This window comes from Nycticebus coucang, chromosome 22 (genome assembly GCF_027406575.1).
Source record: "Nycticebus coucang isolate mNycCou1 chromosome 22, mNycCou1.pri, whole genome shotgun sequence".
NCBI classification, from domain to species: domain Eukaryota; kingdom Metazoa; phylum Chordata; class Mammalia; order Primates; family Lorisidae; genus Nycticebus; species Nycticebus coucang.
The window spans coordinates 25,942,892-26,012,920 of NC_069801.1; the positions used below are offsets into that span (position 1 = coordinate 25,942,892).

Consider the following 70,029-nt stretch of genomic DNA (forward strand, 5'->3'; position numbering starts at 1 on the left):
GGCACCTGTAGTCCCAGCTACTCGGGAGGCTAAGGCAAGAGAATCGCTTAAGCCCAGGAGTTGGAGGTTGCTGTGAGCTGTGTGAGGCCACAGCACTCTACCCGAGGGCCATAAAGTGAGACTCTGTCTCTACAAAAAAAAAAAAAAAGGAAGAAGGACAAAGGCAGGGTCCGAGGGGAAAAATCGCCTGGAAAGGGGTCATGACCAGCAAGAAATAGGGGAAGGGAGCTGGCGTCCAGCGAGAGTAAGGTGACCTGGAAGGGTGGGCCCCTGGGGTGGACCCAAGTGAGGAGGCAGCGGAAAGTAAAGCGTTATTGGATGGGGCAGAGCAGCTGGTGGGCCCGATCCGATACAGACACACACGGCCAGCCCGAAGTGGAAAGAACAGTTTATGCTGTGCTTTATTAAAATGTGCATCATTCTTTTATTTTAAAATGTGCATCATTGTCTCGTGCTCGGCGCGTGCGACCTCAGCGTGGTGGCCCGCGGCGGCCTTGTCCCCCGCCCGGCTCCGCGGAGCCGCCGTGCGCAGGCGCACTCAGGTGGCGCGGGCCCCGGGGCTCCGGCCCATGGCCAGGTAGACGTCGATGGGCACGTGCAGCAGCGTCAGACAGTGGCAGCCCGGGCAGCGACGAAGCGGCCTGGGGAAAGCCGGGCATGACGCGGGTCACTGAGGCGGGAACCCAGTCCATCCTGTTGGGGCGCACCCACGACTTCACGGGTGCGGGCGTGGATCTGGGGACCTTACTGTGGCGCTAGGGAGCCCTGGGGTTGAAAGTGGGACCGAGCGCGGGGCCGCGGGGAGGGGCGCCGGCCTCACCTGACCGGGTTGTGCTCTGTAGCTACAGGCTCCGGGCTGTCCTGGGACTCGGGGGCAGCGGCAAGGCCAGGGGAGTCTCCCGCCTCAATGGGGAATCTTCGACCCTGCGGGGGCTCCTGGGCACTCATGTCCAGGCCCCGGGGCTCTCTGCGCGGGGAGGAGCGGTCAGGCCGCTCTCAGGCCTCTGGGGCCCCGGTCCCCGCGTCCGCCCCCCTGGGTCGTTGCTCACCTGCCGGAGGCCGAGGCCGGTCCCAGGCTGGAAGCAGCTGCCCGAGCCCTGGCCGCGGGAGGACGCTCCGGTCCAGGCGGAGCCGGGCAGGTGTCTGCAGCGCATCCGGGCCCGGGCGTCGAGGGGGAGGGCTGCATTGTGACCCGGGCTGCGGCGCGGTGACCTCACAGAGCCCGTTCCTCCCGCCGGGGAAGTCCCCTGGCGCCCCAGACTGCCCGGACACTTAACACCGGCCGGAGCTGGGAGCTGGAGGTTCTTGGCATGGCCTCTCGAGACCGGGTGGGGGAGACCCCCAGCGGCCCCATGGAGGCGCGGGAGGTCAGGGCAACATGCCGAGAGGCATCTCCGCCCCACGCAGACACCCCGGAGCGCCCTCGAGGCGGGGTTGTGACTCGCTGTCGGGCGCGGCGGCGGCGGTGGTGACTTAACCTGTGCTGAGTTTGGTGGTGGTGGTGGTGAGGGCAGGTAGGGGCACTGCCCATTTTGGCCAAGGGTCACACAGCATTTACATCACAATTGGACCAGAGTTTTAAAATGTCTGGTCCTCTCCCTTCCCATCACCCGCGGCTGTGTCCAGACGGAGAATGTTCTAGCGCTGGGGGCGGCTGCGGATGAAGTCTTTGGGGGGAAAAGAAGCAGGCCAAGGGCGATGGTGGAGTAGAGCTGCCTCGCAGAGGCAGCATGAGCTGAGAGGGTGATAGGAAGGAAGGAGGCACTAGACAGCATGGAGGACTTTCTGCTCTCCAATGGGTACCAGCTGGGCAAGACCATTGGGGAAGGGACCTACTCAAAAGTCAAAGAAGCATTTTCCAAAAAACACCAAAGAAAAGTGGCAATTAAAATTATAGACAAGATTGGAGGGCCAGAAGGTGAGCTGGGGCCCCTTTAGAGGAAGGGAGGGCTGGCTGAGGTGGGTGGGTGCTTCCTCCAGTCAGAAAGATCATTCCTTCCATTCCAGTCTGGAACCAAGGAAAGCCCCCGTATCTGGGGTCTGGGGTAGGTTACTGGGGAACACAGGGATGCTGAGAGTCCAGTATCACACCCTCCAAAACCCAATTAAAATGGTGCAAGGTGAAGAATCTGAGTTGACCAGCCAGAGGCCACAGCCAGTCCTGGCAGAGGGCAGGAGTTGGCCCCAAGGCTAGTAGAGATGGGCTACTAGCTACTAGAGATGGGCAGGCAGGGCTTAGAGAGCTGAAGGTCAGGAGGCAGGGGTGGGAGGAAATGGCTCACCATCCTGTGGGTCAGTCAGGCCTTCTGAGATTCAACAGCTTTGTCTAAAAGTCCTCAAAGAACCCTGGTATCTGTAGTCTCACAGATTGCTCAAAAATGGTCCCTCAGATTAGCAGGGAATAGTTGTCTTGAAAAATATGCTAACTAGCTGGGTGTGGTGGCTCATGTCTGCAATCCTAGCAATCTGGGAGGCCAAGGCAGGAGGATCACTTGAGGTCAGGAGTTCAAGACCAGCTTGAGCAACAACCAGGGGTGTTGGTATGTACCTGTAGACCCAGCCAATTGGGAGGCTGAGGCAGGAAGATTGCTTGAGCCCAGGAGTTTGAGGTTGCTGTGAGCTAGGCCGAGGCCATGGCACTCTAGCCCAGGTGACAAAGCAAGACTCAGACTCAAAAAACAAAAACAAAACAAAACAACAATCTAACTAGGCTGAGGCAAGAGGATCTCATAAGCCCAAGAGTATGAGGTTGCTGTGAGCTGTGGCACCGTGGTGACAAAGTAAGACTCTTGTCTCAAAAACAAACAAACAAACAGAAAAACCCAAAAAAACCCCCAGCTTACTACAAAAATCACAGAAGTGAACACTTTGCAATGTCCAAACAGCCAGACATACTTAAGACCATCAAAGAAGCCAAGAAACAAGACCCAGGCATGGTGGGCAGACAGAAGCTGAAAGGCAGGAGACAGTAGTAAGGAGTTATGGCTTTTGATCTTGATAGCTCATCTCTCCTCCCCTTGTTTCCTCAGAGTTTATCCAGAGATTCCTGCCTCGGGAGCTCCAGATCGTCCGCACCCTGGACCACAAAAACATCATCCAGGTGTATGAGATGCTGGAGTCTGCCGACGGTAAAATCTACCTGGTGATGGAGCTGGCTGAGGGAGGGGATGTCTTTGACTGCGTGCTGAATGGGGGGCCACTGCCTGAGAGCCGGGCCAAGGCCCTCTTCCGTCAGATGGTCGAAGCCATCCGCTACTGCCATGGCTGTGGTGTGGCCCACCGGGACCTCAAGTGTGAGAATGCCTTGTTGCAGGGCTTCAACCTGAAGCTGACTGACTTTGGCTTCGCCAAGGTGTTGCCCAAGTTACGCCGGGAGCTGAGTCAGACCTTTTGCGGCAGCACAGCCTATGCTGCCCCCGAGGTGCTGCAGGGCATTCCCCACGATAGCAAGAAGGGTGACGTCTGGAGCATGGGCGTGGTCCTCTATGTCATGCTCTGTGCCAGCCTACCTTTTGACGACACAGACATCCCCAAGATGCTGTGGCAGCAGCAGAAGGGGGTGTCCTTCCCTACTCATCTGGGCATCTCGGCCGAATGCCAGGACCTGCTCAAGAGGCTCCTGGAACCAGACATGATTCTCCGGCCTTCAATTGAAGAAGTTAGTTGGCATCCATGGCTAGCAAGCACTTCATAAAAGCAATGGCAAGTCCTCCCCAATAAAGCAAGGGGAGAAAGCAAACCCAAAAACCCGCTTCTAAAATTGTGATATATATGTATTTTAAGTTTACTTATCCTAAAACTTAATTATACCCTCTCTGGACTTACTATTTTCTCTCTTTAAATATCTTCCTGGAACTAAAGGGTCTCATTCAGACTTCCCTTTTATTATGACTGACAAGTGATTTTCATACAGGTGTTTAACTAAAGTTAATTAAAATAGACCCCAGAATTCTATACACACAGGGGGAGGGGAAAAGAGGAGGGGGGAATGGAGAGTAAAGGAGAAAAATGACCAAGAGCAGTTGGAACCACTGTTGCTGCAACTTCCTTTCCAAATAAAAGCAGAAGCACTGGGCAGAAATGGCTTCCTGGCTCCTTGCCTGAGAGAGAGGCCTGTTAGTGGCCCTGTCCCTTCTTCAACCCAAAGAGCAAACTCAATCTGGGATGAGGACAAGTGACTTCCTCTAGACCCAGGCTATCTCCCCACCCTGCCTTTGGCTCCAAGCGGGAAGCCACCCCTGCACGGCATGTGTGTCCTGCCCTGTCCCGGTGCAACTGCCATGGGGGAAAAACAGATCCCCGGACACCTTCCAGCTTCTGTTCAATCACTTTAATGCTGTTAACGGCAAGTCTGTAAAAGGTTCAGGGCAAAGTTCATTTTTCTTTTTTAATTATAAAACTAACAGCTGTTAGAATCTTTTTTCTTTTTTCCTTTTTTTCTTTTCTTGGCTACAAAATACTCTGGGGAAATGCATTATAATTTAAAATATATAATATTGCACAAACAACAAAAGGTTAATTAAACTAAAGAAATAATTACAAAGAGAAAAACCCCATCCCATCAAAAAAAAAAAAGAAAAAACAAAGATTCAGCATTCTCTCCATCCCACCTGCTCACTGAAGGTTTGAAGTGGAAGTGACCACCACTCTCTCTGCATCCCTGACCACAATCCCTTTAAATCACTGGTGAACACACCAGATTATGTACAAGAATCACCAGAGCAGCATCGTGAAGCACCAGGGTCTCCAGGGATTCCTGCAGCCCCTCATTCCCCCAGGAGAGGTGCAACTTTACCAGAGAGGAGGGTGAGAGCCACAGAGGCAGGGTCTGTCTTCAGGAAGAAGAGCTTTTGCAGAAGCCTGCTGAGCATCTCAAGAAGTCACTCCCAGCATATCCCTTCAAGATGCAGAAGGGTTGAGGCGGAAAAGCTGGGCTCACTGGAGTTGTAAGTACTCTGCTTTGATCACTGCTCTGTACGGCTGGTAGCTGGCTTGTGTCCTAAGCTACAGGGGAGTTGAGGTGGGTAGCTGGTTGGACAAGGTATCCATTGCCAGGCAACGCACACAAGGGCCTGAAGTGGTCCCCTCCCTTCTTGGGGAGGGGAAGAAATGCAAGAGCTGACTACTCTTGCAGGTGGCACAGCTGGGCTAAGGACTTGGGTGCATCTGACATGAACAAGCCTTAGGAAAGGCATGGGGATATACCAGCATGGGCTGGAGAAAATGAAGGAAGTGGGGTCATGGTTTGGTCTCTAGATTCTGAACCCCAAGGAATTTTTCCAGGAATGGAAAATGCCTGGGAGGGAGAAGAGTCTCAAGAGAGGCAAATTTCCCAGAGATGAGTGCCTTTTACCCACTGGGATAGGAACCAAAATATGTTCACTCCCCTCTAGCCAGGAGCAGGTGGCATGGCCATCACTGCCTGCTTACAGGTGGAAAGAGTGTGGTGTTGCCTCAGCTTCCTCCAAGAGACTGGTGGTTTAGGTTCTGTCTACACAGGTGAAAGAGCTGGAGCTATCCCTTGGGACTTCCCAGCAAGGTCCCCAGGAACAGTGGGTATTCAGCAGAGAAATGTAGGCTCTTCTGGTGAAGGGGGTAGGTTTTCTCCCGCTTAGGTCATCCTGTGGTTGGCACAAGTCAGAATTCCTGGCTTGGATTTAGAGAGCCCCTTCTCATGTGTGAGCAAGGCCCAAAGGGCCAGCAGGAAGCCACCCATAATCTGTGCCCAGAGCTCTGGCTGGCAGAGGAGATTCGGGGAGAGTTCTCAGTCAGTGTCTTCCAGGGCCAAGCTGAGACGAGAAAGTGAGGTGGGAGGTTCTGTGGGTGGGGGAGCAGCTCACTCTGGCTCCCCTCATTCCCAGTCCTCCCACTCTACATCTTCCAGCTGCAGATGGGAGGGGATAAGAGCACAAATATACATTTACTCCTTTGAGTAGCCCAGACTCAACCTCCCCTTGCTGAGCAGAGCTGCCTCCATTTCTGGATAACTGTTCCCACCTACCACCCAGGCCACATCCTGCCCCTACTATGAGCATAAACCCTTACCATGTGTCTGGGGAGCAGAGCTACCCTCTGCCTGGGGGTAGACCTGCTGCTCTGATTATTTCAGACCCAACACAAAAGCTTCCACCAATCAACACCAGATACTACATGGTGATGCCCTGCCCTACAGGAACTAAGTCAGTCCCTTATGGAGAACTTCTCTCTCTCTTTTTTCTTTCTTTTCTTCACCTGGCTCTCTCTCTCTCTCTCTCTATATATATATATATATTTTTTTTTTTTTTTGCAATTTTTGGCAGGGGCCAGATTTGAACCCGCCACCTCTGGTATATGGGGCCAGCGCCCTACTCCCACAGGTGCTACCTAGATGCCTGGCTATTTTTTTTTTTTTTTTTTTGTAGAGACAGAGTCTCACTTTATGGCCCTCGGTAGAGTGCCATGGCCTCACACAGCTCACAGCAACCTCCAACTCCTGGGGCTTAAGCGATCCTCTTGCCTCAGCCTCCAGAGTAGCTGGGACTACAGGCGCCCGCCACAATGCCCGGCTATTTTTTAGAGACAGGGTGTCGCTCTGGCTCAGGCTGTGAGCTCAGGCAATCCACCCGCTTCGGCCTCCCAAAGTGCTAGGATTACAGACATGAGCCACCGTGGCCGGCCGAGAACTTCTCTCCTCCTAAGCTGATAAGGCCATGGTTCTGAGAGGCAGAGAACTTGAGAGTGGTACTGTGATGAAAAGCATGGGTGACAGTGAACTGACTGTAGGTGCTCATGGGTCTTCACAAGGGCTCCAGCACCCTAATTCCCAGATGAAGTCTCCAGGGCATTTTTTCATTACTACTCTTGGCATGCTGTCATCTGAGCCCTGACATGACAGATTACAGAATGACTACTCAAGTATACTGTGTGCCAGACTTTAAAGGGGACTGGGAAGCTACAAAAAGCCAGTAAGCCCCTGTGGCCTGAAAGGGCACCCTGGGCCTTCTCTGCCCTGGGTATAATGAGGAACACAGGTACGAAATACTCTTGAGTAGGTCACTATCTCCCCCACGGCTTCCATTTCCCATTATGAAAAACAAGGCCATTCAAATGTCTCTCTAATCTGTCCACCTCATTATAGCAGATTCATGAGTTACATGAAGAAAAGATTGCGTGGTTCTTTTTTTTTTTGCAGTTTTTGGTCAGGGCTGGGTTTGAACCCGCCACCTCTGGCATATGGGGCCAGTGCCCTACCCCTTTGAGCCACAGGCGCTGCCCTCTTTTTTTTTTTTTTTTTAAACAGAGTCTCAAGTTGTCACCCTGGGTAGAGTGCTGTGGCATCACAGTTCACAGCAACCTCAAACTCTTGGGCTCAAGTGATTCTCTTGCCTCAGCCTCCCAAGTACCTGAGACTACAGGTGCCTGCCACAATGCTTGGCTATTTTTTTGTTGGCAGTTGTCGTTATTTTATCTGGCTCAGGCTGAGTTCAAACCTGCTAGCCTCGGTGTATGTGCTGGTGCCCCACCCACTGACCTATGGGTGCCGCCCGATTGTGTGGTTCTTGTACGACAGTGGAAATAAGGCTGAGGGGAATCAGATGTCTGGGCTGGAGCCTCACTTACTGTCACTTACTAGCTGTGAGAACTTTAAACTGTTCCAGCCTCTTATTCAAAATGACCTCATTTTTTTTTTTTTCTTGACACAGTTTTATTCTGCCACCCCAGCTAGAGCTGGAGTTCATGGCATTATCATCATAGCAACCTCAAACTCCTGGGCTTGAGCAATTCTCCTACCTCAGCCTCCTGAGTAGCTAAGACTGCTGGCTCCTGCCACCATGCCTGGTTCAGTTTTCTATTTTTAGTAGAGATGGAGTCTTGCTCTTGCTTAGGCTGGTCTCAAACTCCTGACCTCAAGCTTTCTTCCCATCCTGGCTTCCCAGAGTGCTAAGATTATAAGTGTAAGCCACCACGCCCAGCCCAAATTGACCCACTGTTGATGCTGGGAGGCAGTGAAGAGAACAAAGAGTAATAAGGCCTCCCTGAGTTTAGTAACTGGAATGGGTTTAGGGTGCTCTCATATCTGCTATGTCCCAGACACTATCCCTAATGTGTTTACATGCATTAACCTTATTACAACTTATCATAATCAATTTGATGTTTTAGATGAGGAAGCAGGCTTAGGTGAAGTAACTTGATCACACTGGCCTTTTGTTTCCAAGGCCAAGAATCTGCTCCGACCTCACACCTGAAGACCATGAGTCAGGTCTGGGCAAAGTTCCACATCTGTATTTTTAAGGAAATCAGGAACTCTCCCATCCACCCACCCTGGGACTGAGGGGAAGCAGAACCTGCTGATGACAAGTGTTGTGGGCCTGAGTAGGGTACTCCTTTCTGCCACCTACCACCTCAGATAGAAGCAGGAATACCCCTGAAGGGCTGGGCTTGGTGGGGAGAGTTCTCAGACCCAGGGATCACTGGGCTTGCTTCCCTCTAGCCAACCAGGCCCACTCACCTCACCAGAGGCATCCACTTTGGAAAGGGCCATCTGCACTTCTTCTTCGGTCATGTCCAAGTCAAAGTCCTTCTCCCAGTCCTCGCTGATGTCTGTGCTTGAGCCTGGAACCATGAGCCACAGTGTGAAAGGCAGGAGGGGACAGGGAAGGGGTACCTGAAAGAGTTGGTCTGACAAATACACATTATAAGTCTTTACATTTTGTTTTCATTCTGGCTCAGCAATCTTACTTTTAGAAATCTATTCTGAGGAAAAATCCTGAATTCAGCCAAAATTTAGTCAAATGTTCACTATAGTGCTGCTATAGTGATGAAACTTAGCAACATGGGCAGTGACTGTGGCTCAGTGGGTAGGGCGCTGGCCCCGTATACCGAGGATGGCAGGTTCAAACCTGGCCCCGGCCAAATTGCAACAAAAAAATAGCTGGGTGTTGTGGTGGGCACCTGTAGTCCCAGTACTCAGGAGGCTGAAGCAAGAGAATCACTTAAGCCCAGGAGTTGGAGGTTGCTGTGAACTGTGTGATGCCACAGCACTCTACCGAGGGTGATAAAGTGAGACTCTTGAGACTCTGTCGCTACAAAAAAAAAAAAGAAAGAAAGAAAATTAGGCTACTTGGGAGGCTGAGGCAAGAGAATCGCTTAAGCCCAGGAGTTGGAGGTTGCTGTGAGCTGTGTGAGGCCACGGCACTCTACCGAGGGCCATAAAGTGAGACTCTGTCTCTACAAAAAAAAAAAAAAAAAGAAAGAAAATTAGGAACAGCCTGAAAATCCACTGATAGGGAATCATAAAAATAATGAATAAATATAAATATACAAAAAAAAAATGATGGAACACTGCGTGGCTTTAAAGGTTAGGCTGTTATTCTATAGTCTAACCTTTGTCCATGGCAAAATCGTCTTTTTTTTTTAGAGACAGAGTCTTACTGTATCACCCTCGGTAGAGTGCCGTGGCGTCACATAGCTCACAGCAACCTCCAATTGATGGGCTTAGGCGGTTCTCTTGCCTCAGCCTCCCCAGTAGCTGGGACCACAGGCGCCAACCACAATGCCCGGCTATTTTTTTATTGCAGTTTGGCTGGGGCCAGGTTTGAACCCGCCACCGTCAGTATATGGGGCTGGTGCCCTACTCATTGAGCCATAGGCACCGCCCATGGCAAAATAGTGTTAAACTAGTGAGAAAAAGCAGGTTACTAAAGAGTGGAGAAGCACTTTGCCCAGAGGATCCAAGGGAGACACAGAAATCTCCCAAAAGTCAACAGTGAACTTTTGCCTGTTTATCCACTCCATTCTACCTGCACTGATCTTAGCCTTATGAAACACCCTGGGCACATTTCCTACTTAGGGCCTTTCACAGGCTATTCCCTGCACCTGGAACTCTCTTTCTCAGATATTCACATGGCTAAATTCTCACCTCCTTCATGCCTTTGCTCAAATCTCATGCACTGAAAGTGGCCTACTCTTACTCTCCTATTTTATTTTATTATTTATTTATTTGAGACAGAGTCTCATTATGTCACCCTCGGTAGAGTGCTGTGGCATCACAGCTCACAGCAACCTTTAACTCTTGGGTTTAAGCAATTCTCTTGCCTCAGCCTTCTGAGCAGCTGGGACTACAGGCACCCGCCACAATGCCCGGCTATTTTTTTTTGATCCAGTTGTCATTGTTGATTAGTAGGCGCGGGCCAGGTTCAAACCCAACTGCCTTGGTGTATGTGGCCGGCACCTTACCCTCTGAGTTAGGTGGGAAAATGGAAAAACCCAGCTGGGCACCATAGCAACTGGGTGCCGCCCAACTGGCCTATTTTATTTTATTTTTTTGCATATGCGCACAGTTGCCTTTTTTTTTTTTTTTGAGACAGGGTCCCACCCTATGCCCCTGAGCAGAGTGTAGTGGGCGTGGTAGCTCACTACAACCTCAGACTCAGGCTCCGGAAGCTGCTGGGATTACAGGCGCTCACCGCGGCGCCCGGCTGGGTTTTTCCATATTTTTCGTGAGTCGGGGTCTCACTGTCGCTCAGGTGAGTCTCGAACTCCTGAGCTCAAGCGATTCTCCCTCCTCAGCCTCCCACAGTGCTGGGATGCACAGTTGCCTTTTCATTGGTGGAGACAGAGTTCTACCCTATACCCTATGCAGAATGCACTGGCGTTGTCGCTCACTGCAACCTCAGACTCGGGCTGTGGGCATCCTGCTGCCTCTGCCTCCAAAGCTGCTGGGATTACAGGTGTTTGCTGTGGTGCCCAGCTGGGTTTTTCCATTTTTTTCATCAGTCAGGGTCTCACTCTCACTCAGGTAAGCCTTGAACTCCTGAGCTCAAGCAATCCTCCCATCTCAGCCTCCTACAGTGCTGGGATTACAGGCGTGAGCCACGGTGCCTGACGAACTGTCCTATTTTAAATTGTAACCCATCCTCCTTACTCTGCCCAGTTGTTTTTTTTTCCATTATATTTATCACTTTCAAACACATTATATCATCAGACTTGATATACTTATTGTCTATTGTCTCTTAAAACCCAAAGGTTGGTGGCGCCTATGGCTCAAAGGAGTAAGGCGCTGGCCCCATATGCCGGAGGTGGCAGGTTCAAACCCAGCCCCGGCCAAAAACCGCAAAAACCCCCCCCCCAAAAAAAAAACAGCAAAGGTTGCCATAAATAGGAAAAATTAAACTCATATATTTTATGTTTCATATTTTAATATTCTTTTTTTTTTTGAGACAGAGCCTCAAGCTGTCACCCTACGTAGAGTGCCGTGACATCACAGCTCACAGCAACCTCCAACTCCTGGGTTCAAGCGATTCTCTTGCCTCCACCTCCCAAGTAGCTGGGACTACAGGCGCTTGCCACAATGCCCGGCTATTTTTTGATTGCAGCTGTCATTGTTTGGGGGCCTGGGCTGGATTCGAACCCGCCAGCTCAGGTGTATGTGCCTGGTGCCTTAACCACTTGAGCCACAGGCACCAAGCCTTTATTTATTTTTTTGAGAACAGAGTCTCACTTTGTCACCCTCCATAGAGTGCTTTGGAGTCACAGCTCACAACAACCTCAAATTTTGGGGCTTAAGTGATTCTCTTGCCTCAGCCTCCCAAGTAGCTGGGACGACAGGCACCTGCCACAACACCTGTCTATTTTTTGAGACGAGGTCTCGCTCTGGCTCAGGCTGGTCTTGAACTTGTGAGGTCAGGCAATCCACCTGCCTTGGCCTTCCAGAGTACTAGGATTTACAGGCATGAGTCACTGCACCTGGCAAGTTTTTTTTTTAAGAGACAGTGTCTTGCTTTGTTGCCCTTGGTAGAGTGCTGTTGCGTCACAGCTCACAGCAACCTCTTGGGATTGGTGGGATAGGCGATTCTCTTGCCTCAGCCTCCCGAGTAGCTGGGACTATAGGCGCCCGCCACAATGCTTGGCTATTTTCTTTTTTTGTAGAGACAGAGTCTCACTGTACTGCCCTCAGGTAGAGTGCCGTAGCGTCACACGGCTCACAGCAACCTCTTAACTCTTGGGCTTACGCGATTCTCCTGCCTCAGCCTCCTGAGCAGCTGGGACTATAGGCGCCCGCCACAACGCCCGGCTATGTTTTGGTTGCAGTTTGGCCGGGGCTGGGTTTGAACCCGCCACCCTCGGCATATGGGGCTGGCGCCCTACTCACTGAGCCACAGGCGCCGCCCTATTTTTTTTTTTTTTTTTATTGTTGGGGATTCATTGAGGGTACAATAAGCCAGGTTACACTGATTGCAATTGTTAGGTAAAGTCCCTCTTGCAATCATGTCTTGCCCCCATAAAGTGAATGCTTGGCTATTTTTTTGTTGCAGTTTGGCCGGGGCCGTGTTTGAACCTGCCACCCTTGGTATATGGGGCCAGCGCTCTACCCACTGAGCCACAGGTACTGCCTGAACCTGGCAATTTTTTAAAAAAGTTTTTTGAGGGCGGTGTCTGTAGCTCAGTTGGTAAGGCGCCGGCCCCATATACCGAGGGTGGCGGGTTCAAACCCGGCCCCGGCTGAACTGCAACCAAAAAATAGCTGGGCGTTGTGGAGGGCGCCTATAGTCCCAGCTACTTGGGAGGCTGAGGCAAAAGAATCGCTTAAGCCCAGGAGTTGGAGGTTGCTGTGAGCTGTGTGATGCCATGGCACTCTACCGAGGGCCATAAAGTGAGACTCTGTCTCTACAAAAAAAAAAAAAAAAGTTTTTTCATTTTTTTTTTTTTTTTTTTTCAGACAGTCTCACCCAGGCTACAGTGCTGTGGCATCAGCCTAGGTCACAGCAACCTCAGACTCCTGGGCTCAAGCAATCCTCCTGCCTCAGACTCCTGGGTAGTTGGGACTATAGGCACCCTGCCACAATGCCTAGCTAATTTTTCCATTTTTAATATAGAGAGAGTCTTGCTTTTGCTCAGGCTGGTCTCCAACTCCTTAGCTCAAGCGATCCACCTGCCTAGGCCTCCCAAGAGTGCTAGGATTATAGGTGTGAGCCACCGTGCCCAGCCTATATTTATGTATCAACATGTAGAGAAATATTTTGTAAATAAAGGAAAATTAAGCTACAATTTTCCTTTTTCTCTATGTATGTATGGCAACCTTCAGAACACCCTTTGGAAGAGCTAGATAGAAGGTGAGCTCCATGAGGGCAGGGATCTTTGTTCTGTTTCCTTGTGTATATCGAGTGCCTGAAAGACATAATTGGCACTCAATGAATATTCAGGGAGCCCGTTCTCTAAACTAGGGTTTGGCAAACTATGGCCCATGGATCAAATCTACCCTAATGCCTGTTTTGGAAATAAAATTCTGGAGCACAGCCACGTCACTTGTCATGACATTATGTCATTTGTTTACATATTATCTATGGCTGCTTGTGTCCTGTTAATAGCAGAGTTGAGTAATTTCAACAGAAGTACTGCTCAGAAGCCTAAAATATTTATAGTCCATGCTTATGTTGAAAAAGTTTACCAACCTTTGCTGTAGGTGGTTCTGATGCCTGCTAAAGTTTTGACAACCACTACTCTATAAACGTTTATATTTGCATATGAATTCTTATGGGCAACATTAACCATATGCATGTGAAAGTTATTACTAAGAAGCAAATTACATAAATAGATCCTTTAAAAAGTATATACGGGCAGTGCCCACAGCTTAGTGAGTAAGGTGCCGGCCACACACACCCAGGTTGATGGGTTCGAACCTGGCCAGGGCCAGCTAAAACAATGACAACTGCAACAGCAACAACAACAAAATAGCCAGGTTCAGCATCTGTAGTACAGTGGTTATGGCGCTGGCCACATACACCAAGGCTGGTAGGTTCAAACCCGGCCTGGGCCAGCTGGACAACAATGATAACTGCAACAAAAAATAGCCCAGCACTGTGGCGGTGCCTGTAGTCCCAGCTACTTGGGAGGCTAAGGCAAGAGAATCGCTTAAGCCCAAGAGTTTGAGGTTGCTGTGAGCTGTGATGTCACTGTACTCTACTGAGGGCGACAAAATGAGACTCTGTCTCAAAAAAACAAAGGGCGGTGCCTGTGGCTCAAAGGAGTAGGGCGCTGGCCCCATATGCTAGAGGTGGCGGGTTCAAACCTAGCCTTGGCCAAAAACTGCAAAAAAACAAAAAAACCCAAATTAATACAGTATGACTCCAGTATGCTCATAGCCGGGCGCAGTGGCTCACGCCTGTAATCCCAGCACTGTGGGAGGCTGAGGAGGGAGAACTGCTTGAGCTCAGGAGTTCGAGACTTACCTGAGCAACAGTGAGACCCCAACTCATGAAAAAAATGGAAAAACCCAGCCGGGCACCGCGGTGAGCGCCTGTAATCCCAGCGGCTTCTGGAGGCTTAGGCAGCAGGGTGCACGCAGCCTGAATCTGAGGTTGAGGTGAGCTACCATGCCTACTGCCCTCTGCTCAGGGGCATAGGGTGGGACCCTGTCTCAAAAAAAAAAAAAAAATGCTCATAGATGCATGTGACACAGAAGAGTATAAGTTATCACTAGGTGATGAGGTCAGGGGGTGATTTTTCTTGTGTTTGTTTGTTGTTCATTTTGAGGCAGAGTCTCATTCTGTCACCCTGGGTAGAGTGCTGTGGTGTCACAGCAACCTCAGGGGCTCAAGTAATCCTCTTGCCTCAGCCTCCTGAGTAGCTGGAACTACAGGCACCTGTCACAACACCCAGATATTTTTTAGAGATGGGGTCTTGCTCTTGCTTAGGCTGGTTTCAAATTCACGAGCTCAAGCAATCCGCCTGCCTTGGCTTCCCAGAGTTCTAGCATTATAGGCATGAGCCACTGCACCTGGCCCGCTTTTATTTTTTTTAAGATAGAAGGGTCTCATTCTTGCCCAGACTAGAGTGCATGGCATGATCATTGCTCAGTGGAGCCCCAAACTCCTGGGCTCAAGTGATCCTCCTACCTTAGCCTCCCATGTAGCTGGGACTATAGGCATAGGTGCCTCTGATCCTGGCTAGCTTTTTTTTTTTTTGAGATAGAGCCTATGTAGCCCTCCTAGAGTGCCGTGGCATCACAGTTCACAACAACCTCAAACTCTTGGGCTTAAACGATTCTCTTGCCTCAGCCTCCCAAGCAGCTGGGACCACAGGTGCCTGCCAGAATGTCTGGCTATTTTCTTGTTGCAGTGGTTACCGTTGTTTAGCTGGCCTGGGCCGGGCTTGAACCTGCCAGCCTCGGTGCATGTGGCTGAAGCCATAACTATTGTGCTACAGGCGCTGAGCCCACCTGGCTAGCTCTTAAATTTTTTGTAGAGATGGGGGTCTCACTGTGTTGCCCAAGCTGGTCTCAAACTCCTAGGCTCAAGTGATCCTTCTGTTTCGACTTCCCAAATTGCTGGGGTTACAGGTATGAGCCACTAAGCATGGCCCTTTTTGTCTAAAATGAATGCGTATTACATCATAATAGTTTTTTTGGTTTAACGCACCTTTAATAAAAGTGGGTCCCTGATTCCCCAGTGACATAACACGTAAATATCTCTACTGTATTTTGTCTAACCTACTCCTTATCTGATGCCCAGGCTCTAAGACCTCCCCCAAACCACATCCCCACATTCCTTGTAAGGTGTCTTGCACCATCCTTTGTTCTAGCATACATAGTCTCTGGAGCCAGGCAGACCTCGGTTAAATATTGCTCCTTTATGCACTGTATAGTCTTGGGCAAATTATTCTGGGCTTCAGTCTATTTATAAAATAATAGCCAGGTGTGGTAACATGCACCTGTAGTCCCAGATATTCTGGAGGCTTTAAAATAAATAAAAAGTACATACATGGATAAAACCACTCCCTTTGCTAAGAATGACAGGAGGAACTTAATTAGAATGCAGATTACTGCTGGGCACGGTGGCTCACACCTGTAATGCTATCACTCTGAGAGGCCCAGACGGTTGATAGTTGAGCTCATGAGTTCAAGAACAGCCTGAGCAAAAGCAAGTCCCTCTCTCTACTAAAATAGAAAAACTGAGGCAAGAGGATTGCTTGAGCCCAAGAGTTGAAGTTGCTGTGAGCTATGATGCCATGGCACTCTACCCAGGGCAACAGCTTAAGACCCTGTCTCAGGCTGGGTGCCTATGGCTCAAGCGGCTAGGGCGCCAGCCACATACACCTGAGCTGGCGGGTTCAAATCCAGCCCTGGCCTGCCAAACAAACAAACAAAAAAAAATACAATGGCTGCAACCAAAAAATAGCCAGGCACTGTGGCGGGTGCCTATAGTCCCCGCTACTTGGGAGGCGGAGGCAGAAGCCCAGGAGGTGGAGGTTGCTGTGAGCTGTGATGCCACAGCACTCTACCCAGGACAACAGCTTGCGGCTCTCTCTCAAAAAAAAAAAAAAAAGAATGCAGATTTCTACGCAGCCCACATCCCCACCCTCCAGCTGAGATTCAGCAGGTCTAGGTGATGATTGAGGAATCTGCATTATAAATAGGTACGGGGTGATTTTTTTTTTTTTTGAGACAGGGTCTCACTATGTCATCCTCGGTGGAGTGCCATTATGCCACAGCTCACAGCAACCTCAAACTCTTGGGCTTAAGCGATTCTCTTCCCTCAGCTTTCCAAGTAGGTGGGACTATAGGTACCTACCACAATGCCCGATTATTATTATTTTTTTTGTAGTTGTCATTGTTTGGCAGTCCCAGGCTGGGTTCGAACCTGGCAGCCTCAGTGCATGTGGCTGGCTCTGTAACCACTTTGCTATAGGCGCTGAGCCAGTACCTGGGTGATTCTGTGTAGACTGGCAGTTTGAGAAACAGCAGAGCTGAGTTGTGAATGTGAAGTGTCTGCTACATATATACACTCTGGATATTTAACAAATGGAGCCACATTTCTTCTAAAGGGCTTGTCAAGGACCTACATCATTTTGCACATGGCCTCACAGCAAGTCAGGGCAGATCTACAACTAAGACCCAGTTCTTCTGACTCTGCATCTAAGTCTCCCCATGCCTTTGGCTGTTGCCCCCTAGGAACTTGAAACTCCCTTTCTAGGCTTAAACACTAAGGCAGACCTTTTCAGGGGTAGAGAACAGAATATCAGCTTAACACTCTAGAGTATTTCACACATACTTTTGGGGTGGAAACTAACAGTCCCAGTTTACAGATGAGGAAATGAAGGCTTCCAGCGGCAGACTGAGATGTGAACTGGCCTCTCTGCCATCTGCCTCTTCCCACCACCCTGTCCTATCATATAGGGAGAGGGCTGAAATCTCCATCACACTGTACACATGGCACAGTAGTGATCTATAGTCCCACAACTCTGGGGCTCTACTGCTTTTAGTTTAGCTTTGAAGAGAGGGAAGTTTGTAGGTGATAACTAACCTGGCAGTGCTGTCACTCACAGTTCATTCTACTCTGTTCAATTGGCTCTCCACTTCCCCAGCTAAGAAATGGAAACAAAAACTGCTCCCAGGACATAGTCAGTAGTGAAATGGGGCTTTCACTCCCAGGCTCCTTTCAGACCACAGGCCTTCCCCAATGTCTTCCCACCTGCTCTGCTGATAGAAGCTGAGCAGGGTAAGTCCAATCTCTCACATCAGCCAGATCCTGCGACAAAATACAGGTGGGGAAGCAGCTCTGCAATGACAGGGATCACCCTGGGATCCTGGGAGACGTCATGGCTACCCCAAGGGACTCTGCTGTATCCAGAGATCAAGCCTCATGTCATCCTGGGACAAAGGCACACGAGAGAAAAGGAGTCGCTCTGTCTCCAGGTTCCATTCTTTGAAGATTTATTCCCCCTGTGGTTCCCGCTGTCCCAGCCTAGTCCAGGACCCTGGCTTCCCCCACCTAACTGACCACAATTGCCTCCTGTGGGTCTTCCGCAGCATATTCCTAGCCCCTATCACATGCCAGAGTGTGGAGGCAGTGTAGCAGAGTGCTGGACCACTCCCACAATCTCAATTTCATCCAGTCTTCACCTACTCATTTTTTCTGATCACCCTCTTTGCAGCCCAATTCCAAATGGAACCCATAGTCTTTAACCCTCCACTTGTTTCACTCTCCTTCATTCACTCCCTTACTCCCTTAATCAGATTCCATAAGCTACCATTCTCATCACTTCTTACATATACTTGGACTTTTTTTTTTTGAGACAGAGTCTCACTGTGTCATCCTCGGTAGAGTGCTGTAGCATCACAGCTCACAGCAACCTCCAACTCTTGGGCTTAAGCAATTCTCTTGCCTCAACCTCCCAAGTAGCTGGGACTACAGGCATCTACCACAACGCCCGGCTATTTTTTGGTTGCAGTTGTCATTGTTGTTTAGCTGGCCCTAGACGGGCTCGAACCCATCAGCCTCGGTGCATGTGGATGGCGCTGTAACCACTGTGCTACGGGCACTGAGCCTGGACTTTCTTCCTTTTATCTACTGATTACCTGTTAAACTTGAATGCTGGCTAAATCCACACGACTCCGTCTGCTCTGTGGCTGTACCTGAGCAACTGAATGTGGCTGACCAAAAGTGTAACAGAGCTGACAGTCTCATTTAAAATTTAAGACCACTAATTTAATGAGCCTTAGGACCATCCTCCCAGCAACCCTACTACACCTGTCAGGTCCACTGCCTACTCTTCCACTCTCCTATAGGATTATTTCACCACTATGCTAAATATTTATGGGGCAGGTGATCTTAGTTTCCTACCAGTATAAAAATGGGAAAATCACACATCTCAATAGGGCATTTGAGAAGACAGGGTGATATGTATATTAAGTGCTTAGCACCAATCGAGACAGAAAATACTCAGAGAATGTTACCTCTTATCATCATCATTTCCCCAAAGCAGGGCTCCACTCAAATTTCTTCCCTGGTTGAGGATTTATCACAAAACAATTACCATCAATTTATAGAGAAGTAAACAGAGGCCTAGAGAAGATCAGTAACTTTTCTAAAGTCACATAACTTACAAAGCTGGGGTTTCAACCAAGAACTATAAGAACTTGAGAGTCCAAGCCCTTAGCCTCTACACTCTGCTGCTTTATGGCAGCAAGTCCAACCTTCTGAATCTAGCTTAAGATTTTATTTATTGAGCAGCGCCTGTGTCTCAGTGAGTAGGGTGCTGGCCCCATATACTGAGGGTGGTGGGTTTGAACCCAGCCCCAGCCAAACTGCAACAAAAAATAGCTGGGTGTTGTGACAGGCACCTATCGTCCCAGCTACTTGGGAGGCTGAAGCAAGACAATCACCTAAGCCCAAGAGATGGAGGTTGTTGTGAGCTGTGACACCACGGCACTCTACCGTGGGCAACAAAGTGAGACTCTGTCTTAAAAAAAAAAAAAAAAAAAGATTTTATTATTTGTTTCATTGAGACAAGAGTCTTACTTTCTCACCCTTTGTTATGGTAGAGTGCCATAGTGTCACAGCTCACAGCAACCTCAAATTCCTGGGCTCAAATGATTCTCTTGCCTCAGCCTCCCCAGTAGCTGGAACTACAGGCGACTGCCACACCTGGCTATTTTTAGAGGCTATTTTCTTGCTCTTGTTCAGGATGGTCTCAAACTTATGAGCGTAAGCCATTCACCCACCTCAGCCTTCCCCAGTTCTGGGATTTGCAGGCATGAGCCACTACGCCAGGGGCCTAGCTTAAGATTTTAAATTCTTGGGCAGCGCCTGTGGCTCAGTCAGTAAGGCGCCAGCCCCATATACCGAGGGTGGTGGGTTCAAACCCAGCCCCGGCCAAACTGCAACCAAAAAATAGCCGGGCGTTGTGGCGGGCGCCTGTAGTCCCAGCTGCTTGGGAGGCTGAGGCAGGAGAATCGCTTAAGCCCAGGAGTTGGAGGTTGCTGTGAGCTGTGTGAGGCCACAGCACTCTACAGAGGGCCATAAAGTGAGACTCTGTCTCTACAAAAAAAAAAAAAAAAAAAAAGATTTTAAATTCTTGGTTGGGCATGGTGGTTCATGCCTGTAATCCTATCACTCTGGAAGGCAAAGGCAGGAGGATTACTTGAGCTCAGGAGTTTGAGATCAGCCTGAGCAACAGCAAGACCTCGTCTCTACTAAAAAATTTGCTGGGCATGGTGGCTGGTGCCTGTGGTCCCAGCTAGCTGGAAGGTTGAGGCAGGAAGATCACTTGAACTTTGAGTTTGAGGTTGCTGTGAGCTAGGCTGACTCCACAGCACTCTACCTAAGGCAAAAGAATGAGACTCCATCTCAATAAGAAACAAAAAAAAGATTTTAAGTTCTTAAGTTCTATTTCTGAGCCAACCCACCCACCCTTGTTGTACTTTCTCCTAGGAGACAATAAAGAAATGTGGGCTTTGGTTGCCATCCCTTATACATGCCTCAAGCCTTCTGAAATATAGACTTTGTAGGTCCTCTCAGTCTGGACTACCACTGCCCCAAACCCCCCAACTCTCCTATACAACGCCTGCCTCCTCGGTGAAACACGCGCTGATGAGATTCTTCTTTCTCTGAACTCCTCCAGTATCAAGCTTGGCCCTCTGCTTCAGGCTTCATCACAGAGACTATAGCTTCTGCCCCTCCCCCCTCAGGGTATCATAAAGAGCAGGTGGGAGCTCAATGGGTGACCTCACTGAACCATAGCCAGAAGGAAAGCACTGTGCAGAAGACTGGAAACCCTAAGGTTTCCATCAGGGAGCAGGATGGGGGTAAGGTTCAGTGACAGGTCCTTCACTGCCAACAGGCCAGGCCTCACCTGCTGGGTGAGCTTTGTGGCTGTGGCTGGTACCGCATATTAGTGAAGACAGGAGCATGTATCAGGGGCTGCAGGGGGTGGTCTTGCTGACGATGAGGTATCTCTGGAGAGGTATTTTAAATGTGGCAAAAAATTGACACCTGGGCTTTAATTCCTCCAGTTACAGAGGTTGCCTTTTGACATATGGAGTCCTGAGTCTAAAATTCCATTATATAGGTAAGAAATTAAAGCTCTATTACTACTAACTGAGTCACTGTTAGTTCATGACTGTTCATTTTATTCTTCTTCAAACTACATATATATATATAATTATTATTTTTTTTTTGTAGAGACAGAGTCTCACTTTATCGCCCTCTATAGAGTGCCATGGCGTCACACAGCTCACAACAACCTCCAACTCCTGGAGCTTAGGCGATTCTCTTGCCTCAGCCTCCCGAGTAGCTGGGACTACAGGCTTCTGCCACAATGCCTGGCTATTTTTTGTTGCAGTTTGGCCGGGGCTGGGTTTGAACCCGCCACCCTCGGTATATGGGGCCGGCGCCCTACCCACGGACCCACAGGTGCCACCCTAAACTGTATATATATGTTTTGTTGACATATTTTATAATACTAATGAAGGCTTAGGAAAGCTGAATTACTTTCCTAAGGTTACACAGAGAAGACGACCCTTTCCATCAATGGCACAGCAAGTCCTAACCCAGGCCAAGGCTAAATTATCCAAAAAGATAGAAATCCATACAGTGTGGTAGTTAAGGGCATGAGCTTAGAGTCAGACAGACTTGGATCTGAATATGGGCTTCCCGGCCACGTGAACTTAGGAAAATTATTTAAAATTTCTGGGCCTCACGCACTTTCTTCATCTGTAAAATGAGGGTAAGTACTAACCTCATTAGGTTGTGAGACACAGTGAGAAATTAAATGCCAGGTAACATATTTAGCATGAGATCTAGCATCAACCTTAATTGACTCTTAAGACTCAAACAATTGGCTCAGCACCTGTAGCTCAAGCAGCTAAGGTGCCAGCCACATACACTGGAGCTGGTGGGTTCGAATCCATACTGGGCCTGCCAAACAATAATGACAACTACAACCAAAAAATAGCCGGGCACTGTGGCGGGCGCCTGTAATCCCAGCTATTTGGGAGGCTGAGGCAAGAGAATCTCTTTTTTTTTTTTTGTAGAGACAGAGTCTCACTGTACCGCCCTTGGGTAGAGTGCTGTGGTGTCACACGGCTCACAGCAACCTCTAACTCTTGGGTTTACACAATTCTCTTGCCTCAGCCTCCCAAGCAGCTAGGACTACAGGCACCCGCCACAACGCCCGGCTATTTTTTTTGTTGTAGTTTGGCCGGGGCTGGGTTTGAACCCGCCACCCTCGGCATATGGGGCCGGCGCCCTACTCACTGAGCCACAGGCGCCGCTCGCAAGAGAATCTCTCTCTCTTTTTTTTTTTTTTTATTGTTGGGGATTCATTGAGGGTACAATAAGCCAGGTTACACTGATTGCAATTGTTAGGTAAAGTCCCTCTTGCAATCATGTCTTGAAGAGAATCTCTTAAACCCAAGAGTTGGAGGTTGCTGTGAGCTGTGGTGCCACGGCATTATACCCAGAGTGACAGCTTGAGACTCTGTCTCAAAAAAAAAAAAGAAAAGACTCCAACAATTATTTAACGCATTGTTATTTTAGAGTTTATGTGCACCTTAGTATTAATAAAATATGGGCGCTGTCATCATTATCAATATCACAAAAGAAGGAAATCTGCTCCTATGGTCCTAAAAAGGAACAAGGAGACAAGTTGGCCTTGTGAGGTGACCCTGCCTGTACATAATCCCCTGGGCTTGAGGCTTCAGACCTACCTTTCTTTCCATTGTTGGAGGGTGTAGACTTTCCACTGTCTGAATTCAGCTCAAACACCCGCAAGTCTGTGGGCACCTCCTCCCTCAGAGTCTCTACTCTGGCTGGAGGCCTGGGCTCTGGGCCACTGAGGTGGCCAGCAGGGGTTTGGGGCTTGGAGTGAATGGGAGGCGGGGGTCCAGTCTCGCCCACATCCTCGGCTGGGCTCTGTTCCTCCAAAGATGCCTCTAGCAGCTTTTGGGACAGGTCCTTGGGCAGCACTGGTGCCTCGGGGGCATTGGTGGCAGGGTTGGCAATCTGTGTCACGATGGAAATGCTCTCACTGCTTTCTGATGGAGTCACCTCTGTTGGGGGCTCAACCGGGGTCACCAGATTCTCTTCACAGGAAGCCTGAGGACCAAGTCCTTCTTCTGGGGATGTAGAAGCCACAGGAACCTTTGCCTCTTTTGGAGATGTGGGTGAAATGCCTATAAGCTCCTCTGGAGAGAGAAACATAGGGGAAAGAGGGCAATGAGCCCTGGCAAGCTCCAAGACAATCTTGGAGCTCTCAGGTTCTTGCCAAAGCTAACTCTGATCAAGGCTGAATAGTACCATTTTCCTCACACCCTTGCCATGATGGTCCTTCTGCAGATACTCTCTGATAGTCAAAGTCCTGCCTACCCATGGGGCCTAAGGCCTGGTGGGCTTCCAGCAATACAGCTCAAGGTGATGTTACAGATTAGAAAGCCAAGGCTTGAAAGCAAGTCAGTTTTAGGTTCAGGTTGGGCTCTCGTACATTCCAGGTATATGGCAAACCAGTTAACTTTAACTTACCTGCCTTGTTTGTAAAAGTGGAGTAATGGAGTTGTGATAAGGACTCTACGTGCAAAGTTCTTAGTACAGGCTGGGCACATGGTATAAGCACCTAACAAATGTGCTAACACTCTTATCATCCAGGTGACTCCAACATGCTGTTCTCAGTAGAGCTACCAGGCAGAGGATGCTCAGCTTCTTTTCTAATCCATGGTTCCCAAACCAGGCTGGGCATTAGTATCACCAGGGAAGCTTGTTAAACATACATCTCTGGCTGCATCCCTACAGAGTCTTATAGGAAGGGAATCTGGATTTTCTTTTTTGTAGAGACAGAGTCTCACTTTATGGCCCTTGGTAGAGTGCCGTGGCATCACACAGCTCACAGCAACCTCCAACTCCTGGGCTTAAGCGATTCTCCTGCCTCAGCCTCCCGAGTAGCTGGGACTACAGGTGCCCGCCACAACGCCCGGCTATTTTTTTTTTTGGTTGGAATCTGGATTTTCAAAAAGCTCCCCAGTGACCATGAAACAGCTGATTCGTGGGCTGGCAGGGAAATCTGCACAAAATGACATGTATAATTTCTGTACCTAAACTTGGAATCCCACCAGCTTTGTTCAACATCCCCTTGTTAGCACTGCCCATCCTGAGCACATCCAGTGTGCTCATTTTCCACTCCTCCCCAGGCACCAAGTCTCTCCAAGCTTCAGAGAGCACGGCCCAGGGAGGCCCCCACAGACAGGACCTATCACTTGACCATCACCTCTCATACCTCTTACCTTCTTCCTCCTCCCAGCCAGGCTCTTCAGAGATGCTCTGCTCTGCTCGCTGCTTCAGGGCATCCCTCCGGGCCTGCTCCTGAGTATGGGGAGCAGATGGCCAGGACAGTCAGGGTACCTTCTTTCCAGACCCTGGTCCTGGTCACAGAACTCATGCGAACCCTGTGTCCCTTCTTCCCTCAATAAAATCCAGCCTGCTTCCCCCATGGCTGAGTGGTGACTTTCCCAGGCTAGATCAGCATACCTGCGCTAGCTGATGGACTTTATAGAAATACCGATGCCAGAATTCTGAATGGGAAACAGCTGCTGGAACCTGGAAGGAGGGGAAAATGAAGGTGAGATTTTAAAGTGTTTGTGTGGGGCCTTGTCCCTAGCCTACTTCCAGCCTGTCTGGATTTCAGACATAGTAAATGGCTTAGCAGTAATTGTCACGAGTACTTCCACCCCAATGAAGTTTCAGTCAGACCCTCCTTCCTGGCCCAGTTTGGCCAAGGAGGGAGATAAGAACTCTCATCAGGCTTTGCTGGTCCTTCCCTCTTCCATCATTCTCTGACTGCCAGAAGCCTGGAAAAATCAGCTTGTCGCATATGGTTTTGGCTCAGGACATGGATGGTCTGGCTCTAATATGACCTCCCAGTCCTCTCTGGGCCAGGCTCTGGATACATCCCTCCCACCTCCCCAAGACCTCACGCCTGGAGCCGGCTGCAATCCTGCAGGATGGGCCCTCACCATCTTGGTGTAGAGGGCCCGGATGGAGGGGCTGCCTACAAGGAGCTCTGAGATCTCCCCCTTCTTCTCCTCCAAGCAAAACTGGGAAAGCCAGGTGTCAAACAATTCCGGGGGCCCTGCAAAGGGACAGATGCTGATGGTCAGTTCCCAGGGTCTGGGGAAAGAACATACCTAAGCCTGGACATAGACAATGAGGAAAAATTAGGGTTTTTTGAAGCCACTGCCCCAAGGTGGGGGATCAGACAGGGTGAAGGGGTGGGTGATCCTAACAGAGATCAGGGTGTGGCATCTACATGATCCCCAGAAGGGGCTCCAGTCTCCATTTTCTCATATCCTTGCTTGTTTTTTAGCCCACTGCGCCTGGCAACTGAATCTCCTCCTCTCTGAAACAGCTATTCTCAGGTCACATAACCCCATGTTGCCAGAGCCAAGGGCTCTGTCCTGCCTCTGACCACTCTGTAGTTTCCAGCACTGGGAGCCACTGCCTTCCTCTCAAAGCCCTCTTCTTGCAGGACTTCTTATTCTTTTTTTTTTGTAGAGACAGAGTCTCACTGTACCGCCCTCGAGTAGAGTGCCGTGGCGTCACACGGCTCACAGCAACCTCTAACTCTTGGGCTTACGCGATTCTCTTGCCTCAGCCTCCCGAGTAGCTGGGACTACAGGTGCCCGCCACAACGCCCAGCTATTTTTTTGTTGCAGTTTGGCCGGGGCTGGGTTTGAACCCGCCACCCTCGGCATATGGGGCCGGCGCCCTACTCACTGAGCCACAGGCGCCGCCCAGGACTTCTTATTCTTTTTTCTTTTTTGAGACAGAGCCTCACTTTGTTGCCCTTGGTAGAGTGCCGTGGTGTCATAGCTCACAGCAACTTCAAACTCTTGGGCTCAAGTGATTCTCTTGCCTCAGCCTCCCAAGTAGCTGGGACTACAGGCAGCCACCACAACGCCCGGCTGGTCTTGAACCTGTGAGCTCAGGCAATCCACCCTCCTTGGTCTCCCAGAGCACTAGGATTATAGGTGTGAGCCACTGCGCCTGGCCAGGACTTCTTTTTTTTTTTTTTTTGGTCACCCTCAGTAGAGTGCCATCGCCTCACAGCTCACAGCAACCTCCAGCTCTTGGGCTAGGGTGATTCTCTTGCCTCAGCCTCCCGACTACCTGGGAATACAGGTGCCTGCCAGAACGCCTGGCTATTTTTGTTGCAGTTGCCACTGCTGTTTTTTAGCTGGCCGGGGCTGGGTTCGAACCTGTCACCCTTGGTATATGGGGTCAGGGCCCTACCCACTGAGCCACAGGCGCCGCTCCTGGCCAGGACTTCCTACCCTTTATCATTTTCCTCTCACTCTTCTGGGAAGGAGGGTGGGCTTTCTGTTTGTTCTATCTGGTTGTTTTGAGTCTTCATGGATTCATTTTTCTTTCTGTTCCTTTTCTCATTTTCTATTTTTTCCCAAGATAATCTCTATTAAACTGTGAGTTTCAACCTCCTCCTCTTCCCACTGACAATTCCTATGCCTCTCTTTGGAGTCCAGACTACCTTTCCAGACTCAAGATGCAAAGGTCCAGGTGTCCCCTGCATATTTCCATCTGCACATATACTACATACACAATGTGTGCTTATTTTTCTTCCCACCTACTTATCCATTAGAAACTCAGGAGCCATCCTATCTCCTCTCTTATCCAATCAGTCCGGATTCCACGTCCTCAATGTCTCTTAAACGCACACTTTCCTCTTCATTCTACTGGCTTTACCTCTGACACGGGGATTCCTACCAAGCCTCTTAATTGGTCTTACAGTTTTCTGTCTCTTCTTGTGTATTTCATCCTTTACCACATTGCTCCAAGGGCTGCTTAACAAAAATGCATACTCTGATCACCTCAGGCCTCAGAACTGTTGAATATTGAACCTGGTGGCACAAACTTGTAGTCCTGGTTACTTGAGAGGCTAGAGCAAGCTTGAGCCCAAGAGTTCGAGGCTGCAGTGAGCTATGTTTGATCTTACCATTGCTCTCTAGCCTGGACAACAGAGTGAGACCTCATCTTAAAAACAAACAAAAAAAACATAACAAAACAAAAATACCTTTTGATAGTTTTAATAGGAAGGTTTTTTTTTTAAACTAGGGTCTACAGATGGGCTTCAAAGGGTCAAAGAATTCCCACGTTGCACACAAAATTTTGTGGAGAAAGAACTTGTCATTTAGCAGATTCTTTTAAAATCCCTTGTAACGAGGGCGGCGCCTGTGGCTCAGTGAGTAGGGCGCCGACCCCATATGCTGAGGGTGGCGGGTTCAAACCCAGCCCCGGCCAAACTGCAACAAAAAAAAATAGCCGGGCGTTGTGGCGGGCGCGTGTAGTCCCAGCTGCTCGGGAGGCTGAGGCAAGAGAATCGCGTAAGCCCAAGAGTTAGAGGTTGCTGTGAGCCGTGTGACGCCACGGCACTCTACCCGACGGCGGTACAGTGAGACTCTGTCTCTACAAAAAAAATAAATAAATAAATAAAATCCTATGTAACTAAAAAAAGGTCTAGAATCACTACTGTGAGCCTTTCAGGACAAAATTCATAGTGCCTGGTCTGGCACACAAAGCCCTTCCTAGTCTGGCTCCCACCCGCAGCTCACTGCCTTCAGTGCCTTACAGGCATACCTTACTCAGCGTCACCAAAGGCTGGGTGTGCCCTGCTCTTTCTGGACCTTCAAATGTACTACTGCCTTTGCCTGAATACCCCTCTCCACTTTTAAAAGTAAAACTAGTTTATTTTTAACTTTTCCTTAAAACTTCAAGTGTCACTTCCTAGGTTCCCAGGATAGGTTTGGTGCCACTGCCCATGTGTTTCTGTGGAAGCTATCGGTCCACTCTCTCTATCCACTTTCTGCTTTATTCATTGCTTCCTGTTTCTCCCTCTTAACACCCTGTTCCTGGAGGGCTGGACCAGGTTGAGGGTTTGACTCATTTCTGATCTCCAGTTCCTGGCATAGGGCTTGCTGTATGGCAAGGGCTCTGCAAATGGGACTGAAGGGAAGGCGGGAAGGGCAGGAGGGCTGAAAGAAAGGTGGAGCTGAGAGGATGAAAAATGAGGGGAACAAAGTCTCTGCAGAGGGCGATGAAGACAGCTTGGGTTCAGGGAGGATAGGGGAATGTCAACCAATGGTCAATCTATCCCATAGGGTATAAGGTATACATTAGCCCCACTCTGGTCCTTCTACAGAAGGGGTGCCCAGCCTCTACTACCTGAGGCAGATGGGCCCACAGCTCAGACCCTCTTGGTTCACCTGCCCTCCAAACCCACCCCCTCACTGCTACCCTCTCACCATCTGGTTCATTGCAGTAGGTTGCCGGGTCTGACTGTAGGCTATAGAGACGAGCCTATAAGAAATGAAGAGGAGAGAACAGAAATTCTGGGGTGCTGGGCAAAGAAGGCACCCCCTCTCCACCAGGATACCCAAATAACCATAATCCAAGTTTCTCCCCTGCTGGTCGTTTATACCTATACCCACAGGGCACTTATCAATTAACAATGGCATAGGGAGAGTGGAACAGTGGGCTAGAGTCCGAAACTGAGGTTCCCAGATAAATGGTCTTTCACCTAATATTCCACCCCGGGAACTAAGAAAATACAGCACAAGCAGGCTACAAAATTATATGTATAAAATACTTTTGAAGCCAGGTGTGGGTGTGTGTGCCTTTATAAGCCCAGCTACTTAGGAGGCTGAGGCAAGATCACGTGAGCTGAGAAGTTTGAGATTGCACTGAGCAACATAGTTAAGACTCTGTCTCAAAAATAAAATAAAATGCTTCTAAAGTATGTAAAATTTGAAAAGTGTCACTATATATATATATATTTTTTTTTTTGTAGAGACAGAGTCTCACTTTATCGCTCTCGGTAGAGTGCCATGGCATCACACAGCTCACAGCAACCTCCAACTCCTGGGCTGAAGTGATTCTCTTGCCTCAGCCTCCTGAGTAGCTGGGACTACAGGCGCCCGCCACAACGCCCAACTATTTTTTGGTTTGCAGTTCAGCCAGGGCCAGGTTTGAACCCACCACCCTTGGTATATGGGGCCGGCTCCTTACTGACTGAGCCACAGGTGCCGCCCTATATATATATATATTTTTTTTTTTTAGAGACAGAGTTTCACTTTGTTATCCTTGGTAGAGTGCCATGGCATCATAGCTCACAGCAAACTCCAGCTCTTGGTCTTTGGCCATTCTGTTGCCTCAGCCTCCTGAGTAGCTGGGACTATGGGCGCCTGCCACAATGCCTGGCTATTTTTTTGTTGCAGTTTGGCCAGGGCTGGGTTCCAACCTGCCACTCTAGGTATATGGGGCCAGTGCCCTACTCACTGAGCCACAGGTGCAGCCGGAAAAGTGTCACTATATTACTAAAGTTCAATGTAGAGACAAGTTTTGAAAAATGCAAAATCATCTTCCCTGATTAAAACCATTTATCAAGAATTTTTTTTTTTTTTTTTAAACAGAGTCTCACTTTGCCACTCTCAATAGAGTACTGTTGCATCATAGCTCACAGCAACCTCGAACTCTTGGGTTCAAGAGATCCTCTTGTTGGCTCGGCACCCGTAGCACAGTGGTTACAGCACCAGCCACATACACTCAGGCTGGCAGATTCGAACCCAGCCTGGGCCAGCTAACCAACAGAGACAACTGCAACAAAAAATTGTCGGGCATTGTGGCAGGTGCCTGTAGTCCCAGCTACTTGGGAAGCTGAGGCAAGAGAATCACTTAAGCCCAAAAGTTTGAGGTTGCTATGAGCTGTGATGCCAGGGCACTCTACTGAGGGCAACATAGTAGACTGGCTCAAAAAATAAATAAAAAATAGAGATTCTCTTATCTTAGCCTCCCAAGTAGCTGGGACTACAGGCGCTGGCCACAATGCCCAGCTATTTTTAGAGACAAGGTCTTGCTCTTGCGCAGGCTGGTCTCAAACCTGTGAGCTCAGGCAATCCACCTACCTTGGCCTCTCGGAGTGCTAGGATTACAGGAGTGAGCCACGACACTCAGCCAGAATTTTTTTTTTTTTTTTGAGATAAAGTCTTGCTCTCTTGCCCAGGCTAGAGTGCCCTGGTGTCAGCCTAGCTCATAGCAACCTCAACTTCTGGTTCAAGTGATCGTCCTGCCTCAGCCTCCTGAGTAGCTGGGACTATAGGCACCCACCACCATGCCTGGACTATTTTTCTATTTTTAGTAGAGATGGATCTCCCTCTTGCTCAGACTGGTCTCAAACTCCTGAGCTCAAGTGATCCTTCTGCTCAGCTTCCCAGAGTGCTAGGATTATAAGCACAAACCACCACACCCAGCCAGGAAATTTTAATTATTTATATTTATTTATTTATTATTTTGAGTAGAATCTACCCTGCTGCCCTGGTTAGGTTGCCATGGCATCATCATAACTCAGAGCAACCTCAAACTCTTGGGCTTGAGTAGTCCTCTTGCCTCAGCCTCCTGAATAGCTAGGAATACAGGTACCCACCATGATGCCCAGCTAGTTTTTATTTTTAATAGAGACAGAGTCCCACTCTTGGTCAGGCTGATCTCAAACTCCTGAGCTCAAACAATCCACCTGTCTCAGCCTCCAGAGGGCTAGGATTACAAGCATGAGCCACCATACCCAGAAAATTTTTTTTTTTTTTTTTGTAGAGACAGAGTCTCACTTTTATGGCCCTCGGTAGAGTGCCGTGTCATTATAGCTCACAGCAACCTCCAACTCCTGGGCTTAAGTGATTCTCTTGCCTCAGCCTCCCGAGTAGCTGGGACTACAGGCACCCACCACAACGCCCGGCTATTTTTTGGTTGCATTTGGCCGGGGCCGGGTTTGAACCCACCAACCTCGGTATATGGGGCTGGCGCCCTACCGACTGAGCCACAGGCGCCGCCCATACCCAGAAAAAATTTTTAATTTTGGCTTGGTGCCCGTAGCACAGTGGTTAGTGCCAACCACATACACTGAAGTTGGTAGGTTCGAACCCAGCCAGGGCCAGCTAGATCAACGACAATTGCAACAAAAAATAGCAGGCATTGTGGTGGGCACCTATAGTCCCAGCTACTTGGGAGGCTGAGGCAAGATAATTGCTTAAGCTCAAGAGTCTGAGGTTGCTGTGAGTTGTGACGCCACAGCACTCTACTGAGGGCAACATATGAGACTCTGTCTCAAAAAAAAAAAAAAATTTTTTTTTTTTTAATTTTATAGCCAATCTGCCTAGTAATCTGCAAGCCTTGTTCCTCGTAGGGCCACAGGGTGGCAACCTCAGCTGGCAAAAAGAAGCCAACCTTCCTTCCTCGGTATTTCATGAAGCATGGGCTATGTGTCTACACAAGAACTTTAGAAAGTGGTTTTGGTGATAATTCACTATTGTTATAAACGTAAACTTAAAATTCCACCATTTAAACATTTCCACAGTTGTGCATGTTCACTAAGCAGTGGAACTAAATGCTTGTGCTGAAAAACATGTTTGAAAAATCAGTAGATTTGGAATGGAAATTAATATGATAAAATGCTACAGAGGCCAAACTGCCATGACACCACACTGTGAATCTAGAAGAAAATGTTTCGTGAAATAGAAAATAAAACAGTAGTAGACATGATTGCAAGAGGGACTTTACCTAACAATTGCAATCAGTGTAACCTGGCTTATTGTACCCTCAATGAATCCCCAATAAAAAAAAAAAAAAAGAAAAGAAAACAGTAGAAATACACTAACACGATTGTTGATTTAAGTGCTCTGAAGGTACTGCCTCCCTGCCTATATATTTATTCCTGCTGGAAAATAGTCTCAAATAACCCAAACGTAAAGAAAATTAAGCCTCCTAAGATACTCTCCAGTTTTCCTTATTATGGTTGAAAGCTGAAAGTAATCCAAATGTGCAACTAGGGGAATAACTGAATAAGTGATATTCACTGGCAATAATGTAAAGACATTAAAAATCATGGTGATTAGGCAAAATGCTAATAATTTTGCTATAATTTTTTTTCCGCCCTGAGTAGAGTGCCATAGCATCACAGCTCACAGCAACTTCAAACTCTTGGGCTTAAGCAATTCTCTTGCCTCAGCCTCCCAAGTAGCTAGTACTACAGGTGCCCACCACAACGACCGGCTATTTTTTGTTGCAGTTGTCATTGTTGTTTAGCTGGCTGGGGCTGGGTTCAAACCTGCCGCCCCTTGCTATAAATTTTTAAAAAATAGGTTATAACTATGGTCCGGGCTACTCAGGAGACTGAAGCAAGAGAATCGCCTAAGCCCAGGAGTTGGAGGTTGCTATGAGCTGTGTGAAGCCACAGCACTCTACCAAGTGTGATAAAGTGAGACTCTGTCTCTACAAACAAGCAAAAAAAAAACAATAGGTTAATAGCCTTATAAAAGGCTAGGTACGGTACTCATGCCTGTAATCCTAGCACTCTGAGAGGCCAAGGCAGGTGGACTGCTTGAGCTTAAGAGTTCAACACCAGCCTGAGCAAGAGTGAGACCTAGTCTCTTAAAAAGAAATAGCCTGGGGCGGCGCCTGTGGCTCAAGGAGTAGGGCGCCGGTCCCATATGCCGGAGGTGGTGGGTTCAAACCCAGCCCTGGCCAAAAACCACAAAAAAAAAAAAAAGAAAAGAAAAAAGAAATAGCCAGCATTGTGGCGGGCACCTATAGTCCCAGCTATTTGGGAGGCTGAGGCAAGAGGATCACTGGAGCCCAAGAGTTTGAGGTTTCTGTGAGCTATGATGAGGCCATGGCACTCTAGCCTGAGCAACAGAGTGAGACCCTGTCTCAAACAAACAAAAAAAATTTATCTTCTTGCTCATCACTATTCTTCAATCTTTGAATAGTTATAAATGCATATTTATATTCTGTGGTATTTTTGTGAGTACAGGTTGGAAACTAAAGCCCAATGTTGTCAGGCCTCTGTAGGGAAGGTGGCCAGTGAATGAATACCTTGGTGCCATCATAGGGCTCAGCTGTGCCAGAGGGCGTGCCCATTAGGGTGATGACATCGCAGTCGATTGTTTTGTCTGGTGAGGGTGCAAAGGTGTCTGAGATCACTCCTAGGAAGTCAGACAATCCCTTCTTCATTTTCTCCGTTGCTCCTGAGGAGCCTTCGGTCTGCAGAGAGAACCAACAGAGGAAGTAAGTGCTCTTAGAAGCAGGCTGCAATCTGGGATATGAGGGGTAAAACATCAGGGGCCAAGGTGTATTTTGTGTGAGGACCAGGGAAGGACTCACAATCCTTCATCCCATCTCTGTGGCTGGAGAAGGAAAGGGAGGTAGTCAGGGCCCTCCATCGATGCCCCACATAGAGATGCAGAGGGGGGCTGCAGTAGGCCTGTGTAGATCACACCAGTGATCCTTGATTGATTGTTTTCTGAAAATTGCAAGGCCAGTCAGGCTGATCAAATATTGCAGAAGAAGATCAAAGCATAGACATTTCAGCAGGGAAGAGGAACTATGGGTGGGGTGGTGGAAAAGGTACTAGCTTTGGAGTCAGACATGGATATAAATCCCAGTTCTACCACTTGTTGGTTATAAGGTCTAAACTCTTTCTGAGAGAATTTTCTGATCTGTAAAATGTGGATAAAGTATACATCCTTCATCAGGTTACTGTGAAGATAAAAAGATAAGACCTGGAACAATGCCTGGAACACAGGAAATATTTAATGAATAACAGCACTGTAATATTAAAGTAATATTATAATTTCATTATCATCATTGCTCAGGAAATAGAGTACTTTATCAGAGAAATATGGGCAGGATGTGAACAGATAGGTTTGCCTTGCTTGAGACCTAGGACCTGTCAAAGGTCAATGTAAGAACCCGAAAGAGGGAAGTGGGAAACCATGCTTCAACCCTACTGGTCAGAATGCCTACCAGCATGTAGGGCTGAAGTGATGAGAGTCAGGGTCAGGCTCTAAAACCCTATGGAAAACTGTAATATTTACTCTTTAGTAAGCTGCCCAGGCATTTTATATCCAGAACCTGGTACAGCTAACGTGGCTTACATTTACAGCAGTTCAGTACCATTAGTACTTATCATTCACATTCATCAATAACTGTGGTTAGCAGGCAGGCAGTATTTTACAAGAGGATTCAACAAAATATGTTTGACTAAAAATATTCCAAAATTTGCCCAGGCCCAGTGGCTCAAGCCTGTAATCCCCAGCACTTTAGAAAGCTAAACTGGGAAAATCCCTTGAGCGACAGAGCAATACCCTCTCTCTAAAAAATAGAAAAAAAAAAAAAAAAATCCAGGGTGGCGCCTGAGGCTCAGTGAGCAGGGCGCCGGCCCCATATACTAAGGGTGGCGGGTTCAAACCCAGCCCCGGCCAAACTGCAACAAAAAAATAGCCAGGCGTTGTGGCGGGCACCTGTAGTCCCAACTACTCCGGAGGCTGAGGCAGGAGAATCGCCTAGGCCCAGGAGTTGGAGGTTGCTGTGAGCTGTGTGAGGCCACGGCACTGTACCGAGGGCGATAAAGTGAAACTCTGTCTCTACAAAAAAAAAAAAAAAAAATCCAAAACTTGTTTTTCATAACATGCCCTCTAATCACAAGGTAATTAATCCAGCTAGCGATCACAAAAAGAAACTACAATCTGTTCCAATACTAAAGGAAAAACTATAAAATAAACACTAGTACACTGTGTTTCACTGGAAACATCAGAGATTTATAGGACTTATTTTTTTTTTTAATGATTATGTTTTATTACATAAAGGCAAAGGCTTTTTTCCCCTCAGGTGTTTGTTGTGGCCAATAAAAGTATAAATATGTAAGCTATAAAGCAAAATTTCATCCAGTCATTTCATGTTCATGTTTATATGCAGTAGCCCACTCTAATTAGCCATGAAAAACCAGGGTTTCCTCTCCACAGCTCTCAGCTAACTTTTCCCAAAACATTTACTTACTTCACTCCTATTTTTTAATTCCTAATTTTTTTATTAATTATTTTTTATTAACTCATAACTTTGTACACTGATGCGTTTATGGGGTTCAGGGTACTGCTTTGATATACAATGTGAAACAGGGATTATCTTGACCATACAGTTTTCCCTTTTCACACTGACTTTAGAATCTACCTCCTATTTCACCAGAGGATTCCACTACACATCTCTTTTTTTTTTTTTTTTTGTAGAGACAGAGTCTCACTTTACCGCCCTCGGTAGAGTGCCATGACGTCACAGGACTCACAGCAACCTCTAGCTCTCGGGCTTAAGCGATTCTCTTGCCTCAGCCTCCCAAGCAGCTGGGACTACAGGCGCCCGCCACAATGCCTGGCTATTTTTTGGTTGCAGTTTAGCCGGGGCCGGGTTTGAACCCGCCACCCTCGGTATATGGGGCCGGCACCCTACTCACTGAGCCACAGGCGCCGCCCCACATCTTTTATTAATAAAAACAAGACCGGTAAGAATATAAACTGGTATAATATTTCTGGAGAGAAGTTTTGTAGGCTAAATACTATACTCTATTATCCCTTCTAATACTTTAAAGAAAATGTCATGGCAATAGGTTTAACAATCAGGATGTTCACTGCAGCTCTGTGTATAATACTGGAAAAAATGAAAAAGGAAGCTAGGAAGTGGTTAAATCTACTTAATGAAATGCCATGCCATGCCGTTTATCATGCTCTACAATGAGGTTACAATATTATTAAGTCAGAAAGTAGGTTTTGTACAAACCATGGCATTCAGTTTTTCCCAGTTTTGAACAACAAAGTATACAAAACAAAGGCATATACCTTTGAAATTTTAATAGTAGTTATCTCTGGGAGATGGAATTAAGGGTTTTTCAAGGTCTGTCTCTTTCTTCCTTCTTTGCTCCTTTTTTTTGTTGTTGAGGATTCATTGAGGGTGCACAGAACCAGGACCAGGCTTTGCTCTTTTTTTTTTTTTTTTTTTTACTGACCTGTATTTTTTTAAATTGTCAGCAAGGAATAGTTTTGCTAATGGAAAACATTCACTAAAACACTACCGAAGTGGGAAAGCTAATTATTAACTTAATATGTGAGGGCTGCCTGGAAAGTATCCAGCCATGTATGTGCCTGTTTTTCATATTACATGGCTGAATACTTTCCAGATAGCCCTCACGTGCAGTTTGTTTGCTTGCCAGACCCATTTCTTTCAAAATGAGAGGAATAATAATCCCCATATTTTTCCCCCTAGAGGGATACATAATCGCACAATGGTAGAAAGGTTGGGAACCCCCACCAGGATCCCAAGGCAGGTCAGGCTGTAAGGGGCAGTCACTTAGAGGGTGTGGGTAGTACTCACAGCCAGCTTCTCCTTGACCACACTGGCTGTGGCTGCTATTGTGCAGGCTGTGTCATGCTGCATCACCTGGGTAAACTCTGTCAGGTCCCGCTTCATGAACTCCAAGGCTTCAGAGGACTGGAGGAAGAGAGAAAAGGATGCCAGGGTAAACTGGCCCTACCACCCCTCATTCCTGTTCCCTCTGCTTCTTCAGTACCAAAAGACACATGGAAATCTCAAGTGACACGGGGAGTCTGGGCTCACAAACAATGCTCTCTTGTTCCAATTCCATGACCTGGGTTTACCTGACAGCAGAGAGCACAGGAGAACTCCTGCTACACTGAGCCTGGGGACTGAGTCTCAGCCCAGGCACTCATAAGCTATATGGCTATATAAGTCAGTCTTATCTACTCCTCAGTTTTCCCTATAAAATTAGGGAGGTAACCTAGATCAGTGATTCTCAAACAGGGAAAGAAGGGGGCACATGCAGTCTGAAAATAAAACAAACTTTGAGGAATTGTTTTGTTTTCAGACAGTCTCACTCTGTCACCCTGTTTAGAGTGATGTGGAATCATCACAGCTTATGGCAACCTCAAACTCTTGGACTCAAATGATCCTCTTTCCTCAGCCTCCCAAGTAGCTGGGACTACTGGCGCCCACAATGATGCCCAGTTACTTTGTTTGTTTCTCTAATTTTTTTTTTTAATTTATTTTATTTATTTATTTATTTTTGCAGTTTTTTTTTTTGGCCGGGGCTGGGTTTGAACCCTTCGCCTCCGGCATATGGGACCGGTGCCCTACCCCTTTGAGCACAGGCGCCGCCCTGTTTTTCTATTTTTAGTAGACACGGGGTCTTACTTTTGCTCAGGCTGGTCTTAAACTCCTGAGCTTAAGCAATCCACTCACCTTGGCCTCCCAGAGTGCTAGGATTACAGGTGTGAGCTGCTGCACCTGGCCTTTGACGAACTTTTGGTATGTTTCAAGTCACATTTGTTTCAAATTTCAAATAACATGAAGAAAAGGTGTGGGATTTTTTTTCTCAAAGTAAAGTGTTTCTATTTTTACTTTTTTGTTGTTTTTGTTCAGGGAAATTGAGTTGAAATATGAGGCAGTACGTGAAATTATTTGTCTTCAGGTTTCACAAAGTATGTTGAATTAGTAACAGCAATAGCTTTGAAAGCTTTTAGGAGTAATTCTTAACAATTTAATATCAGTAAAAGGGCATACGAATTTTACATTCAATAAAGGGAGGAAGGGGTCAAGAGAAACACTAGATCAGATTTTCTCAGAGGCCTTCTTGGTTCCACCATTCCAGGGTTCTAATCATCTGTAAAGCTCTGTGGGCAGAATTGATGTCTGCTTCTGTCAGAGCAATCTGCTGCTCACCCTGCATGCAGACACAGCTCAAGACAGCAGGCCCTTCTAGGTCTTGCCCTATCTCACTTCACACTCACCAACTCTAGAATGTCTTCTTGGACTATCTCTCCAGAAAGTGGTCACCTCCTCCCACCCCTCTGCAAACCTTGTCATTTACATGAGTACAATCACCTGCATTTTATAAGTATCTTTTTGAATGCTTTGGTGGCTGTTTTTCAGGGAAGGGCCTGCCTATTTTTCATTAGTCTGGAAAGTCTCTCAGTGGGACAATCTCACCTATAGGCTCCTCTGGGGGCAGGAATCATGCCTTCATATCAGATTCAGACCCCTTAATTGGGGCTGCAATGGACATTTATTCACTCACTCTTTCCATACACAGTGCCACCACCAGGCCAACCTGCTTCTCACCTGAACTCCTCCCAGGTTATATCAGCTACCTCAGCTTCATTCTCCTGTGACACCTAGTGAGTACTTTATCAGTCAGGGCAGACCATGTGCTCCCTGCTTTACATTCTTCAATGTTTACACACTATCCAAAGAGCAAGTATAAAATCGTGGCAGAGCATGGTGGCTCACACCTATAATGCTAGCACTCTGGGAGGCTGGGGATATAAGGAGGATTGCTTAAGGTCAGGAGGTCAAGACCAGCCTGAGCAAAAGTGAGACCCTGTCTTTACAAAAGACATGAACCTGGGCTCAGCGCCTGTGGCTCAAGCAGCTAAGGCGCCAGCCACGTACACCTGAGCTGGTGGGTTCGAATCAAGCCTGGGGCCGCCAAACAACAATGATAGCTGCAACCAAAAAATAGCCAGGCGTTGTGGCAAGCGCCTATAGTCCCAGCTACTTGGGAGGTGGAGGCAGGAGACTTGCTTGAGTCCAGGAGTTGGAGGTTGCTGTGAGCTGTGATGCCACAGCACTCTATCCAGGGCAACAACTGGAGGCTTTGTCTCAAAAAATAAAAATAAAAAAGACATGAGCCTGTAGTCACAGCTACCTGGGAGGCTGAGGCAGGAGGATCTTTTGGGGTTTTGGTTTTTTTTTAGAGACAAGAGTCTTACTTTATTGCCCTCGGTAGAGTGCCGTGGCATCACAGCTCACAGCAACCACCAACTCCTGGGCTTAGGCCATTCTCTTGCCTCAGCCTCCTGAGTAGCTGGGACTACAGGTGCCCGCCACAATGCCCAGCTATTTTTTTGTTGCGGTTTGGCTGGGGCCAGGTTTGAACCCACCACCCTTGGTAAATGGGGCCGGTACCCTACCCACTGAGCCACAGGCGCTGCCCATGTTTTTTTTTTTTTTTTGTTTGTTTTGAGACAGAGTCTCACTATATCGCCTCATAGAGTGCCATCGCGTCACAGCTCACAGCAACCTCAAACTCCTGGGCTTAAGTGATTCTCCTGCCTCAGCCTACCAAGTAGCTGGGACAACAGGCACCACCCGCCACAACGCCCGGCCATTTTTTTTTGTTTTTGTTGCAGTTGTCATTGTTGTTCAGCTGGCTCAGGCTGGGTTTGAACTGGCCAGCCTCTGTGTATGTGGCTGGCACCCTATCCACAGAGCTATGGGTGCTGCCCTAGGCAGGAGGATCATGAGGCAGGAGGATTTCTAGCCAGGAGTAGTTTGAGGTTGCAGTGAGCTATAACACCACTGTACTCTAGTCTGTCTAGTCTGAGTGACAGAGCAAAACTCTGTCTCAAAAACACAAAGCTTTCACTTACAAAGCTAAATAATATGGCCTCTAGCACTCATACCCTACCACTGTGGCCCTCACTGAGTTCCAGTTGGTATTCTCCAAGTTTCTCAAATGCCCTAACATCTTCCCTACCTGAGGGTATTTGAACACATCATTCCCCTTCCTGACACAGAGTTCTAACTCAGCCACAAACGAGTGAGCAAACACACGAGGAATGAACCCTCTCACCTGGTTAACTCCTGTTTGTCCTTCAGGCCTATGCTTCACTTCCTAGAGAAGTTTCCCTGATGCCTCCTCAGGCTTTGTTGGCTCTCCTGCTGTATCTCTGTCTTAACGTTTATCATACTTTAGACTTATGATTACCTGCTCAATGTCTGTCTTCCTGGATAAACCTTGAGTTCCATGAACGCAGAGCCCATGTGTTTTGTTCTCTGATGCTTTCCCAGTATCTGCCTGGTGTACAGCAGGTGCTCAAAAAATGTTTGCATGTTAGATTTACATGTGCCAGGGCAATTTTAATTATACAACCATTTGTGTGACTACATGATGAACCGTTGTTTTCCCCACTATATTGTAAGCTCTGAAGGTACAAATATGAGCAGACATGGTGACTGCCCTCAAGATGGTCATAGTGTATTGGGGAAAATACTCACATTAGAGCATTGATGTGCAAAGCCAGAGCAGTGGCCAATGTATTATGGAGAAGTTAGGAATATTTGGTGAAGGGATTTGAAGCCTGGATTGGGCCCATATTAAAGAACAAGAGTCAGCTAAGGAAGTATAGACATGGGGTTTACTGAAGCCTACAAGCATTTTGGTCCTGATGGACATAAATGTGAAGCAGAAGTGGTGGGAGATAAAGCTAGAGAGGTTCGGCTTGGCACCCATAGCACAGTGGTTACGGTGCTGGCCACATGCATTGAAACTGGCCTGGGCCAGCTAAACAATGACAACTGCAACAAAAATAGACGGCGTTGTGGTGGGCATCTGTAGTCCCAGCTACTTGGGAGGCTGAGGCAAGAGAATTGCTTAAACCTAGGAGTTTGAGATTGCTGTGAGCTGTGATGCCACAGCACTCTACTGAGAGTGACATAGTGAGACTCTGTCTCAAAAAAAAAAAAAAAAAAAGCTAGAGAAGTTGCTTAGGGTAACTGGGGAGGGCCTGGTCAGCTCTGTGGATGATCTGGAGCTACCAAAGGTTTACAGTGGGTACGACCTAATGAGATCTGCATTTTCAGTGACTGGCATGGAGGACAGGTCTAGGAGTGAGATGATTAGAAGAGGGAGACACACCAAGCAGAAGGCGGTTACAATAATCCAGGCAAGAAAATAGAAGAATATGAATAAGGACATGCTAGTATAGATGGAGGGAATGAGACTGGTTCAAGAAATACTGGGCAAAAAAAAGTGGATTTTGTGATTAAATAAATACATTGAGGGCAAGAAAAGATTAATGAAGAGCCACTGGCTGTTAAAATAGGTGACTGGGTAGATGCAGAGCTTCCAGTTAAATGAGAAAATACTGAAGGAAGAGCAGATTTAGAGAGAAGATGGTGACAGTGACTTAGGACACAAGATGACTGTGGGATACTGGAGATAGCTGTCTAGCAGGAGCTATTCTGAAACACTAAAGTTCAGGGAAAAGGACTAGGAGTCGCCCTAATGTAAAAGTGGAGAAGACCAGCTATGAAGAGTCTGGAGAGTGGACAAAGCAGTGGGCTGAGGACAAGAGTCTTAGAACATTACCTGTTAGGTGCAGGCAGAGGAAGAGGAACTCATTCAACAATTTACAAAGTCTGGGGAAGTATATGGAAAACTGAGAGAGAATTATGTCGCAAGAACCAATAGAATAGAGTTTCAAGGAAGAGGGAGTGATTACTAGTGTCAAATACAGCAGAAAAGTTCAGGAAGATAAGGACTAAAAACCACACACTGGATTTGGCAAGTGGTAGGTGAAGCTGAGTGTGAACATAGATAAGCTTTTAGATGGTGGCTGCAGGGGTGGGGAGGGAGTTAAGAAAGATCCTGCTTGTTGACCTCAAATTTCAAAAAGTAGATGTGGTTATCTCTTGGAAATGAAAAGGATAAAATGGTTGAAAAAAGGACTTGAGGGAAGAGTTAGGTTGTTGGGAAAGTTTCTGAAGTAAGGGGAGGAAAAGTAAACTAGAGACTGAAAAGGCTTGTTGGGAAGTACTTGGATCCAATGAGGTTGGGAAATCTGTGATGGAACCAAAGAGCAATGAAGCTTTCTCTATCAGTGTGTATATACAAGCACTTGTTTATGTACATAGGAAGATGAGATGGGAGGGGGTAAGGAGGAAGGCAGATTATAGCACCATCTCAGAGTTTTCTTTTTTTTTTATTGTTCCAGGTTAATTGAGGGTACAAAGAATTAGGTTACAATGTTTGCATTTGTTAGGTAAAGCCCCTCTGTAATTGTGTCCCCCCACCATCTCAGAGTTGTTTTCTCCAGGGCATTTTTTTTTAAAGACAGGGTCTCCCTCTGTTGCCTGGGCTAGAGTGCAGTGCATTATAATAGCTCAATGCAACCTCAAATTCTTGGGCTCAAATGATTTTTCCTCTTCTTGCCTCAGCCTTCCAAGTGTCTGGGACTACAGGTGTGTATCACTACATATGAATAACTTTTCTATTTTTTTTTTATAGAGATGGGGCCTCCAGCTGGTCTTAAACCCCTGGCTTCAAGTGATCTGTCTACCTCAGTCTCCCAAAGTGCTGGGATTACAGGTGTAAGCTACCATGTCTGTCCCAGAGCAATGTATTCTAAGGAGTGCAAGGGAATTGATGGTGCTGGGAAGTGAGTGGTCCAGATGGTCAGAATGGGTGGCAAGGCCAAAAAGGTACCAAAAAACCTGTCCCTCAAAAAGGAAGGAAAAACAAGCTGCTGGTGGCTTCTAAGAGGTTTCTGCGTTACCCTCAACACTTAAAAAGTTAATATTATATTGTACTTATTGTATTTATAAGCACTTTATATAATTTCATTAGTTAGGCATTGTCAATATTCCTATTTTACACATAAGGAGCTGAGGCCTAGAGAGGTTAAAAAAACTTGCCGCCCAAGTTCATAGAATAGTAGATATTAGTCTTCTCTTTCTAGAAAGGCAGAAACAACACACCCTCACTCAAGTTCAAACTGGAATTCCCTAAGAACGAAAATGCAAGGCTGATCAACTGTTTTTTTAAAAGTTATAGTAAGACCAACCTTGAGGAAAACATAAGAGGCCTTCATGCAACATTTGCTTAATGAATGTCAGATTTTCCTTCCAGCAAATTGCTCTTCTATTAAATGTTAGAGTGAAATCCTCTTTCTTAGTTCTCATGAACAACATAAAGAGCTCAGGGCACTTTCACATTTGCTAGGCTGTAGCTGAGAAGCTGCCCACTAGTACGAAAGCCAGGGGAGAAATAAAAATTCTCTCAGAGTAAAGGACTGATTTAAGTGGAGGTCAGAAGCCTTCTGGAATCTGCCCTGATGCAGGACTCACCCTAGCTGCTTGAGGTAAATAGTAATTAACTTTTTCCATGATTCAGCTAGGCTGGTCTAACAAACTAGCATGGAATGAAACAGGAATATACAGTGGCACTGCCAACTGGCAGAGCCAAGCATCAGTCATTCTACAGGGACTGCTTAGCTAGCCATGGAAGGCCCTCCCATCTGTGGCCATCAAATCTCTCTATGCCCCTTTGCAAACCTCTCACTTAGAACTCATCAGGTATCAGTGTGTATAGCTCATGCTCATCTCTGGCCTGGGTTCTTAATTTTCACACTGTCTCTCCAGGGTTGACCTCAGTGAGGCTTCTTTCCCACACATGCTTTCCCTGCCATGTTCTTGACCACCTAGACTAGACCATATACCCAGTACTTTCCTTTCACAGCACCTACGACATTAATTAAACAGCTATTTGTTTGCCTATTTGGTTAACAGCTGTCTCCCTACTAGACTATGAGTTTTGTAAGGCCCAAGACTGCATCTGTCTGGCTAAAGTCTGCATCCTCAGGACCTGTCAGAGAGTGCTGGTTGTGGCACTTAAGAATTATTAGAATCTTTATTAGAACCCTTTTTCTTCAAGGTAGCTAATGTTCTCCCACGATAAATTGCTTCTTCCTATAGATTTCTACAAAAGGGTCGCTCCAGCCTTTAAAACTATCTTTATTTCACTGTGGCTAGGCTGCGGTGCGGTCTGTCCTTCCGTGCACCGGAAGGGACTAAAAGTAGAGCCCAATTCAGCCTCATTCTTCAGACCAAGCGCTCGAAAAAGTCGGGCGGGGCTGTCAGCACCAGGTTGCAATGAGGCGGCGCGGGGCCCTGCCTAAGGAAGAAGGGCGCTGGCCCGGCTTACCTTCTCTTTGACTGCCTGGTAGCTCTGCTGCAGCCAGCTCCGCCACCATCCCACGTCCTCCCTGTGGAAGACAGACACATCTGGCGGCCCCGCGGTGCAACGCCTGCCCGCCCAATGATCAGGTCTGTTTCCCCCTCAGATGTGCCCCGGAGGCCGAGGTTTCGCAGACCGCTTCCCAACCCCCTCTCACTGCGACTCCACTCCGCCCTTTCAACTCCATCCACGCCTGCGCTGACCTCTTGTTCCCTAGAAGGACCCTGGCCCAGCACCCCAACCCTGGGAGAATTCAGACCCCAACGCCTGGAAGCGGAATGACGGGCTCACCCTTCCGCCATCTTGCCTGCCTGACATCACCACTATTTACTGACCTTTGACTTCCGACTCGGCACCGCCCCCTCAAGCACCGCCCCGGAGCTCGGCCCAGTCCCCGCCCCGCTCCATCATTAGGCTACGCCTTCCTGAGCTTTGTCCAGTCTATGTTACGAGTTCGCCCTTAAACCCCGCCCCTAAACCCTCAGTCCAATCCTCATTCAGTCTTGTTCTCAGGCACCACCTTCAGCCACCTGTACTACTTATCGGTAGCTGCGGACGTCCAATACGGTGGCCATTGTAGGCCATGATGGTCCATTAACTGCAGTGCTGAGAATTGGGAATAGAAAGGAGGGCGGGGAGGAAGAGGGTTGGAGCTCGAAAGTCCGGATCCCAGAGCGCAGGGTTAAGACTGCCTCCCTAGTGAAACGTGAAACCAGCCGCGTTAGCAGCTGCTCAATGTTTTTTTGAGCTGGTTCAACAAACCCAGACAGTGGAGCTCTGGGCCAGAGTTTGGAGGAATGTGAAGAATTCGCAATTGACTTTGATGCACCCTCTGGAGGTCTGCCAGGATATTGGAGAGACGGATGCACGTTCAATTACCTCAACTGTTGGTGGTGGTTCAACGGAAAAATCCGAAGGCCGCGAGGGGGGACGGGGGATTGAGTTCCACTGAGTTGGGAGGGGAGAGATTCCACAGCCCACATACTTTTGCCTTGCCTTCCTTTCTGCAAGGATGCACTTCAGCTAACGCCAACCCTTCCACTGTGCATTAGATCCCATCACTTCTTGTCTGCTTAAGGACATATATCTAGTAACACCCCCCCGCCCATTTCTTTTTCCTCTGATGACTGGATTGTTCCTGTCATCATACATACTATTATTTCTCCCACCTTAAAAGTAGGCAAACAAAAAGCCAGTCTTTAATCTATCCCACATTATTTCCCTATCTCCATTAAAACAAAACTCCTAAGTTGCCTATACTCACTATTCAACTCCCTTCTCCCCCCATTCTCTCTTGAACTCACTGTAGTCAGGTTTTTGCTTCCCCATAGTCCATTGAAATTGAAATAACTTGTTGGGGCGGCGCCTGTGGCTCAGTCGGTAAGGCGCCGGCCCCATATACCCACCCAGCCCCGGCTGAACTGCAACCAAAAAAAAAAATAGCTGGGCGTTGTGGTGGGCGCCTGTAGTCCCAGCTACTCGGGAGGCTGAGGCAAGAGAATCGCTTAAGCCCAGGAGTTGGAGGTTGCCGTGAGCTGTGTGATGCCACGGCACTCTACTGAGGGCCATAAAGTGAGACTCTGTCTCTACAAAAAAAAAAAGAAATAACTTGTTAAGGTGGCCAAGAGCAATGGCCAATGTTCAATATCTTTTTACTTGAACCATCAGCATCTTACTTGGCAAGGTTAACTATATCCTCCTCCTTCAAACACTTTCTTGTCTTTGCTTCCTAGACACCATGTCCTCTTGACTTTCCTCTTCCCCATTCACTGGTAACTCCTCAGTGTTCTTTGCTGTTTTTTTTTTAATCACCCTCTGGTTGCTGCAATGAGACATTCCTTGGGATAGGGCTTAGTCCTTGGTGCTCTCCTTTTCAATGACTGTAATCATTCCCCAGATGTTAATTATGCCTATTTGGATGTGTAATGGTCATATTAAACTTACCATGTCCCAAAACAAACTCTGATGCATCCACCTCAACTTCCTGCAGAACTTCTGTACATCTGTGAAAGGTAACATCATTCCTCCATTTGCTCAAGTCAAAAATGTAGGAGTCATCCTTGATTTTTCACAGTCTTTCATATTTCAAAGCTAATACTTCAGCAAATCCAATTGGCTCTGCCATTCAAACAAAACCAGAATCTAGTCACTTTCATCACTTCTGCTGCTACTATATAGATACAAGCCAATATCATCACTCATCTGGTTGATTTTTTTTTTTTTTTTTTTGAGACAGAGTCTCAAGCTGTTGCCCTGGGTAGACTGCTGTGGCATCACAGCTCACAGCAACCTCAAACTCTTGGGCTTAAGTGATTCTCTTGCCTCACCCTCCCAAGTAGCTGGGACTACAGGCACTTCACCACAACGCCTGGCTATTTGTTGGTTGCAGTTGTCGTTGTTGTTTGGCGGGCCAGGCTAGATTTGAACCCGCCAGCTCTGGTGTATGTGGCTGGCACCCTGGACACTTGCTGATTTATTTATTTATTTTGAGACAGAGTCTCTCTATGCTACCCTCGGTAGAGTGTCTTTGGGCGTAAGCAATTCTCTTGCCTCAGCCTCCCAAGTAGCTGGGACTATAGGTGGCCGCCACAAGCCCAGCTATTTGTTGTTGTTGTTGTTGTCATTGTTGTTTAGCGGGCCCAGGCCAGTTTCAAACCTGCCGCCCCCATGTATGTGGCCAGCGCCCTAACCATTGAGCTATGGGCTCCAAGACACCTGGTTGATTTTAAGGGCCTCTTAACTGGTATCTCCACTTCCAGTATTGCCTTCCTTAAGCCTACTTTCAGTTTGTCCTGAAAGTGATCTTTTTTTTTTTTGTAGAGACAGAGTCTCACTTTATGGCCCTCGGTAGAGTGCCGTGGCCTCACACAGCTCACAGCAACCTCCAACTCCCAGGCTTAAGCGATTCTCTTGCCTCAGCCTCCCGAGTAGCTGGGACTACAGGTGCCCGCCACAATGCCCGGCTAGTGAAAATGATCTTTTAAAAAATATAACTTGGGCGGCAGTTGTGGCTCCTAAAGGGGTAGGGTGCCAACCCCATATGCCGGAGGTGGTGAGTTCAAACCCAGCCCCAGCCAAAAACTACAAAAAAAAAAAAAATTAAAAAGCATAACTCAGGCTTCTCCCGTCCTTCATAATCTTAGCACTCTGGGAGGCTGAGGTGGGTGGATTGACTGAGCTCAGGAGTTCTAGACCAGCCTGAGCAAGAGTGAGACCCTGTCTCTACTAAAACTAGGAAAAACTCAAGTGGCATAGTGACACATGCTGGTTGTCCCAGCTACTTGTGAGGCTCAGGCAAGAGGATGGCTTGAACCCAGGAGTGTGAGATTGCTGTAAGCTATGATGATGCCATGGCACTCTATCCAGGGCAACAGAGTGAGCCTTGGTCTCAAAAAAGCAAAACAAAAAAAAAGCCAGTACAAATGTAAAATATTGTGAAATACAGTGTCGCATTGCCTGAAAAAATTAAACATAGAATTACCATATGATCCAACAATTCCACTTCTGGGTATATGCCCAAAAGAATTGAAAGTAAGGACTTGAACAGCTGTACATACACCCACATTTGTAGGAGCATCATTCACAATAGCCAAAACATGGAAGCAACCTAAGTGTTTATCAACAGATGACTGGATAAACAAAATGTGATATATACTTAGTATAATGGAATTTCATTCAGCTTAAAAAGGAAATTCTGGGGCGGCACCTGTGGCTCAGTCGGTAGGGCGCTGGCCCCATATACCGAGGGTCGCGGGTTCAAACCTGGCTCCGGCCAAACTGCAACCAAAAAATAGCCAGGCGTTGTGGCGGGCGCCTGTAGTCCCAGCTACTCGGGAGGCTGAGGCAAGAGAATCGCTTAAGCCCAGGAGTTGGAGGTTGCTGTGAGCTGTGTGAGGCCACGGCACTCTACAAAGGGCCATAAAGTGAGACTCTGTCTCTACAAAAGAAAAAAAAGGAAATTCTGACACATGTTGCAGTATGAATGAACCTTGAATACATTATACTAAGTAAAATAAGCCATTTACAAAAGAAAAAACATTACATGGTCAAGGTGTTGTGGCTCATGCTTATAATACTAGCACTCTGGGAGTCTGAGGTGAGAGGACTGCTTGAGCTCAGGAGCTCGAGACCAGCCTCAACAAGTGCAAGAGCCAATTTTTACTGAAAATAGAAAAGTTAGCTAGACATGGTGGCATACACCTGTAGTCCCAGTTACTCAGGAGACTGAGGCAGGAGGATTGCTTGAGCTCAGGAGTTTGAAGTTGTAATGAGCTATGATGCTGCCACTGCAGTCTACCAGGGTAACAGAAAATTATATGATTCCATTTATATGAGTTACATAGAACAGTCAAGTTCATAAAGAAAGAAAGTAGAATGGTGGTTACCAGGGAGTGGGGGGAGAAAAAATGGGAGTTGTTGTTTAGTAGGCTCAGAATTTGAGTTAGAGAAGATGAACAAGTTCTGGAGATGGATAGTGGCGATGCTTGCACAAGAATGTGAATATAGGGTGCCCATAGCTCAGTGGTTAGGGTGCCGGCCACATGCACCGGGGCTGGTGGGTGTGAACCCGGCCCGGGCCTGCTAAACAAAAATAAAAAATAGCCAGGTATTGTGACTGGCACCTGTGGTCCCAGCTACTGGGGAGGCTGAGGCAAGAGAATCACTTGAACCCAAGAGTTTGAGGTTGCCGTGAGCTACGATGTTACAGCACTCTACAGAGGGTGACAAAGTGAGACTCTGTCTCAATAAATAAAAAAGAAAAAAGAAGAAAAAGAATGTGGGCTCAGTGCCTGTAGCTCAAGTGGTTAAGGGACCAGCCATATACACCAGAGCTGGTGGATTCGAATCCAGCCCGGGTCTGCCAAACAACAATGACAACTACAACCAAAAAAAAAAAAAAAAAATGTTGGGTGTTGTGGTGGATGCCTGTAGCCCCAGTTACTTGGGAGGCTGAGGCAAGGGAATCCCTTAAGCCCAAGAGTTGGAGGTTGCTGTGAGCTGTGACACCATAGCATTCTACCCAGGGCGACAGCTTGAGGCTCTGTCTTAAAAAAAAAAAAAGAAAAGAAAAGAAAAGAAATGTGGCCTCCATGAAGGCAGGGATTTTTGTCTGTCTCATTCATGCATTACCCAGCACCTAGAATGATGTCTGGTGCATAACAGACCCTCAGTATTTGTTGAGCGAATGAAAATAAAGGTTAAAGAGAGTGAGGACAAAAGACATGACTAATTTGGAGCAATCTGGAGTAGCTAAAATAAAAATGGGAAGAGAAGATGGAGGCAAGGCTTAAAGTTATTAATATCTAGGTTCTTGGCCACGTGTGGTGGCTCGGGCCTGTAATCCTAGAACTTTGGGAGGCTGAGTACTCTGGAAGGCCTCCGTGGGAATATTGCTTGAGTTCAGGAGTTCAAGACCAGCCTGATCAAGACACTCCATCTCTATTAAAAATAGAAAAATTTAGCTGGGCATTGTGGTGGGTGCCTGTAGTCCCAGCTACTCAGGAAGGCTGAAGTAGGAGGATCACTTGAGCCCAAGAATTTGAGGTTGCAGTGAGCTATGATCATGCCACTGCACTCTAACCAGTGTGATAGAATGAGACTGTATATATATTTTTAATTTTTTTTGTAGTTTTTGGCCATGGCTGGGTTTGAACCCACCACCTCTGGCATATGGGGCCCGTGTCCTACCTCTTTGAGCCACAGGCACCACCCAAGACTCTATATTAAAAAAAAAAAAAAATCTAGATTCCTGAGAGCCTTGAATGCAGGGCTTAAAGTTCAGGGGCAGAAGAGAGTCACCAAAGGTTTTGAATAAGGAAATGATTTGTGCTGTGAAGACAATGTAATCAAATGATCATGTGCTACTTTTCACAAGTCTAACAGTGCCTTTTATTAAATAGGTAAGCATTTTACACAGCATACTTTTCCATATAGTTCTATGAAGTAGGGACTATTTTTATTTTTTTTTTTTATTTTTTTTTTTTTATTTTTTTTTTTTTTTTTGCGGAACACTCAACTTTATTCGCTTTATTTATATATTTAACAATTCTAAAGTATTTACTTCTTGTGACAAAAAATGAAAAATATAGGAGCAATGACTGACTCCTCTTTAGGAGTAGGGACTATTTTTAATCTCCATTTTATAAATGATGCTGAGATTCAGAGACATAGAGTAACTTTCTCAAGATCTCACAGGTAGGAAAAGGCAGAGCTCTGATTTGAACCCAAATTAGCCCTGTCTAATAAAGTCAAGTTCCTGAACATCTTATATGTTGGGTCTTAACTTCTTCCAGTTGTCCTGCCTCCCCGCCCAGATGATAAGCTGCAGACAGGAGAAGACTACATCCTATCCTACCTTACGTTCACCTTATCTCATTCCCACACCCTTAGGCCTAGCACAGTGCTTGCCCACGAGGTCCTCTGTGTTTGTGGACTGAGTGGGACCTTTTGCTCGGATGTCTTGGTCTTCCTCATCTGTTCCTCCCCACACCTTGACCTTGGCTCCCTTCATTGGCATAACCTCTAGCATCATGAAGATCTGGATTTAGATCCCAGCTTAGCCACTTACCATCAAAGGTGGCTTTGGGCAAGTTAAATTCCCCAAGCTTTAGTGCCTTCATTTTTAACAGGGGGACATTAAGCCTGGTTGCTGGGAGGATTCATGTGCTGATTATTATAATTATTATCATAGCCCCTCACTCCTGTCTTCAGAGCCTAACACTATGCTAGGCGCTGGTAGGGGGTTAACAAGCATCTGTTGAATTAAGTCACATGTTGAAAGGCCACTGGACTGGGAGTCAGCAGAGCTGGATTTTAATGCTGGCTTAAGGGCATTGTCATTTTTTTCTCTTGGAGCTCAGTTTTGTTTTGTTTTTACCAATCTTGGGGCCTCTAAGTTCTCCTGTAACTCTTGGGCAATGTGTGAATTCCATACATTCACCCCATCCCTGACCTTCAGACCCTCCTGTGATCCAAATCCCATCTCTGATGCTGCTGGACCCCTTTAGGCAGACGATTCCTGTCCCAGGATCCTTGACTGTGGCCTGCAGGGAGACCTGACACTTTGGTGCCACCAGATGGTGCTGTGGACTCGTTCATGGGAAGGCGGCTCGCGGTCTCTCTTGCTTAGTAAACGGCACGATCTGCTTAGTTAACAGCAGCAGACGATCATTTGACATCATCTTCACAGCGCGAGATTTTCTTTTCCTTTTTTCTTTATTATTGAGAAAGAGTTTCGGTTTGTTGCTCTCGGTAGAGCGCTGTAGCGTCCCAGCTCACAGCAACCTCTAACTCCTGGGTTTAAGCTATTCTCTTGCCCTCAGCCTCCCAAGTAGCTGGGACGACAGGCGCCCGTCACAACGCCTGGCTATTTTTTTTGTTGCAGTTGACATTGTTGTTTAGCAGGCCCGGGCCGGGTTCGAACCCGCCAGCCTCGGTGTATGTGGCCCACACTATAACGCCAAGCCCAGAGATTTTTTTTCATTCAAAATCTAGGTGACTGTCCTCTGTCTCTGAACTTTAAGCCCTGTATTAGAGGCTGTCAGGAATCTAGGTATTATCTAGGTACTTTTACAGCCTTGCCTCCATCGTCTCTTTCCATTTTCATTTTAGCTGCTCCAGATAGCTCCAAATTAATCCTGTCTTTTGTCCTCACTCCCTTTAATATTTATTCTTTCAATGAAATTATTTTATTCACTCCTAGAAGTGTTCCTAGGATCCCTTTGGGTCCTCTGGAAAGGGTGGGCTTCCTCAGTGGAGGGGCGTCAGGTCCTGGATGATCCTGGGAGGTGACTGGTTCTACTGTGGGGATTCCAGCATACAGCTGGTAGGACTGGCTGCATAATTTGTGAGACCAGCGCAAAATGAAAATGCTTACGTCATGGATAGAGGAAGCACAGAGAATGCATAAAAGCCAGCAGAATGAGCTGGGCATGGGTAGCATACCTTTAGCATCAGTTAATTGAGAGGCTGAGGTAGGAGGATCTCTTGAGCCCAGAAGTTTATGACCAGCTTGGGTAACTGAGTGATACCCCTCTTCTCCAAAAACAGAACAAAACAAAACAAAACAGCCAGAAGAATGGTCCTTGTTCAGCCTTCTAAAGCTGATTGTTAAAATTTCAGGAATAATATGAGTTGATTGTTGAGTATAGGCATTATAAAAAATTATATAAATTTACAATTAAAATACATTTCATAAAGACAGAGGTGTTAAATACCCCAAACTCATCGCTCATGTAATTACTCATGTAATTATTTTTATATATTTCACTATCATCTATACTCTTGAAAGGACTTAGATTTATCGTATCTATATGGTGGAAATACTTTATAATGGTGTGTGGTACTTCATTTCTTCCCAATTCCACATTTAGTGAGGTCACATCAGTAACTTAAAATTGATGAAGATAGGAGTGTTGACACTATTGAAATCTACAAATACAGCAAATCATGCCCCACCCCCCACCTCAAGCCTTTGTTAAATTTTTACCAAAACACCCCAGCCCTGATTGTGCTCCTAGTGTGCTACGTGACCTTGAGCAAAGCCCCGTCCCTTCCAGCCTCCCATTCATTTATGCATCCCTTTATAATTTGCCAAAGGGGAACACTCTTACAACTAGCCAGGAACTAGATTATTATCATCCAAAGTGCAAAGAATATTGCCTCAGAAAAGCTGACGATTGAGGCGGTGCCTGTGGCTCAGTGAGTGGGGCGCCGGCCCCATATGCCGAGGGTGGCGGGTTCGGACCCAGCCCCGGCCAAACTGCAAAAAAAAAAATAGCCGGGCGTTGTGGCGAGCGCCTGTGGTCCCAGCTGCTCCGGAGGCTGAGGCAGGGGAATCGCGTAGGCCCAGGAGTTGGAGGTTGCTGTGAGCCGTGTGACGCCACGGCACTCTACCCGGGGGCGGTACAGTGAGACTCTGTCTCTACAAAAAAAAAAAAAAAAAAAAAGCTGACGATTTTGGCTCCCCGGGTGGCTCTGACCAAAGCTGTCGGAAGGAGGTGCTGTGTACTTGCTCAGTAGACGAGCCACATTAGCTCTGCGTCTCATTCTGATTGGTAAAACGGTAATAATAATAACAATGTCTTTCTGGAGCGGCGCCTGTGGCTCAAAGGAGTAGGGTGCTGGCCCCTGCTAAAAACTGCAAACAAACAAACAAACCAAAAAAACCAAAAAACCCAAATGCAATGTCTTTCTAACCACCTCCAGCATTATTTTGGGGAATCACTCATCATGAGCTTACTCCCTGATGAGGAGGGGAGAAAGGAAAGATCTGTCCTCCTCTGGCATCTGTAGAAGGACGGTAGGTGGTGAGAATTGGAATATCCTTCTTACCCCCAACAGATAGTGAGGGTTCTTCCCACAAGAGAAACTGGGCCAGGCACAGTGGCTCACACCTGTAATCCTAGCACTTTGGGAGGCCAAGATAGGAGGATAGCCTGAGTTCAGGAGTTTGAGACCAGCCTGAGGAAGAGCAAGACTCCATCTCTAAAAAATAGTTGGATGTGGGCAGCGCCTGTGGCTCAAAGGTGTAGGGCGCTGGCCCCATATGCCAGAGGTGGCGGGTTCAAACCCAACCCTGGCCAAAAAAAGAAAAAAAATAATTGGGTGTTACGGGGGTGGGGGGGGACCCTGTGGTAGTCCCTGCTACTTGGGAAGCTGAGGAAAGAGGATCACTTGAGCCCAAGAGTTTGAGGTTGCTGTGAACTATGATGCCATGGCACTTTACCCTGGGTTGACAGTGTGAAACTCTATCTCAAAAAAAAAAAAAAAAAAAGAAAGAAAGAAAAAGAAGAAGAAGAATATGCCATCTGAAAACCAGGCTCTAATATATTGTTTTGTTTACACTGGAACCTTGTCACAATCATTCCTATAAACATGAGTATTCTCTCTCTGTTTTTGTTTTTTTTTTGAGACAGCGTCTCAGTTTGTCAGCCTCAGTAGAGTGCTGTGGCGTTACAGCTCACAGCAACCTCAGACTCTTGGGCTCAGCCTCCCAAGTAGCTGGGACTATTGGTGCCCACAACAATCCCCAGCTATTTTTAGAGATGGGGATCTCGCTCTTTTTTTTTTAATTTTTTTGATTTTTTATTTCAGTGTGCTTGTTCATTCTTCTTTGTTTGAAGTACTCCTTTTTTGTTGATTTTCTTCTTTCTCCTGCGGTGTTGGCTGTTTTTGATGTTGTTAGTAGAGACGGGGTCTTACTCTGGCTCACTGCTGCTCATATGGGTTTTGAACCTCTGAGCTCAGGCAATCCACCGGCTTCGGCCTCCCACAGCGCTGGGACTACAGGCGTGAGCCACCACGCCCAGCCGGGGGTCTCACTCTTATTGCTCAGGTTGGTCTTGAACCTGTGAGATCAGGCAATCCACCCACCTCATCCTCCCAGAGTCCTAGGATTACAGAGGTGAGCCACTGCACCGGGCCTAGACATGAGTATTCTAATGGGTGAGGTCTCTCCTTGTTCCTTTCTCTCAAATGTTGTATTCCAAAGCCTCTCATCTTTTTTCCCTTAGGTAACCGCTGTCTATGATTCAGTGTTGCTCCTGATTTCAAGACATTGCTCCTTTGAGACAAAGCGGAAAACCACATGCTTTCCTCCAAGTTCTGCCCCCAGGAGGATTTCCTTTCTCTACTCTCTTTCAAGATCACGTTGGGCAGGGTGCTCAGGCCTTGAACAGTTCACTTCTGGCTCATACCAGTGTACTAGACAGAGTCATGCATAAAGCAATCCCATTTCCCCTTCCCTGTCACCTGAGTCACTGGAACAGTGTGCAGCAATGATTACACTGGAAGTAAGGCAACCTGCTCATTGTACTTTTGGGGCTGTTTGGGCCTGTTTGAGCCATGTTCTGTGTGGACCATTTCTACCTGAGAACTATAGAACATTAGCAATCAGAAAACAAATCACGAGGTCACTGTGTGCTCTTTGGTCAAGTGCACGGTCTACTTGAACCCAGTAAAAACCTAGGAGCTATTTCTCAAAAGAAAAACACTTGTGGCTTGGTGCCCATAGCTCAGAGGTTAGAGCGCTGGCCACATAAACTGGAGCTGGCTGGTTTGAACCCGGCCCCGGCCTATTAAACAACAATGACAACTACAACAAAACAATAGTGTGGCTTAGCGCCTGTGGCTCAAGTGGCTAAGGTGCCAGCCACATACAACTGAGCTGGCAGGTTCGAATCCAGTCCGCACCCACCAACAACCAACAATGACGGCTGCAAACAAAAAATAGCCAGGCATTGTGGTGGGTGCCTGTAGTCCCAGCTACTTGGGAGGCGGAGGCGGGAGAATCGCTTGAGCCCAGGAGTTGGAGGTTGCTGTGAGCTGTGATGAGACGGCACCCTACCCAGGGCAACAGCTTGAGGCTCTGTCTCCAAAAAAAAAACAATAGCTGAGTGTTGTGGCAGGCGCCTGTAGTCCCAACTGCTTTGGAGGCTGAGGCAAGAGAATCACTTGAGCCCAGGTGTTTGAGGTTGCTGTGAGCTACGATGGCACAGTACTCTACCAAGGGTGACAAAGTGAGATTCTGTCTCAAAAAAATAAACATTTCTTCTTCTTCTCTTATGCTAAATGAATCAAAATTTCTACAGAATAAATTAGGGCAGCGGTTCTCAACCTGTGGCTCTTGACCCCTTTGTTTTTGTTTTGTTTTTTTTTGTAGAGACAGAGTCTCACTTTATGGCCCTCAGTAGAGTGCCGTGGCCTCACACAGCTCACAGCAACCTCCAGTTCCTGGGCTTAAGTGATTCTCTTGCCTCAGCCTCCCGAGTAGCTGGGACTACAGGCGCCCGCCACAACGCCCGGCTAAGACCCTTTTGTAACAATGAAAATACATCGCGATATTAGGAAGGTTGAGAACCACTGAATTAGGGCATAGAGAAGAAAAGTTGGCTTTTCTTTGAGGCAGGATTATAAAGCTAATTGTTTTTTATATGTATTATCTGTCATAATGGAGAAAAATACATTTGCTTGATCATTTTTGGGAGTCAAAAAGCTACATCTGAAATAATAGTGGTGGCCTGGCACAGTGGCTCATGCCTATAATCCTAGCATTTTGGGAAACAGCGGTGGGAGGATTGCTCGAAGCCAATAGTTTAAGACCAGCCTGGACAACATAGTGAGACCACATCTCTACAAAGAAATTTAAAAATTAGCTGGATACGGTGGCATGTGCCTAGCTTCCTGGGAGGCTAAGGTAAGAGGATCCATTGAGCCCAGGAATTCAAGGTTGTAGTAAGCTATGATTGAGCCACTGCACTCCAGCCTGGGTAACAGAGCAATGACCTGCCTCTAAAATAAGATAAATTAAAAAATAAATAAATAACAGTAGCAACGGGGGTCACCATTTGATTAAGTTCATAACACTCCTCTGCCCTGTTTAAGACCAAATGTCTTTTCCACTGTCCAAACCTATGGATATTTTAAGTCTATGCTGGTGGCATTAATCTCTGCAATGTTTTCAGAACTTTTAATTTACAAAAACAGAACATTTGTTCTGATTTTGGTGGGAATGAGAAACTTCAATGTCTTCTACTTTCTTTTTCTTATAATGAAAGCTTTTGACCCATGGTCTGCAAACCAATGTGGGATTCTGCCATTAGTTTAGGATATTTCTTCCTATTATATAAATGAGGACAAAACTACCAGATTTAGGGATCAAGTTGAGTTTGGTCAAAACTCAGTTTATGAGTGGTGCCTGTGACTCAAAGGAGTAAGGTGCCGGCCCCATATGCCAGAGGTGGCAGGTTCAAACCCACCCCAGGCCAAAACTGCAAAAAAAAAAAAAAAAAACCCTTGGTTTATCACCTGACTCCTTGTGTTTCATACTGTCTCTCCGTGCTTAGTCTCTCACTTGCATGACAAGAGCTAGAAAGAGGCAAACTCCATTCATAGCTGGGTCCCAATTAGGTTCTTCCAATGGGCTGGAACTTGTTTCTATTTGAAGGTTGGAGAAAGGGGGTGCTTCAGGAGATGCCTGACCTTTGGCAGCAATAGGTCCTCCAGCTCCATCATCATGAGAGTGATGCTGTAGGCTGCAGCCCCAGGGTGGTCTCCTGGGTCTGGGTCATACCACCTTTTACCATTAGCTTCTTCAACATCTCCAATGTCTTTGCATCTAATTCCTGCATTAAATACATTTCTGTTTGAAGTATGTAGAATAGCTTCTGTTTTTCTTTCTTTCTTCTTTTTTTTTTTTTTTTTGTAGAGACAGAGTCTCACTTTATGGCCCTCGGTAGAGTGCCATGGCATCACACAGCTCACAGCAACCTCCAACTCCTGGGCTTAAGCAATTCTCTTGCCTCAGCCTCTCGAGTAGCTGGGACTACAGGCGCCCGCCACAACCCTCAGCTATTTTTTGGTTGCAGTTTGGCCGGGGCCGGGTTTGAACCCATGACCCTCGGTATATGGGGCCGGCGCCTTACCGACTGAGCCACAGGCGCCGTCCCAGCTTCTGTTTTTCTTACTGACACTGATTCATGCACTTCCATAGCCCACACTCAACTGATGTAGCACAGAGGCATTCTGGGTCTCCAGGAGTCAGTGTGGCTAGTGCCTCAGTGTCCTCAGAAGGTCTAGGTATTTGTCTAAGCCCAAGACCCTTGGAAAAGAATAGGAGAAAGAGTCATAGTATGGACACATGTTGTTACTATTGGATCTTTCCTTAAGGGTCCTTGTTCTTTTCCTTTCCCTTCCATCTCTTTCCAATAAAAGCTTGTGTTATTTGAACAATTGATCTATGTAATCACTGAGGCCACTATGGCAGACAAGAGAGGGAGCTTTATTTCTTGGTCTCTTCCTCCTGGGACAGAGTCTTGGTGAGCTTCTCCTTTTTGGCCTGGGGTGCTCTCACCACACTTATGCAATTCCTTGGACTTAGACCCACAAGCCACGGTGTGGAGCTTCTGGCAGGCCTGTCAGCCTTCAGCTTATGGACGTGTCCTATGAGAACCTGCTTGTTTGTTGTTGTTGTTGTTGGTTGTTGTTGTTTTGAGACAGAGTCTCACTATGTCAAATTCTGTAGAGTGCTATAGCATCACAGCTCACAGTAACCTCAAACTCTTGGGCTTAAGTGATTCTCTTGCCTCAGCCTCCCAAGTAGCTGGGACTAGAAGTGCCCACCACAACGCCTAGCTATTTTGTTGTTGTAGTTGTCATTGTTATTTGGCAGGCCTGGGCAGGGTTCAACTCACCAACTCCGGTGTATGTAGCTGGTGCCCTAGCTGCTGAGCTACAGGTGCCGAGCCAGAATCTGTTTGTTTTTGAACACATTCCCCTGCACCCTCAGGTACAGGCTGTGATACCTGTGGCAGTCACTCTTCTTGGTATCTTCTGAGCAGCTAGAGCAGAAATCCTTGTCCTCACTCAAGTTACCTCCTCCCACATCCGAGTTTTGGCTGTACCCTTTCACTTCCCCGTGTCCATATGCTTGTTCTTCTGGCCAGCAAGGTGTTTTTCCAGCAGTGAACCTGGAAATGCACAGTCATGGGCTTGTGGTTGATCAGCTCATCTTTTTTTTTTTTTTTTAGAGACAGAGTCTCACTTTGTTGCCCTCAATAGAGTCCTGTGGCGTCACAGCTCACAGCAACCTGCAACTCCTGGGCTTAGGTGATTCTCTTGCCTCAGTTTCCTGAGTAGCTGGGACCACAGGTGCCTGCCACAATGCCCGGCTATTTTTTTTTTTTTTTTGTAGAGACAGAGTCTCACTGTACCGCCCTCGGGTAGAGTGCCGTGGCGTCACACAGCTCACAGGAACCTCTGACTCTTGGGCTTACGCGATTCTCTTGCCTCAGCCTCCCGAGCAGCTGGGACTACAGGCGCCCGCCACAACGCCCGGCTATTTTTTTGTTGCAGTTTGGCCGGGGCTGGGTTTGAAACCGCCACCCTCGGCATATGGGGCCAGCGCCCTACTCACTGAGCCACAGGCGCCGCCCTGCCCGGCTATTTTTTTGTTGCTGTTGCAGTTTGGCCGGGGCCAGGTTCGAACCCTCCACCCTCGTATATGGGGCCTGCACCCTACTCACTGAGCCACAGGCGTCTCCCTATCAGCTCATCTTTTATCAGCTTCTAGATGTGCTGATGGGAGTTGGCATTGACAATTTCTTTGGTCTCCTTGGGATCCAACAAGACCTTCTTTTTGTCAGCAGAGAGCACTGGAGGCTGAAGCTCGAGCAACGAAAAGCTTTTCTTATCCAATCATATGAGCATCTGTGACTTGAGTCACATGTGGAAATTGCATGAGAAAGAATTATCCATTGTATCAAGATAGGCTGCTGTTTACTAGGCATGGGGGAATTTTTGTTGTTTCTGTAAGCATTATAAAAATTAAGTGAGAGTTTGGTATTTGGTAGGTTGCCCATCATCAGTTGTTTCCAAAGATTTCTGTAGGTCACACTGCTCTGATTTCATGTCAGCACTCCTTACTGTAACACTTTTCCCTTTGTATTTGATGAGTAACTGCTACCATCTGGCCTCTGCCAGCCAAGAATCTTCTCACCCTCCTGAGACGTCAGAGTCATTTCAATTGTCAACCCACCACAGTATTCTGGGCTTAGGGAGGATAATTAAGAAAGAGCTTTTTAATGATTTTAACACTTTCCTCATCAATTGTCCTCCAGCTTTGGCAATGGAGGTGAATTCTGGGCCTTCTCAAGGAATATAATTATTGTAGTGGTCAGCAAGATGCATATATAGGTTCAATAAATCACTCTTGCCTCCTGAAGTCTTTGAATTGTTTCCTTTAATTTATGCCAAGAGACTTCCACTGTTGTACAAATTCATGATCCAGGTTTGCATAAAGCAACACTTCAAATTGCTAGACTAACAGCTGCCAGCTGTCAGAATGGGCGCAGTGGATGCAGAGTCACCAGTTAGTACACTTAAGTCAATAAATAGATTTTTTTTTTTTTTAGACAGTCTCATTCTGTTGCCGTGGGTAGAGTGCTGTGGCGTCATAGCTCAGAGCAACCTCAAAGTCTTAGGCTTAAGCCATTCTCTTGCCTCAGCCTCCTGAGTAGCTGGAATTACAGGCACCTACCACAACACCCAGCTTGTTTTTCTATTGTTAGTAGAGATGGGGTCTTGCTCTTGGTCGGGGTGGTCTTGAATTCTTGAGCTCAATCAATCCACCTGCCTTGGCTTCCCAGAGTGCTAGGATTATAGGTGTGAGTCCTTCATATTCTTTTTGTTTTTGAGACAGTCTCACTATGTCACATTCTGTAGAGTGCTGTGACATCTCAACTCACAGCAACCTCAAACTCTTGGGCTTAAGTGATTCTCTTGTCTCAGCCTCCCAAGTAGTTGGGACTATAGGCGCCTGCCACAATGCTCAACTATTTTTGTTGTTGTTGTTGTTGTTGCAGTTTTTTAGCTGACATGGGCTGGGTTCGAACCCGCCACCCCTTGGTGTATGTGGCTGGCACCATAACCACTGTGCTACAGGCACCAAGCCTAATTTTTCAATTTTTCATAGAGATGGGGTCTTACTCTTGCTCAGGCTGGTCTTAAAATCTTGAGCTTAAGTGATCCTCCTACCTTGGACTCCCAGAGTACTAAGAATACAGGTGTGAGCCCCTGTGCCCAGCCTATAATTGAAATTTTTTAAGAATACTCTTCTCAGGCAGCTCCTGTACCTCAGTGGGTAGGGCACCAGCCACATACACCCAGGCTGGCAAGTTCCAACCCAGCCCGGGCCAGCTAAACAACAATGACAACTGCAACAACAAAAAAATAGCTTGGCATTGTGGTGGGCACCTGTAGTCCCAGCTACTTGGGAGGCTGAGGCAAGAAGATTGCTTAAAAGAGTTTGAGGTCGCCGTGAGCTGTAATGCCCAGTACTCTACATGCTGGGCAGGGTGACAGGTTGAGACTCTGTCTCAAAAAAATAAAAATATTCTTCTCAGATTGCTCATTGCTCAGTGTATAGAAGCAAAACTGATTTTTTTTTTTTTGAGACAGTCTCACTTTATCCCCCTTGATAGAGTGCCATGGCGTTACAGCTCATAGCAACCTCCAGCTCTTGGGCTTAGGCGATTCTCTTGCCTCGGCCCCTGGAGTAGCTGGGACTACAGGTCACAATGCCCGGCTGGTTTTTTTTTTTTTTGTTGTTGTTGTTGCAATTTGGCTGGGACCAGATTAGAACCTGCCACCCTCAGTATATGGGGCCAGTGACCTACCACAGGCGCCGCCCAGCAAAACTGATTTTTATATGTTGTCCATGCCTTCTTTAAATATACCATTCAATGTCTACAGTATGTTGAATGCTTCTGCCTACACTGTAGCACAGGGGTGGGAAACCTGTGGCCTTCTACATCGTGAAGTGCAGCCTTGTGACTGAATCCAAATTTTACAGGACCAATCCTTTTATTTTTATTAATACATTTTATATATTTTTATTTTTATTTTTATTTATTTATTTTTTTTTTTTTGGTTTTTGGCCGGGGCTAGGTTTGAACCTGCCACCTCCGGCATATGGGACCGGCGCCCTACTCCTTGAGCCACAGGCGCCACCCTATATATTTTTATTTTTAAAATTAATGCTTTTTGTTTTGTTTTGCTTTTTGAGACACAGCCTCAAGCTGTCATCCTGGGTAGAGTGCCGTAGCGTCACAGCTCACAGCCACCTCCAACTCTTGGACTTAAGCAATTCTCTTGCCTCAACCTCCCTAGTAGCTGGGACTACAGGCACCCGCCACAATGCCCGGCTATTTTTTGGTTGTAGTTGTCATTGTTGTTTGGCAGGCCCGGGCTGAATTTGAACCCGCCAGCTCTGGTGTATGTGGCTGGCGCCCTAGCCACTTGAACTACACCAAAGAATAAAATAAGTTTCAACAAATTAATCTTCCCTGACTGACCAGCAGAGTTAGAAAATTAGTAGCCATAAGTGCTAAATGGACAGCTGCTATCCTCATGATTTAGTTCTAACTTCTCCCATCTGATTGGCACCACTACTGCTGGAGGCTGTTGGTAACAGTTTATGGGGGTCAAGATTGACCAGTATGTTATTAGCTTTTGACAATGGTGCACTGTGTTTCTCTTTGAAGTGGCATTTATGGATAGTTGCACAGCTCAACAATATTTTAACATTCTAGACAAGGCACAGTGGCTCACACCTATAATATTAGCACTCCAGGAAGTCAAGGAGGGTGGATTGCTTGAGCTTGAGGGGTTTGAGTCAGCCTGAGCAAGAGTGAGTCCCCACCTCTAAAAACAGCTGAGAATTGTGGCCAGTGCCTTAGAGAGGCTGAGGCAGGAGGAATGCTTGAGCTCAAGAGGCTGGCTGAGGTTGCTGTGAGCTATGATGCCATGGTACTCTACCTAGAGCCACAAGGTGAGACTCTGTCTCAAAATAAAAAATAAAATAAAAACCTGTCTGCTTAACAGCCCATCATGTCAAAGAAGACCAAGAGAATGCTGAAGGAAGAAATCAGAATTTTTCTTTTTTCTTTTTTTTGAGACAGAATCCCAAGCTGTCACCCTGGGTAGAGTGCCGTGGTGTCCCAGCTCGCAGCAACCTCAAACTTTTGGGCCTAAGTGATTCTCTTGCCTTTGCCTCCCAAGTAGCTGGGACTACAGGTGCCTGCCACAAAGATCAGCTATTTTTTTTTTTTTTTTTGCAGTTTTCATTATTGTTTCAGCAGGCCCAGGCCAGGTTCGAACCTGCCATCCTGGGATTATGTGGCCAGCGCCCTACCCACTGAGCTACGGGTGCCGCCTCTCCTACTATATTTTCATGCAAAGCATTGCCATGCCTTGAAATGGAATATACTCCTCATCCTACTCAAGTATAAGGCCGTTGGCCCTGTACATATATTCATGGGAGGACTGTTGTGGTTCCCTGAAGAATATGTCTACATTGTCCAATTCTGGTTAAGTAATTTTACCATTAGGAACTTGGAGCCAGGTGGCATCATGATACCATCCCTTTACCCAGTTGGAGCAAGTGCTTCTATATAATATGTCCTGATGTCTGGGGTAGGAGATTTGTTTTTCACTTTTTTATAGTGCAAAACCCACAATCTGCCCCTACCCACTAGAGATTTTCATTAATGTATTTTTTGTAGTGCTCTGGAAGAAGAGCAACTTCTTGAAAGGAGCTATCTCCAAATATTAGTCAGTATTCAATAATGTAACCTATCCAAGAAGTGGTTGCACCATGACATTTAAATCAATTATTGTGTGATGGAAACTAATAACAATCAGCTAAAAATATCCTATGATTTTTTTTTCAAGATAGAGTCTCAGGGCCGGGTGAGGTTGTGGTTCACTCCTGTAATCCTAGCACTCTGGGAGGCTGAGGCAGGTGGGTTGCTTGAGCTTATGAGTTCAAGACCAGCGTGAGCAAAATAGCCCCCCCATCTCTAAAAATAGCTGGGTTTTGTGGCAGGTACCTGTAGTCCCAGCTACTTGGGGGGCTGAGGCAAGAGAATTGCTTGAGCCCAAGAATTTGAGGTTGCTGTGAGCTGTGATGCCATTGCACTCTACTGGGGGCGATAAAGTGAGACTCTTTCTCAACAACAACAAAAAAAGACATAATCTCACTCTGTTGCCCTTGGTAGAGTGCCATGGTGTAATAGCTCAAACTCTTAGGCTCAAGAGCTCCTCTTTCCTCAGCCTCCCAAGTAGTTGAACAGGTGCCTGCCACCATGCCTGGATAACTTTTTTTCTATTTTTAGTAGAGATGGGATCTTGATCTTGCTCAAGGTTGTCTCAAACTCCTGAGCTCAAGCAAACCACCAGACTTAGCCACCCATTGCTAAGCCCTTATGATAGTTTTGTTGTTGTTGTTGTTGGGGATTCGTTGAGGGTACAATAAGCTAGGTTACATTGATTGCAATTGTTAGGCAAAGTCCCTCTTGCCCTTATGATAGTTTTAATCAAAACAATTAAGTAACTGGGGCGGCACCTGTGGCTAAAAGGAATAAGGCACCAGCCCCATATGCTGGAGGTGGTGGGTTCAAACCCAGCCCTGGCCAAAAACTGCAAAAAAAAAAAAAAAATAATAATAATAGTAATAAAAATAAAAGAAAATCAAAAAAATTAAGTAACAGGCAGGGGAAACAAATGGTGCCTGCTGCAATGTTTTCCCCTTTCTCTTTGGCAAATCAATGAAGCACATGCAAAGAATTAAAATAGGCAACAACAAAGAGTGATTCAATGGCTATTTTAAGTTAAGAGTCAGGGATTGCCTCTCAGTTGGTGACCACTCAGCCGAGATCCTAATTACAGGGAGGGAGCCATGCTAAGATGAAACAGAGAAGCATTCCTAATTAGCCGGATATTGTGGGGGGTGCCTGTAGTCCCAGCTACTTGGGAGGCTGAGGCAGGAGGATCACTTGAACCCAGGAATTTGAGGTTGCTTTGAGATAGGCTGATGCCACAGTACTCTAGCCTGGGCAACAGAGTGAGACTGTGTCTCAAAAAAGTAAAACAAATAAACAAAAAAGCATTCCAAACAGAGAAAGAGCTAGTACAAAGGCTCTAAAACAGATGGGTTCTGCCTAAGAATGTGCTCAGTAAAAAGGAAAAAAAAAAAAACCAATCCGTGTATATGTACATATAAAAGATTAGAAGAATCAAGAGGATGCCATTGGATGAAAGGATGAATGGCAGGCAGACCAGCTCCCTGGGCAGGCAATGCTTGCAGTCACACAAGGGCCCACACTCAATGCTCTGCTGTTGCCCTCTGGCAATTCTTAATAAGTTTTTGAACAAGGAGCCCTGTATTTTCATTTTACATTTGGTCCTACAAATTATGCAGCTGGTCCAGGAGACAGAAAGGGTGAATGGATAGAGAAGCAAAGGCTAGATTACAATAGGGATGTGTAGGCCAAGTTAAGGAGCTAGGAGTAAAAAAAAAAAAAGTGAAGGGACACCTTTGAAGTATGTTACACAGGGAGAGATATAGTTGTAGTGGTCCCAGTGGAGAGATGTTGACACCTGAGATAGAGAAGAGGTGGTAGAAATGAAGGGTGCTGGTTGGCTGGGCACCTGTAGCACAGTGGTTATGGCGCCAGCCTCGGTGCATGTGGCTATGGCGCCAGCCACATGCACCGAGGCTGCTGATTTGAATCCGGCCCGGGCCAGCTAAACAACAATGACAACTGCAACAACAAAAAAATAGCTGGGTGTTGTGGCAGGCGCCTGTAGTCCCAGCTACTTGGGAGGCTGAGGCAAGAGAATTGCTTAAGCCTAAGAGTTTGAGGTTGCTGTGAGCTGTGATGCCACAGCACTCTACCCAGGGCGACATAGTGAGACTCTGTCTCAAAAAAAAAAAAGAGTGCTGGTTTAGGATATACTTTAGAGCTTGTCAAAAACTAAACTGCAGTTCACTCTAAAGGTAACTTAATTTTAGGTGATAAAATGTTAGTCAAACACCACTGCACTGTGCATCAAAGAAAAGCAGCTTACTTATCTTTTGCAAAGTTAAATACCCAGAGAGGGATGAAGGCAGTTATATATTTCCTCTCAGCGGCTCCCTTGCCATCCAGTTGCCAAAGGCTCAGAGCCCATGGACTTTTTTTTGGAACTGTACCTGGACCTCACCCTGACGTATCAATTGCACATCTCCTGCATCCAAGCTCCAAATCGCAGGTCCCCAATTTTATGACCATGGCACAGGTACCACGTGGCGGATGACTTGTTCACAGCTGTCTCAGAAAGCGCCTGTACTGTTCCTTAACTCCATGTGCCGCTATTTAACTGTTTCACTAGCATATATGAATCTGAAAGCCTGTGGAGGGAAGGGAATTCTATGTTTTATCTTTTGTAACCTCTGTTCAGTGAACGTGTATTGCGGGCGTGCAATAAAAACCTGTTGAGTACAGATAACCATTTCATTCATTTCCAGATTTCTGCGGAGAACGGCAGTAGATAAAGTGTGCAGACTGATACGATATAGCTTTTATTCTCTAGACTGCATTAATATCCACGATGTGCTCTAAGATCTCCGGACAAAGAGAGAGGAATACTTGGCAGGTCCCTCAAGTGGGGCTCAAAAGACCGAACGGAGATGCTGCCTTTCACAAGCACTGGTCCCTGCCCCGTTTAGCATCTTGGTACTTGTAGTTTTGTCCACTATATCTTTGCCCGAAAAGCGAGCGCTGAGACCACAACTCCCGTCACCCTGCAAGCACCGGAGCCTTCAGAGCGCATCCTCCGGAGGGGGCGCCAGCGCCATTGACCAACCTGCTGGCCGAAGGGCCCGCCTTCCTGAGCCCTAGGGCTTCCACGATTGGTCGGCCACCCCGCCTCTCATTGGAGGGGGCACCAGGTGAATGAAAGGGGGGCGTGTCGGAGAGCATAGCTTTTCGGCAGCACGGCTGGAACCCGCTGGAAGGTGAGATCTAAGGAGCAGGTTCGAGATACCGCTTTCATTTGTTTAGGGAAAATTCAGGACTCCCCGGGAGGCTGGTTCCGGAGGGTGGTTAGCAGGCAGGGTTGCCCTCTTTCAGTAGTCCTCCTTTGGACCGTTCGGCCCTGCAACTCTGGGGAACCCGGCTGCACAAATCTGTGCTGGATGACCAGTTCCTCCCTCCCCTCCAGCGTGGGGAGACCGGGGACGGGCGCGGCGGCAGACCCCTCCCTCCCCCAGTTCCTAGTATTGGGCTGCCCCCGGCGTCATCTAGCCTGCCATCGGGGCGTCGACTCATTCCGATGGTTGAAAGGTGCCCGGGCGTGAGGGCTCTGCCAGGCTGGGGCAGTGCCCGTCGCAGCGATGGTCACTTTGTCTGCAGGAGGCCACGGGAGGAGCAAGGCCTCGGGGCTCCACCCGCAAGGGCCCGCGACTAAGCCCAGTAGCTGGTCCCAGTGGCCTCTGCAGGTCGTCTGGCTCTGGACTGGGGAGGGCACCCCTATCTTGTGGGCAGTTTAGCGGGCGAACCAAAGATGCCGTTGACCCCGAAAATCTTCCGTGGAAATGGAAACTCTTCTCCAGTGTTTTCCCCCTCCAGTCAACTTGTTGGAGAAAGGAGTGACTTTTCCCACTCATCACCGGAATGTTTGGGGAGGCCGATCGGTTTGCATTAGTGGTTCGTGTAGTGGCAACTCAGAAATCAATCTGATCTCGGTTCCAGTCCTAGGTTGGCCTTGTTATCTTTATCTTCAAACCTCAATTTCCTCTTGAAAAGGAAAATGTAATGACAGTATCTGCTGCACTGGGTTAATGTGAGGTTAAAATTAATGTGCTTGTGAGGTACCTTGCACAGTGTTTCCTAAGGAGCAGTGCTCAGGAGATACTAACACTTGAAGAGCAGTGTGGTTTGGCTGGGATTCTCTCAAAGGGTATGTGGGAGTTGGTATCACAGGTGATGGTGTTGGCATCTCCTCTCTCCTCCAGGAGGACACTATACTTGGTTCGTTTTTCTATTCCTGGCATCCTCCTGATGTCAGGCATTGTATGTAGCAAGTAAGCGTTAAGCTGAACTGGAATGGTGGGAGGGTTGGGAGAGTCCCTGCAGAGTGTGGTTAAGAGCAGTCTAACCGAAGTGTTGCTTTTCTGGGAGAAGTGGTGATCTTTAGCATGACCTAAAGACCCAGGGCACTGAAGGCAAGTGGGGTTGCTATGAATAAATATTTCAATACTTCAAGTGTTCAATAATATATACCAAGGGCAGGATTGGGGGAAGTTTTGGAGAAAGTATGTGAATAGACTTTTGAAGAGTTGGGAAGTAGACATGACAGAATTAAGAATATTTGTAGGCTCAGCGTCTGTAGCTCACTGGCTAGGGTGCCAGCCACATATCCTGGAGCTGGTGGGTTCAAATCTAGCCCAGGCCTGCCAAACAACAATGACAACTACCACAACACCAAAAAAAAAAAAAAAAAAAAAATAGCTGGGTGTTGTGGTGGGCGCCTGTAGTCCCAGCTACTTGGGAGGCTGAGGCAAGAGAATCGCCTATGCCCAAGAGTTTGAGGTTCCTGTGAGCTGTGACGCCACAGCACTCTACCCAGGGCAACATGGTGAGACTCTATCTCAAAAAAAAAAAAAGAAAAAAGAATATTTGTAATGAGAAAGCCAAAAGCAATGAGTTTTAGGTACTCTTGCTGGAGGGAAGCATCTTCCAGTGAAAGAGAGAGGTACCTTGGGAAGAGGCTCTGAGATCAGACCATTTTACAAGTGAAGAAGTGGTATACAGCTGGGCTCAGTGGCTCATGCTTATAATTCTAGCATTTTGAAAGCCTGAGACATTACTTTCGGTCAGGAGAACAGCCTGAGCAAAGTGAAACTCCATCTCTACTAAAAATAGAAAAATTAGCTGGGCATTGTGGTGGGCACCTATAGTCCCAGCTACTCTGTAGGCTGAGGCAGGAGGATCACTTCAGTGCAGGAGTCTGAGGTTGCTATGAGCTATTCTGAGGCCATTGCACTCTAGCCCAGGTGACAGAGGAAGACTTTGTCTCAAAAAAAAAAAAGAAAGAAAGAAAGAAAGAAAAGAAAGCAGTGTTGTGCATACTTACATATTTATCTACCTGGCTTGCTAACTCCTTACTTTTCTGCCCAATCTACTTTTTTTCTTAGTTAAAAAAGAAAAAAAAAAAAGCATACACATAGCAATATATACACATAGCAATACATAACATTGCAGTTATATAGAACAGAAAGGTTTAAAATGAAAGGGAAAGGTCCCTTCTATACTTTCTACCTAAAGTCTCCATCCCCAAGGTTATCTCCTGTTAGCAATTGTATAACCTTCCAGAAAAAAATTCATATGCATATCAGGAAAAGTGTATATACATGGAGTCATACTGTTCATTTTGTTTTGCATCTTGCTTTTTTTCCCTTAATGTATCTTGGTGACCTTTTCACACGAACAAAGACAATTCTGTGTAGTTTCACAGTATTTCAATGTGTGGTTGTAGCTTTTTTTTTTTTTATTGAGAAACAGTCTCAAGCTGTCACCCTGGGTAGAGTGCTATGATGTCACAGCTCACAGCAACCTCAAACTCTTCTGGGTTTCAGCAATTCTTCTGCCTCAGCCTTCCAAGTAGCTGGGACTACAGGTGCCCACCACAACACTTAGCTATTTTTTTTTTGCAGTTGTCATTATTGTTTTAGCCTGCCAGGGTCAGTTTGAACCTGCCAACCTTGATGTAGGTGGCCAGCACTCCACCCACTGAGCTACGGGTGCCGCTCTGTAGCTTTGTTTTTGAGACAGAGTCTTACTGTCACCTTGGGTAGAGTGCTATGGCATCATAGCTCACAGCAACTTCAAACTTCTGGGCTCAAGCAATCCTCTTGCCTCAGCCTCCCAAGTAGCTGGGACTACCAGCTACACCTGCCACAACGGCTGACAAGCTTTTTCTGCTTTTTTTTTTTTTTTTAGAAACAGTCTCACTTTGTCAGCCTTGGTAGAGTGCTGTGGCATCACAGCTCACAGCAACCTCCAGCTCTTGGGCTTAGATGATTCTCTTGCCTCAGCCTCCTGAGTAGCTGGGATTACAGGTGCCCGCCACAACGCCCAGCTATTTTTTTGTTGTTGTTGCAGTTTGGCTGGGGCCGGGTTTGAACCCGCCTCCCTCAGTATATGGGGCCAGCACCCTACTCACTGAGCCACAGGCGCCGCCCTTTGTTTTGTTTTTTAATAAAGACATGGTCTTATTGCTCAGGCTGTTCTCAACCTCCTCCCAGAGTGCTAGGCGTTAGCCACCATGCCCAGCTGATAGTAGCATCATTGATTTAACTTGTTCCCGTTGAAGGACATTCAGATTGTTTCTACTTTTGCACTAGTACAAAAACCTGATGCAACAGGTATCTCTGAACTTAAAATTTGATGTATTTGGGGAAATATATATATATATGGGGAAATATATATATGTGTGTGTATATGTATTTTATTTATTTATTTATTTTTTTTCTTTTTGAGACAGAGTCTCACTATGTTGCCCCCTTGGTAGAGCGCTATGACATCATAGCTCACAGCAACTTCTAACTCCTGGGCTCAAGTGATCCTCTTGTCTCAACCTCCTGAGTAGCTGGAACTACAGCCACCCACCACAACACCTGGCTACTTTTAGAGATGGGGGTTGAAGGTTGGGGGGGGGAGGTGGTGCCATATACCAAGGATGGCGGGTTCAAAACTGGCCCTGGCCAAACTGCAACAAAAAACAATAGCCAGGCATTGTGGCAGGCGCCTTTAGTCCCAGCTACTCGGGAGGCTGAGGCAAGAGAATCACCTAAGCCCAAGAGCCAGAGGTTGCTGTGAACTGTGATGCCACGGCACTCTACTGAGGGCGACAAAATCAGACTCTGTCTCTAAAAAAAAAAAAATAGAGAAGGGGGGTCTCACTCTTGCTCAGACTGGTCTCGAACCTGTGAGATCAGGGCAATCCACACACCTCAGCCTCCAGCGTGCTAGGATTACAGGCGGGAGTCACCATGCCTGGCCTGGAGGAATATATTTAAAAGAGTAAATTTATAGCAATGAATTGCTGTGGCAAAGGGTGTATACATTTAAAGTCTTGGTTTGTTTTTTTGTTTGTTTGTTTCAAGACAGGTTTTTGGGATGTTGCCTAGGTTAGAATGCAGTGGTGTCATCACAGCTCACTGCGACCTCAAACTCCTGACTTTAAGCCATCCTCCACCTT

The 70,029-nt window shown here is 47.1% G+C and overlaps 4 protein-coding genes across 6 annotated transcripts in view; 2 read left to right on the forward strand and 2 right to left on the reverse strand.

The window, feature by feature from the left end:
* Positions 1-376: 376 nt before the first annotated feature.
* Positions 377-2,211, reverse strand: FAM229A (family with sequence similarity 229 member A). The gene is made up of 3 exons (XM_053577159.1): positions 1,050-2,211; positions 821-967; positions 377-641 (listed from the first exon to the last, which is right to left on the reverse strand). The coding sequence occupies exons 1-3, from the start codon at positions 1,184-1,186 to the stop codon at positions 539-541; spliced, it is 387 nt and encodes a 128-aa protein (XP_053433134.1). The 5' UTR covers positions 1,187-2,211; the 3' UTR covers positions 377-538.
* TSSK3 (testis specific serine kinase 3) lies at positions 1,774-3,760 on the forward strand. The gene is made up of 2 exons (XM_053577160.1): positions 1,774-1,918; positions 3,030-3,760. The coding sequence occupies exons 1-2, from the start codon at positions 1,774-1,776 to the stop codon at positions 3,692-3,694; spliced, it is 810 nt and encodes a 269-aa protein (XP_053433135.1). The 3' UTR covers positions 3,695-3,760.
* Positions 3,761-4,311: 551 nt separating this feature from the next.
* BSDC1 (BSD domain containing 1) lies at positions 4,312-43,785 on the reverse strand. Of its 3 annotated transcripts, none has more exons than XM_053577154.1 (11): positions 43,738-43,785; positions 43,414-43,474; positions 36,006-36,122; positions 32,682-32,849; positions 28,061-28,115; positions 24,761-24,876; positions 24,276-24,344; positions 24,032-24,110; positions 22,466-22,942; positions 8,489-8,592; positions 4,312-5,884 (listed from the first exon to the last, which is right to left on the reverse strand). In XM_053577154.1, the coding sequence occupies exons 1-11, from the start codon at positions 43,746-43,748 to the stop codon at positions 5,852-5,854; spliced, it is 1,290 nt and encodes a 429-aa protein (XP_053433129.1). In that variant the 5' UTR covers positions 43,749-43,785; the 3' UTR covers positions 4,312-5,851. The 3 variants fall into 3 exon arrangements, with proteins under 3 accessions (XP_053433129.1, XP_053433131.1, XP_053433132.1); XM_053577156.1 differs by having other exon boundaries at positions 43,706-43,739; XM_053577157.1 differs by lacking the exon at positions 32,682-32,849.
* A 21,931-nt stretch (positions 43,786-65,716) lies between these two features.
* The window catches only part of ZBTB8B (zinc finger and BTB domain containing 8B), a 17,866-nt gene continuing 13,553 nt past the window's right edge, over positions 65,717-70,029 (forward strand). Inside the window, exon 1 of the mRNA XM_053576763.1 lies at positions 65,717-65,782. The gene's annotated coding sequence lies outside the window, so the exon portion shown is untranslated. The remainder of the gene's footprint in view (positions 65,783-70,029) is intronic.

Coding starts and splice junctions, on each gene's coding strand:
- FAM229A (XM_053577159.1), bottom strand. CDS start 1,186: ATGCAGCCCTCCCCCTCGACGCCCGGGCCCGGATGCGCTGCAGACACC. Junction 968..1,049: donor CCGGCCTCGGCCTCCGGCAG/GTGAGCAACGAC, acceptor CTCCCCGCGCAG/AGAGCCCCGGGGCCTGGACA. Junction 642..820: donor ACAGAGCACAACCCGGTCAG/GTGAGGCCGGCG, acceptor GGCTTTCCCCAG/GCCGCTTCGTCGCTGCCCGG.
- BSDC1 (XM_053577154.1), bottom strand. Junction 32,850..36,005: donor TGGTCAAGGAGAAGCTGGCT/GTGAGTACTACC, acceptor TTCTCTCTGCAG/ACCGAAGGCTCCTCAGGAGC. Junction 8,593..22,465: donor CTCCAACAATGGAAAGAAAG/GTAGGTCTGAAG, acceptor TCATGGTTCCAG/GCTCAAGCACAGACATCAGC.
- TSSK3 (XM_053577160.1), top strand. CDS start 1,774: ATGGAGGACTTTCTGCTCTCCAATGGGTACCAGCTGGGCAAGACCATT. Junction 1,919..3,029: donor CAAGATTGGAGGGCCAGAAG/GTGAGCTGGGGC, acceptor TTGTTTCCTCAG/AGTTTATCCAGAGATTCCTG.